The sequence below is a fragment of the Pezoporus wallicus genome, unplaced genomic scaffold, assembly GCF_028554395.1.
Source record: "Pezoporus wallicus isolate ANWC-B61680 ecotype Strahan unplaced genomic scaffold, APGP_CSIRO_Pwel_v1 contig_3181, whole genome shotgun sequence".
NCBI lineage: Eukaryota > Metazoa > Chordata > Aves > Psittaciformes > Psittacidae > Pezoporus > Pezoporus wallicus.
Genome location: NW_026641700.1, coordinates 1 through 71620, shown reverse-complemented (window position 1 = coordinate 71620; position 71620 = coordinate 1). Strand labels below are relative to the sequence as shown.

The 71620-nt window shown below is 40.6% G+C and overlaps 2 protein-coding genes and 1 long non-coding RNA gene across 6 annotated transcripts; 1 reads left to right on the top strand and 2 right to left on the bottom strand.

Annotated features, from left to right (window-relative positions):
• Positions 1–1968: 1968 nt before the first annotated feature.
• On the bottom strand, positions 1969–11754 carry CMTM6 (CKLF like MARVEL transmembrane domain containing 6). Of its 2 annotated transcripts, none has more exons than XM_057424990.1 (4): positions 11570–11754; positions 5620–5796; positions 4630–4728; positions 1969–2864 (listed from the first exon to the last, which is right to left on the bottom strand). In XM_057424990.1, exons 1-4 carry the CDS (start codon positions 11687–11689, stop codon positions 2799–2801), a joined length of 462 nt encoding a protein of 153 aa, XP_057280973.1. In that variant the 5' UTR covers positions 11690–11754; the 3' UTR covers positions 1969–2798. The 2 variants fall into 2 exon arrangements, with proteins under 2 accessions (XP_057280973.1, XP_057280972.1); XM_057424989.1 differs by lacking the exon at positions 1969–2864 and adding an exon at positions 2983–3133.
• Positions 11755–22833: 11079 nt separating this feature from the next.
• On the bottom strand, positions 22834–47512 carry DYNC1LI1 (dynein cytoplasmic 1 light intermediate chain 1). Of its 3 annotated transcripts, XM_057424827.1 has the most exons (13): positions 47238–47512; positions 46892–46965; positions 36594–36710; positions 34783–35013; positions 31450–31619; positions 30264–30357; positions 28517–28652; positions 28044–28155; positions 26656–26715; positions 26485–26529; positions 25505–25625; positions 25190–25348; positions 22834–23054 (listed from the first exon to the last, which is right to left on the bottom strand). In XM_057424827.1, exons 1-13 carry the CDS (start codon positions 47510–47512, stop codon positions 22942–22944), a joined length of 1707 nt encoding a protein of 568 aa, XP_057280810.1. In that variant the 3' UTR covers positions 22834–22941. The 3 variants fall into 3 exon arrangements, with proteins under 3 accessions (XP_057280810.1, XP_057280812.1, XP_057280813.1); XM_057424829.1 differs by lacking the exon at positions 26485–26529 and having other exon boundaries at positions 47238–47449; XM_057424830.1 differs by lacking the exon at positions 34783–35013 and having other exon boundaries at positions 47238–47449.
• A 195-nt stretch (positions 47513–47707) lies between these two features.
• LOC130607631 (uncharacterized) lies at positions 47708–69673 on the top strand. The gene is made up of 3 exons (XR_008974295.1): positions 47708–47826; positions 66075–66259; positions 68916–69673. It is a non-coding gene; the product is annotated as an uncharacterized LOC130607631 (long non-coding RNA).
• The last annotated feature ends 1947 nt before the right edge of the window (positions 69674–71620 follow it).

Genomic DNA, 71620 nt, shown 5'->3' with positions numbered 1-71620 from the left:
ACATGTAGCAGAAGAATCCATCAAACCATTCTGCAAAGGTTGGCAGTATTTGTTTCAAAAGGCCTAATAGTCAGATTACAGGGGTCAGGAGATCTGAGAGTCACTTCTGACACCAGCTCCTTGTGGCACCTTTTAATAAAAATAACTTGCTTTGTATTTCAGTTTCTCCTTGAAGTATCAGCAGAGATATCATAGACAGGGAGGCCAAGGCAGATCCCTTACGGTACCAGTATCTCCAATTCAGGAACAGATACAGGTAACAAAGGTGACCTGAGGTAACAAAGCACTCAGGAGGGGAAGAGTCCACAAAAAGGCAACCACAACCCAGAGCTCTATTCACAGCCTTTCAAACTGAGAAAAAACATGGGAAAAATTATCTCAAAAGTCCTGTCATTGTGCTGTACTGCTTAATAAACGTCAGCAGCACAGTATTATTAATACTGTATTTACAGCTTTTAATTACAGATCAAGATTTAGAGACTCCAGACATTTTGATGTGGAAACAAATTCAGTAGAAACCTGGTCAGTAACAAAAAAAAAAAGGAAAAACACCACCATCTTAGAATGTTAATTGTAGATATGGACACAGTCCACAGAGTAAGACACTGCAAATCACAGCACAGACATCATGGCAAGTTTCGTATCACCAGTAACACTGCTTGCAAAAGTCTCTAATCTACCCAGTTTACTCAGGTGAGGCTGCGCCTCAAATCCTGTGTTCAGTTCTGGGCCCCTCACTACAAGAGAGACACTGAGGTGCTGAAGTGGAGCCAGAGAAGGGCAATGGAGCTGGTGAAGGGCCTGGAGCACAAGTGTGATGAGGAATGGCTGAGGGAACTGCAGGGTTTAGTCTGGAGAAGAGAAGGCTCAGGGGAACCTTACTGCTCCCTACAACTAACTGACAGGAGGTTGCAGTGAGGTGGGGTCCATCTCTTCTCCCAGGTAACAAGCACTAGGACAAGAGGGAATGGCCTCAAGTTGCACCAGGGGAGGTTTACGTTGGCTATTAGGAAAAATTTCTTCACAGAGAGGGTGCTCAGGCATTGGAACAGGTTGCCCAGGGCAGCAGTGGAATCACCGTCCCTGGAAGTGTTCAAACACCGTGTAGATGAGGCCCTCAGTGACATGGGTTAGTGGTGGTCTTGGCAGCCCTGGGGTAATGGTTGAACTTGATGATCTTAAAGGTCTTTTCCAACCCAGTTGATTCTATGATTCAGAGGCAGCTACAGCAAGCTCTGTACACCCAGAATGAGATCACGCTTTAGGGCAAATGGACAACAAAATAAAAATAAAATTAAAAGGCCTGCCAAAAGAATTTTTCTTCACAAAGCAAGAAATTCTATGAAGTAAGGTCTGTCTTTTATGCACGGCTCTGAAACCAAACTACAGCTAAAACTTGATGCTTCACACCACTTGCTAAAATTTTACATCCTCCAAGCAAAGTGCAGTGTTAGGTTTAAGTCTCAGACCATAGAGAGAGAACATCACAAATTCACGTGCATCAGAAAGTGGCAGCACTGGAAAAAAACTCTGACCTTCTTCTGCAGTCCTTTGTCTTACAACAGCTTCCTCAACCTTTTCCAAATACAGCTTGCTCAGACAATTTCTGGAGGGCTTAGTCTCAATCCTGCCACAGTAGGTTACAGGAGAATAAATTTGTCAGACTAGGGTATTGATGAAATGGAGTTACTGCCTGGAAGACATGGCAAATGTTACAAGCACTCAAACAAGAATTGTTTTTGCATAATTGCCCTTTTCTCAGTTACTTTGGTATTTTAGAACATCTCCTGGCTTACAGAAACTTGCTCAACTTTTGAAGAGCTTTCCTCTTAAGTGAAGTCTAGCAGTCTTGCTTCTATCTTACATGTGAGAAATACCTTTTCATCACTGCATTTCCTTTGCAGCCATCAACATGTGGCCCAACACGTCCGTCACTTGCCTGACACGTTGTATCAGTAGTGTTTTCTTGCAGTCACTTTTAAGACAAATCAAAGGTACAATGCTTATTTCCTTGTTTACCACCTGAGCTTATCAGTAGCAAAAAGTCTCAAGCTAGTGCCATATTTATAACCTAAGAAAATGATGGGGTCCATAGCCATCCTGGCAGAACTTACCATTATCTATGCATGAAAAAGGTGCATATGGTATTAACCTGGGAAGTAATAGTCACCACTATCAATGTACAACAATATTCCCACTGATGTTCAGATCGTTGCTTTGGGGTTAATTTGTGAAAATACTTATTCTTCACCTTTTCCTCTCACAGCTGACTTTTCAAGCTTCTTCCTGCAACTTATATAGCTTTTGAAAGAATCTGAAAGAAGATTCTGGCACACAAGTGCAAACTTTGACAATAATAGGGTGCAAAATTGCCTCCTTAATACACCATTACATTTCCCTCCCCATAAAAACCCTATAGTTGCTGTTCCATTGAACTGATCTCCACAGACTTAACTAAGATGTAGGAATAGTATAAACAAAAGCCCTCATTTAAGGACAAGCATTGCTATAAGGCTCCAGTCAGGTATCTGTTTTCTTTCACAGTTTGACCAGTAAGTATAAAAATTAATTCTGCCATACTAATTTATAACTCTCAACAGAAATATCTGGTCCATTTATAGAGAAAAATATCTTTAGGATATAACTCAGAATTTACGCATCACACATTAACACACATTAGTCTCCTCTGTCAAAACCAGATTAGCAAATCGTCCTTAAGCTACTCTATTTAGACATGAGTGGTTTTAGTCTATGTCACCTGCACAGGCAGCAGGACCAGTTACCTTAGAACATGATGCTCAGGATGCCATTACTTGACCTAAAGATCTATCAAGATTTGCGATGACCAATGCATACAAAATAGACTGGAATGAAGACAGAGAAGTTGTTACCTACAGCACACTGAAAGTTCATTTTAGTTTGCCCCAGTCCAAAAAAAAAAAACAACAACAAACAAAACCAGAAAAGAATGAATTCCAGAAAGTTAGCTTTGCTGATTTAATGGCTGATTTTCTGTGGCACCCGGAGTGTGGGCAGGATCTGCAGAGTGTCCATCGACGTGTTGTTTCCGACAGTCAAAGTAGTCTGTAATACTTTCAGCTAAAAATACAGTACTTGCAAGAAATCCAAATACCTGTGAAAGCAAAGGGAATAGATTATTCTAAAATATGTAAACATTAACAGTATTCTAACATTGTTCGGAGAGATTTGCTGGACTACTTCCGTACGTTCATAATGCTTATATAAGAAGATTACAGTCCTCCTTAAATCAGGAGTTTCAGATCAGAAATCATAATTCTAGCACACTTAATGCAAAAGCTTTTTAAGTTCTCATTTTCTTAATCAAGTGTGAAACTTACAATATGTTCTAAACAGCCCTTAATAGTAAAAGTATATTAATTTTATTGCAAAAAATTAGTTATTAAAGCAGCATGGCACTGGTGGTAGAGTTATCGCCAAGAGATTGCTGCTGATTAAAGGGATTATGTAAAGAAGAGTACCACATGGAAAGTGAGGGGCCATCAGATCTGCAGAGCCTAAGCAAATCCTTACTGGGTTAGCAAGGGGCGGATAGAATGACATTCTGTTAATGATATTTCATTATTAGACATGGCAAGATAGGGGTAAGGAGAAGGCTGGTTTTACCAGCTTCTTTCAAACAAGGAAAGAAACATATACATTATTCTAATTTTACATGCCTGGTTTGCCCAAAAGCAATTTGACACCAGTAAGTCTTAAATCACAATAGTCTTTGTTTTCCCAGCTCCAGAAAAAAAGTAACCACAAAACCAGAACACAATCCTAAAAGACTTTATACTCAAACCATTAGGGGCGAATGTATCAACATCACAGAAGATGACTGCACAAAAATGAGTATCTCTAATAGCTCCTTCTGCCTGTACACAGAATTATTCTGTATTATGCTTTCTTTTCTAACTCATTTTTTCTCATTCAAGAAGAAAACTCAAAATTTGATCTTTTAATCTCACACATTCTCAATTCCAAGGTTATGCAACAGAAGTGCCAAATGAGTGAGGAACTGACATCCACAGCATCCCAAAGCCTCTTCAGTGCCTTGCCCTGAGCTTCTTCAGTGTTCCCTCGGAGATGCATGCCCTGTTGTTCTTCCATTTCTGGCACTGAGGAAACTGCTGCTCTTACTGCAGCCTTTGCATGTCAGCATTCTCCACATACACTTTATAACACCTGGCAAAAGACATGGTTTCTTGCTGACTTTGTGAGGGGTGGAATTATGAAGAACAATTGAGGGAAAAGTAGGCATTTCAGAAATGGGATGTGAGAACTGAGTAAGCTGTGAGAGATGCCAACATCAAAATACTGATGGAGCCAAGGCAGTGAGATCTGAGGAAGCCAGAAGCAAGCTGCAAATGCTGAGGAGCTGCAAGTGGATGCAGAGCTTTCCAGAAATCCTGAGAAATGCCTGCTGTTTGGATTTCCTATGGTAAGTTTCTGGAAGGTCTGAAATAGCTAATTCCTCCTGAAAAATCATACTTTGCTGAGTTCTGTTCCCTGCCCAGTTTCTTCCCTGAAAATTGAGTAAAGTTTAGAGGGCAGAGAAATTCACATACAAGATAAATACAAGGTAAATCATGCAATTTGAAGACTTACACATGCAGCTTTTCCAGCAGCAGAATCAGAGCTGGTCACACTAAGTGCTGTTGCTGCTATCAGAAAACAGACACCTATGGCTGACACAAGCCAAATGTTCTGCAAATATAAAAAGATGAGTGTTACAGAATTGTTGATATTCTACCTGAAAAAAAGAACAAGCATCATAACAGCAGCTGAGTTAATCCCACCAGTGAACTTATGCTTTGAAACTCTCAAGCTTCAGAAAAATACATCTTACAACTACATCCCAAAAACCATTCAATATTAACAACTAATTAAAAGAGCCTGCATTAGATACGCCCCTGGTTTTGTCTTCTGCAAGAACTCCATTCATTTGATCTAACTTTTTTCACAATCAAACTCAAGCTCAGGTCAACCATTATTTCCCTATGTAAAACATCTGGGAAATCAGAAACCTGTAAATGTGCTCATTCAAATCTCTTACTACACTCCCTTATCTGTATCTTCACATAAAAAAGCCTACTGTTTGCTCTGAAGACAAATAGGAAGGGACACTCGTAGAACAGTACAATATTCTCACTGACATTACAATGCACCTTTGTGCCACTGTTGGGTCTTCTGAAATACAAAAGAGCATAAACTGTAATGAGTATGACTATTCTAAAAAGGAGCTAGGCTACACCAATTATGAAAATAGATAAACAGGCAAGTTACAAGTATCATGCTGGCAGTAAACTGTGCTCCATATACGTGCATAGATGTGACTACTATGCAGTAGTATTAGTCTGTGTGAGAAACTTCCACACGGGTCCTAAAATCCTGCAGTTAACCACCACGACAATTTGGAAAAGTCAATATAAAAGGGACTCTCAAAGTTGATTCAATCTTTAAAAATAATCTACTTTAATCTATCCTTTAAATAGAGAATAAAAGGAGATCCATTCTGCATAGCCTTTTTACTCCAGAGTAGTCTTTCAGCACTTATAAGATTTGTTAAAAAAAAATAAAAATAAATTAAATCCTTACCACATTTCCTACTTTATCTTTCCCAAATACTTCATATGCATTAGTGCAATACACACACAGGATCAGAAGGCTCAAAAGAAAGGCAGCGCAGCTTATGAACTCAAAGAAGTAAAGTCCACCACAGTTGACACAATTCTCCACCATTTCTTCACAAATAACAGCCAGAAGAGAGAGAATCTGCAAATGAATAACATGCTTGACTTGGATCAAGTTTCCAATATCTTACACAAACATTAATATGATATGAATATCAATAAAGGCAGCTGTAAGGAAAATCCTCCATGTACAAAAGAACCCAGTAAAATTCTGCACTATTTTCTTACAGGCAGGAAATAATTATTTCATAGGATCATAGCATGGTTTGGGTTGGAAAGGACTTCAAGATCACACAGTTCCAAGCCCCCTGCCATTGGCAGGGACACCTCACACCACACCAGGTTGCCCAGGGCTCTGTGCAATCTCGCCTTGAACACTGCCAGGGATGGAGTATTTACCACTTCCTTGGCAACCTGTGCCTGTGCCTCACCGCCCTTACAGTAAAGAACTTCTCCTGTTTAAGTTTAAACCAATTAACCCTTGTCCTATTGCTACAGTCCCTGATGAAGAGTCCCTCTCCGGCATCCTTACAGGCCCCCTTCAGATACTGGAAGGCTGCTATGAGGTCTCCATGCAGCTTCTCTTCTCCAGGCTGAACAGCCCCAACTTTCTCAGCCTGTCTGCATGGTTTATACTTGCTCTTAAAGTTGGTCAGTAAACTACATTCAGAGGAGCTGAGCACACATCACCTAATACAGGCTTTTTGATTAGACTGTCAAGATTCACGATTTGTGGGTTTGTGCAACTGTCAGTTGGAGGCAGATGAGGAAGGCAGTGTGAAGGCACACATCCTGCTCTGAACAGGCTCAAATGCTACTGCTCACTACTTACAACTGCATTTAATTTTAAATGCATTTGGGTCCAGGGCTGAGGGGGAAACTGGACAGTACTGACCCAGTCAGCTCCCTCCCCCGAGTTTACAGCTGAAGTTACCACCCTTGCTAACACTTCAAAGAAAGCATATGTACCTAATAACTCAGTAACAACAGCAGCTCAGCTGTACTTGCAGGAACCAAAACTTTATGTTTAAACTATGCTGGACAGTGTTTAAGCTATGCAGAAGCTTATGTTCACCTTCGTGCTACTGTGTGTTTTGAGGAAATAATGCAAATTCATTCCTATACAGTCACCATTCATCTGCTGCTGAATTTTCTACTATTTTAGCATACAGGAATACTGCTTTATTTAAACGTTCTCTGATTTTGGCCACTTCTTGCTTTTCCTTGATCCCATAGAGTTGTCACAGCATTATAGTAAGGAGTTCACAAAATTAAAACAAGTAGTAGTAGTAGGAATCAGACTCTGTCATAAAATTGAGACTGATACAAGGATGATGATCATACTTTTAATAAAAGTATATTTTAATAAGAGTATAAGAACATATTTTTAGTAGGAGTATATAGGCAATGATGAAGCTGATGGGTTTTCTTAAATAATCAAATTCTAAAATTCAGAATTGTTCTTGAAAATAACCACCAGCCTTGGGTTTCAGTTTTCTGACAACAAAAATAACAACAGTTTAGCATGTGGGAATTGTAAACTTCCCCAGCTAAGCCAGACCATGCAAAACACTTCAAAGCATCATGTTTTCAAAATGCTGATCATAAAGTAAACAGGATCTCAGAAAGGGGAAGAACCTGAGCTGGGAAACTGCAATATTACTATCAGGCCTCCACATACTTCCCTTCTGTCCCACAGCAGCTGGCAAAGCAAACTCTTCAGCAGCTCTCACACCTAAGCCAGTGACTACAGTGGGTGAGGAATATGTTGAACTCTGAATTTTCAATCTTTAAGTGTTATTTTTATTTCAAAAGATTTGCTTTCAGCTGTGTCCAATGACTTTCCCTTTCACATTTTCCACAAGGTCAGCTGAAGTGAGAGATACGCTTTCAGGTATAGTTCTAGCTCTTTTTATTAACACTGAAAACTGAATGCCATTCCCTTCACCTAGGATGCAACAGTACAGAAAGGAAATAAACCTCCCCTTAAAAGAATTTATAAGCCCAGATAACCATAATATGAACTAAATAACTGAAAAAAAAACCTTCTCCACTGAGTGTACAAAGTAGAAAAAAAGACTCACTCAGAGAAAAGCTATAAAGGGTTCAGTATAAAATACATGAGATTTAGCAAGTGGAGTCCTATGTGGGACTTGTCCAAGTCAATATTCATTTTGTATTGATAAGCTGAATAACAAAAGAGAGTACATACTTAAAAAGCTTTGGCTTCAAGAAATTTGATTAAAGTAGTGTATCAGCAGTACATTTATAAGCTGCCAGAGAGCTCTGCTTGCGTTTCTTAACTTGCTTCTTGATACCAGTATGAGAAACAAAAGGGATTACTGTTTTTCTACTACAACAAAAGAATAGTTTCAAATACCACTAAAAGAATAGTTCCTAACTTCAATTTATATGCTTACAGCTCTATAATATAGCAAGAAGTTTTTACTAGTATTAGCCAGAAGATTATGTCTCTAGTACTCATCTGCATTTTAGTTACATCCTGCTATTAGATATACTGCTGCTTTAACCAAGCCAGAAGTTTCCACATTTTATTCAGTTTCCCAAGAACTGTTCTGCCAGTGATCCAACTCTGTCCATCAGCATTAGTCCTGGGATGAGTGCAGGCCTCTACAGGCTTACATGAAGCAGCCAAAGCTCCTTCTGTTGTTTTTTTTTTTTTATCTGCCTTCTCCACACCAATCCCATAGAGAAGCCCTAACAGGCAATGCCCAAATATCACTACTGCTTCTGCCAATAAAGAGTGAAAAGGGGCAGGTCAGCGACTCCTCATTTTCTTGAGAGCAAAACCTGGGCAGAGTTTCTTTCACCCTGAAGCCCAGGGCAAGACCTGAAGACAAGACCTGACAGCTGCCACCTTCCTTCCCTCTTGCCCAGAGCCCTGCACTACCAGCATTGGTGGGCAGGCAGAGCTTACCCAGCACATGGGTCAGGGCACAGTTCAGAGCCTGCCCAGGCTGCAGGGTGGAGACACAGTTTTTAGTCCTACCTGTCAATATGTATACCAGAAATCAACCATCTTTATCTGCCCCCTACCAGCAAGAAGTTATTCATTAATACTGACATTAATGTTGGAAGTTTCTACACAAGTGTCAAGTTTCTAAAGTAGATTTAGCAAGTGAAAGACTATAAATGAGTGCTATGGAAATAAAGCATATCAATGAACTTTCCAGCAGGCCTGTGAAAATGCTCAGCAGTGCTATTCCCAGTACAGAATCGTCTCATTCAGATGGGTGCACATACTAATCCTGTAAGTCTCCACAATCAGGACTTCCTACTATAGGAAGAGAATAACTTAGAAAAAGAGATGTTTAAGACTGAATTACAATTTTCCTTTCCAGTTAGGGCATTTTAGGTGAAGTCAAACAATAGTTGATGACAAGGATTTCTGCTTTAGGTAAGAGTTTGTTTCTACCTCAATCTTGGCACAATATGTGCTGTGCCATTTACCTTTATGCACAATCTGAACCAGACATGGATTAACAAAAACATTTCACCTATTTAAAAAAAAAAAAGAAGAAGAAAACAATATAGAAAACATGGGTTTGGTCACATCTATAACGAGGACCACTGATTTTCTGAGTGCAATGCCCTGTTCCACAGTCCACATGAGTGATTATGAGTGCATAATCACAATAACTGCCACTATTCTTGTGACACAAGGCTAATAGATGTTAATGACCAGCATCGTTGCTGGCATTTCCAAAAATTATCACTTTCCCAAAACAGTAACATTTTTCTGACTGCAGATACGGAGGCTTCCACCTTTAGGAATTTCTGAGGATGTTTAAAGTGTTTTGACCAAGAACTCCAAGATCTGTGCATTTTGATAGAGGGATACAAAAAAGGAGGGGGAAAATGTTGGAAATTAAGAGGTGAATGACTATAACTCCATTTTCATTTTCCTCTCATTGAAGCATAGGTATAGGCCATAAAGTGCTATTCCTAATTCTTTAGAAGCATTATCAAGCACCTATTCATCCTATTTAGGATAACCATATTTTTCCTTTTTTTCCTACCCAGAAAGCTTTTTAGGTAATGCCTCTGTTCAGGTAAACAGTTTAAGACTTTAGTACACCAGTACATTTGTGTAAGTGATAGTTTTAGTTGGTAAGCCTACTTACATAAATGCTCTGAGAGCAACAGATCTATCTAGCTGCAGATCTTACCTTATGGATCTCCAGTACCTGATGTAAAGTTTATGTCCTATTTTATTTACATATTTAAATCATTCTCAAATGTGATTTCTTTTTATTATCTCAGACAACATTTTCTTGGCAGTGTTACTGTTACTTTTACAAGGATTTAAGAATACTACGTTTCTGGTTGAGGCCTCTGACTGTGTGTGAGACAAAGTTTAAAAACCAAACATCCCCTTTTCTGCAATGCTGCAGTAATGAGAAAGGGTTGGAAATCACCTACGATTCCCCTAAACATGAGACATCTGACTAAAAAGCCACTTTGCTGCTTAAAAAATGTATCCTAACAGATAACTTAGGGTCAACTGCACTTTCTTTCCTGCTGTAGGTTTCACTGCCTCTCCCCCAGTACTCAAGAATGATGCTCCTTGTGTTCCTATCAGCAGTCACACTGGCCCACCGCTGAGCACCGAACAGACAGCAGTCTGAATCATGTGCCCAGCTGCTGAATCCATTCAGGAATAACATTCCTGAGCAAAACGCAAGCAGGATGCAAGTCTTCTATTTCCTAGTGGGCACAGGACCATCCAACATGAAGTGAGGCACTGCAAAGTCTCATGCAATAGGCCACCACCAACATTGCACGTTTCTAGAGCAATTTTCTACCACGAATCATGGCAGAAATGGGTGCTCTGATTTTAGCAGGGCTAGCACAGCATGAAAAGCTTATAAATGGGGTGCTGGAGCAGCAAGAAAGGGAGGTTAGGATCTGACGACTCAGCAAGCTCTTCCTAGCTTTACTGTCCTACCCTGAGATTCAATCAAACGCTTCTGTCTCCTGTTTTGAATCCAACATGGCCCCAAGAAGAAAATACAAAGTTTCCTGAGAGGTTTCTCTCTCATTTAAACCATTATGACAGCAGGCAGCTGCACCGCAGCTTGTGCAAATAACCATCAAATGTCATGAACCTTAGTCAACCGACCATCAGATGTCAGCACCTGCTCTGGTAGCTAGAACATGAAACAGGAACAAGCCCATTACTTCACCACCATAACCTAATCTGAACCTGTAGAGATGACGGCACTGTAAGAGACCACATCTGCTTTCCATCTAAGTTACAAGTCTGTTCAGCTTTACTGACCAACAACAACGGCAGGCTTTGCTTCTGCAACGCCTGAAGTCAGGTTTCCTGGTGGAGCGAGCCCTTTCCTGACGGACACACATAACCAGCTAACAACCTGAAGTTACGTCCACCTTTACCGGCCTGCACTTTGCCAGGGCAGAGTTTCACTTGTAAGCGGCGGGAGATTGCACTGAAGCCGGAGGTCTCCGCAACTCACTCGTTCCTGTCCCAGCGCTACCCTGTGGGCAAGCAGGGAGACCTGCAGAGCAGGCGGGTGGGAGCGATGATACGGCGGGAGCGAGCCCAGCCGGCAGAGCGGAACCGCGCCCTCTGCTCTCCCCACCCGCACCCCGCCGCCGCCCGGCCCCGCGCACCCCTTTGAGGCTCTCGGCCTCTCCCCGCCTTCCCGGCAGCCATTCTGACAGTGGGTGCTCGCTGCGCGCAAGGTCCCGGCACGACCCCAGCCACCGCCTGTGGAAGCGCGCGGGCAGCCCGTCCGCAACCGCCACGCTGGCCTCGCTCCCTCCGGGCTGAGGAGAGCAGGGCAGTGGAGTGGAGCGGGGCGACTCACCGCTTGGAGCGCTTTGGCCGGCAGCCGCCATCCCCACAGGTGCTGCAGGGTACATCCGAAGCAACGGGAGGGCTTGGCCTGCGGCTCGGTGGTCTCGTTGTAGACGTTGCCATTGTCCATGGCCGCGCCGCCGCCGGCTGCCAGTTGCGGGAAAGAGAAAGCAAAAGAGCGGCGGCAGCAGAGGAGGAGGAGGAGGTGGTAGAGAAGGCGGTGTCCCGCGGGGCCAAAGGCGCTCTCGCGCCCCCCGGTGGCCGGTGGGAGCGAGGGCTGCGTGAGGCGGGCAAGCAGGGCCGGGCCAAGGGCAGCGGAGCAAGGTCCCCTCAAGCCTGAAGCTGCTCCCAGCTTCGTAAGGGAGCTTATTAAGAAATTTACAAGATTATACCCTCCTGTTGCCACACGAGATTAGGGTATGGGGAGGGTTTTTTAAACCAAAGCTTTCTCTGCTGTCAGTCAGATAAAGCAGTAGCATCCCTTAGTCTCTACTAATATTCTTCCATTACCTTGCCTAGATGAGTTTTTAAAAGAAGCTACAGCTTTTGGTGCCTGCAAAAGAGCAGATTGAGCCCACTCTATGCAAACAAAAGGTGTGTTAAGTTCTCTTTTATATTATTCATGTTTTATCCACAGAACTATTACGGTCCTCTATAGGCAAGTTCAGTTATACTTCACTTACTTAAATCCAGTCAGATACAATCTACTGACCAAAAAGATGGCAATTTGCTTTCTTAACCATAGCTGTATACACGCTGAGGTGACAGAGCAGGCTGTTCAGGCACTGTCTTCATTTCAGAACCACACAGTGAATGGAAGGATGTGTGACTTGTGAGGTAGGTGCTATTTTTAACTCCACCAAGGGCCACTGTTAACTGCACAGATGGGACAGTACGGGCCAGATAAAAGCAGTCAGGCCATGCTGTGTGCTGAACAAGTACCAGCAGGCTGTGTGCATCACTTCTCCCAGTAAGACGTGTAGGGTCTCCAGGCAGGATGGTGCAGAATTATCTATGCCATAAACAATGTTTGCCTGCAGGAACTGGCTTGAGAGGCAAATGGGCAGGGCAGGTTCTGTAATTCCCAAGGCATGGGAGTTTTCACTAAAATAAGTAAGGCATCACCATGGGTGTGCCCTACCTTCTGCCCATTGGGGTCCTGCAGGACCGAGCAGGTAGTCATTTACTGTTACCACCTATGAGTCCCCAGTGCCTTCAGTACCTTTTCTTTGTATTAGTACATTATAAATAAGATTACATTACATGGCTGGCATCTCTCTTCTGACAGAAATTACTTTTTTTGCTTTGTTTTCTTCCTTGATAATATCTCAAAACTGGATGAATAGCTCTAATGCCAAAAAATGTGTGTTTAGGCTATGCAGTGGTTTGAGGGAGACAGCACTTAATGACAGGACAAGACAGGAGATAGAAGCAAGATAGTTCTTTTAAGGTGTTTGGTAGCATCTAAGGCTATTTAGTAGTTGTTTCCTTTTGAATCATTACCAGTGTCTTAATGCAAAATTGCTAGATCATGAACATAGATGTTAGTATTCAACACTGCTCTTCAAGGAGTCATAGAAGCACAATTGCTGAGGTGAGTAGCCCGAGAGAGGACGCCTTCAACACCGGAGCAGGGGGGGGGAGATCAGCGTCCAGGAGCCTCAACTCAGAGCGACAAGAGCCTCCCACCGAGGGAGCCTCAAGTCCTCGCCAGGCCCTGCCCAGGAGCCGGCAGCTCAGCTGACGAGAGCGAGCAGCTGACTCACAGGGAGCGGAGCCAGGAGCAGCGGCACCAGCCCTGAGTGGGTGAAAACCTGCCCCAGGGAGCGCGGCGAACAGAGCGGGCGAAGAGGGCGGGTTGGGGCCGTTCGCGCGGGCAGGCGGGCGGGACGGTGAGCACTCGGCGTATGAGCAGGGCTCGGTGCGGGAGCTCTGCTCTGGCTGCCCCGGCGGTGGCAGCGTAGGCACCCAGACAGAGCCGGTGAGAGGGGAGGCTGCAGCGCAGAGCTCGGGGTGTAGAGAGTGCCTGCACTGGTCTGGTGAGGGGAGGGGGCACAATGGGCAGGGCTGCACTCGGTGCGCCCTGGTGGAGGTCCTCCTGCAGCAGGGGTTGAGCTGCGGGATGCTGTTAATAGGCTGCGAGATGTCAGGGAAGCTGAGAGGAAGCAGCACTGCTTGCTCCTGGCCCAAACTGTGCAGGGGCCTCGAGCTTCCCCTCTAGCTCATGGAGGAAAGAAGGAGGCCGTTGACCCGGGAAGCTGGGAAATAGTGACCCAAAAAAAAAAAGCCAACAAAAAAAAGGAGGAAAAGGACAATTAAAAGCAAGGGGCTTCCTCCTAAATCTGTTGTCCCCACGCAGAACTGCTTTGCTGTCCTGCAGGAGGCTAATGAGGAAACGCACTCGAGCCAGAAACAGCTGGCTGATGCCCTGGTAAAGAAGATCTCTACTGGTGCTGCCAGGAAAAAGCAGCGGGTCATAGTAGTAGGGGACTCTACTTCAAAAGGGACAGAAGCACTCGTCTGTGGGCCTGACCTGATCTCAAGGGAGGCGTGTTGCCTACCAGGGGCACGGATCAGGGATGTTGCAGAGAGGCTGCCTGCTCTAGTAAGTCCCACGGACTATTACCCGCTTCTAGTGATATATGTGGGTGCTAGGGATATAGATAGTAGTAGCCTGGGGAACATAAAGACTACAGAGCTCTGGGAGAGGTGGTTAGGGGCTCTGGAGCTCAGACTGTCTTTTCTTCAATTCTCCAGGATACAGGGGAGGACCTAAAAAAAGCTAGGAGGATTGGCCAGGTTAATAAATGGTTAAAAGGGTGGTGTCATAGTCAGGGGTTTGGGTGTCTTGAACATGGGACCCAAGTTTGTAGGCCAGGTCTAGTGGGGGCTGGTGGAGCTGGTCTAAAAGAAGGGGAAGAGCAGTTTTGGTAGGAGGCTTGCCAGGCTGGTCGAGGAGGCTTTAAACTAGATGTGCTGGGGGAGGGGGGCATCATTCCACCTCAACACACCCAGTGAGTTGCCAGAACCTATAATAAATGCTTGGAGCAATGTAGAGATATCCCAGCCGCTCCAGCCAATGAGCCGGCTTCAGTTGGAGCTCGGCTCAGATGCCTCTATACAAATGCCCGTAGCATGGGGAACAAACAAGAGGAATTAGGGACGTGTGCACATACAGGGGTATGATATAATAGGCATCACAGAAACATGGTGGGATGGCTCCTATGACTGGAGTGTTGGAATGGAAGGTTACAGGCTCTTTAGAAAAGACAGGCCCGGCAGGCGGGGAGGGGGAGTTGCCCTTTATGTTAGGGATAGGCTGGAGAGTATGGAACTCTGTCTGGGGACAGGTGAGCAGTTAACAGAGAGTTTGTGGGTGAAGGTTAAAGGGAAAACAGCTATGGGAGACATTACTGTGGGGATCTGTTACAGACCGCCTGATCAAGAGGACTGTGCGGATGCACTCCATAGACAGATAGGAAAAGCCTCACGCGCACAGGCCCTTGTTTTCATGGGTGACTTCAACCACCCTGACATCTGTTGGAAGGACAGTACGGCCCGGCACAAGAAATCCAGGAGGTTCCTCGATTGTGTAGAAGACAACTTCCTTCTGCAAGTAATAGAGGAGCCGACAAGGAGAGGTGCCATGCTTGACCTCGTGCTCACCAACAGGGAAGGGCTCGTTGGAAATGTGACTCTCCAGGGCAGCCTTGGATGCAGCGATCATGAGATGCTCGAATTTTAGATCCTCACGACAGTGAGAAGAGAGTGCAGCAAGCTCACTGCCCTGGACTTCAAGAGAGCAGACTTTGGCCTCTTCAGGAACCTGCTTAGTAAGGTTCCATGGGATACAGCCCTAGAGGGCAGAGGGGCCCAAGGCTGTTGGTTGATATTCAAGGATCACCTGCTACAAGCTCAGGAGTGTTGCATCCCAACCAGAAGGAAGTGCAGCAGGAGGGCCAGGAGACATCCTTGGATGGATAAGGAGCTCCTGAGGAAAATTCAATTGAAAAAAAAGGCATTATAATAAGTAGAAGCAAGGACAGGTGGCATGGGAAGAGTACAGGGATGTTGTTTGGGAAGCTAGGGACCAGGTTAGGAAAGCTAAGGCCCAGTTAGAATTAAACTTAGCTAGAGGTATTAAAGATAACAGGAAGGGATTCTACAAGTACATAGCAAATAAAAAACAGACTAGGGAGAATGTAGGCCCCCTCAGGAAGCCCTCAGGAGAACTGGCTACACAGGATTTGGAGAAGGCTGAGGTTCTGAATGACTTCTTTGCCTCAGTCTTCACTGCAAATGCTCTGACCAAACCACCCAAGTCTTGGAAGGCAGATGCAGGGACTGTGAGAATGAAGACCTTGGGCCCACTGTAGGAGAGGAACTGGTTCGAGACCATCTTAAACTGAATGTGCACAAGTCCATGGGTCCTGATGAGATCCATCTGCAGGTCCTGAAGGAGCTGGCAAATGAAGTTGCAAAGCCGCTGGCCATCATATTTGAGAAATTGTGGCAGTCAGGTGAAGTTCCTGATGACTGGAAAAAGGGAAATATAACCCCCATTTTCAAGAAGGGGAAAATGGATGACCTGGGTAATTACAGACCAGTCAGTCTCACCTCTGTGCCTGGCAAAATCTTGGAGCAGATTCTCCTGGAAGGCATGCTAAGGCACATGAAAATCAACAAGGTGCTTGGTGACAGCCAGCATGGCTTCACTAAGGGGAAATCCTGCCTGACCAATTTGGTGGCCTTCTATGATGGGGCTATAGGACTGATGGACAGGGGTAGAGCAGTTGATGTCATCTGCCTGGACTCGTCAAAAATGTTTGACACTGTCTCACATGATATCCTTGTCTCTAAATTGGAGAGACATCAATTTGATGGATAGACCACTTGGTGGATAAAGAACTGGCTGGATGGCCGCAAGCAAACAGTTGTGGTCAATGACTCAATGTCCAGCTGGAGACCAGTAACAAGTGGTGTCCCTCAGAGATCGGTGTTGGGACTGGTGTTGTTCAACATCTTTGTCGCTGACATGGACAGTGGGATTGAGTGCGCCCTCAGCAAGTTTGCCAATGACACCAAGCTGTGTGGTTCGGTTGATACACTGGAGAGAAGGAATGCCATCCAGAGGGACCTCGACACACTTGTGAGGTGGGCTGATGCCAGCCTTATGAAGTTTAACCATGCCAAGTGCAAGGTCCTACACCTGGGTTGGAGCAATCCCAAGCACAGCTACAGGTTGGGCAAAGATGAGATTCAGAGCAGCCCTGCGGAGAAGGACTTGGGGGTGTTGGTCAATGAGAAAATGAACATGAGCCGGCTTCAGTGTGCACTTGCAGCCCAGAAAGCCAACCGTATCCTGGGCTGCATCCAAAGGAGCGTGACCAGCAGGTCGAAGGAGGTGATCCTGCCCCTCTACTCTGCTCTTGTGAGACCTCACCTGGAGTATTGTGTGCAGTTCTGGTGTCCTCAACATAAAAAGGACATGGAACTCTTGGAACAAGTCCAGAGAAGAGCCACGAGGATGATCAGGGGACTGGAGCACCTCCCGTATGAAGATAGGCTGAGAAAGTTGGGGCTGTTCAGCCTGGAGAAGAGAAGGCTGCATGGAGACCTCATAGCAGCCTTCCAGTATCTGAAGGGGGCCTATAGGGATGCTGGAGAGGGACTCTTCATTAGGAACTGCAGTGATAGGACAAGGGGTAACGGGTTAAAACTTAAACAGGGGAAGTTTAGGTTGGATATAAGGAGGAAATTCTTTCCTGTGAGGGTGGTGAGGCACTGGAATGGGTTGCCCAGGGAGGTTGTGAAAGCTCCATCCCTGGCAGTGTTCAAGACCAGGTTGGACAAGGCCTTGGGTGATATGATTTAGCGTTAGGTGTCCCTGCCCACAGCAGGGGGGTTGGAACTAGATGATCTTAAGGTCCTTTCCAATTCTAACTATTCTATGATTCTAAGACCAGCCTACAAAAGATGAAATATATGGCAACATTTTCTAGTTACTGCTGTCTTTAAGAGTTGTTTTTTCCTGTTCAGGCCTTCTCCAGGAAATAAATATCAATGATGTATGAATTATAAAGGCCAGCTTGCCATTTCAAGCCTAACTTATTAGGTCATTTCATTTATTTATAAGGAGTCGGAGATTTTCCAAAAACAACAGCAAAGCTACAGGAAATGTAAGATCATGTGACAGAGAAGGAATGAAAATTGGACAGCAACACAGGACCTGGTAGCTTAAAAATACTTCAAGCATTATGTTAAAACATACAAATACTGCTATTCAAACAAACTGCAGTGGTTCTTCACCCTTTTCATCAGCCCTGCCTTGAAAGTGTAAAATTCTGTAAGGAGGAAATGCAAATCACAACATCAGTTGCGATAAATAACAAGCCTTCTTAATGCAAGTAACTGCAATTAGCTATCTGTGATGTAGTGGAAATCACATTCCAGATGTACATCTATGCATTTCCTTTTGTTTATGTGCTGCAATTCACAGAGTTTTCCAGAAATTTAGGTCTTTCTTACCCTTCCACAGCCTCTGCTGGAATGGCAGGATCAGAGCTAAAGACAAGACACAGTGGCAGGGAAGCAGGCCTGGAGTTAGATCATGAGCTACAGTAACATGCCCAGGCAGAGAGTGGGAGATCAGTGGAAGCAGGTTTATGACAGGTGACCTACTTTTCTAAGGCCCATCCAACCTGGCCTTGAACGCTGCCAAGGATGGATCAGCCACAAATTCTCTGGACAACCTATGCCAGTCTGTCACTACCCTGCTAGTGAACATTTTTTTTCCCTAATATCTAATCTAAATCTACCCTCTTTCAGTTTAAAGGCTGTAAGGTTTTCCAAGGCTAGTTTATAATGTGGATACAGGCTAGACTGCATCACTGTTTCCAACAAGCGATGCCCTGTTGGCTCGCTGGCACTAGCATGCTGTGGTACAGGATGACGCCAGAGCTTAAGTCCCTCACACTCAGAACTGGCAGCAGGGCTCCACTGACCTCATGAATGAACAGTCTCCTTTTCCCATGTTCCTAAATGCAGTTATGGGATTTTTTTGCTTGTTTTCTCAGAGGGCAAGTGAAGAATGAAGTAGAGGAATGGGAAAGCAACTGCAAAGCCCAAACCACTGAAGGAGCCAGACCCAGTTTCTTTAGAAGGGTGGTGAGGTTTTATGGTACTGCACAACCTGGGGAGCTCCACTGAAGTTAGCCAGTCAGAGGCGCAGCTTTCTCCCTGGCCTTGGGTCTGGTGCTCCCACACAGGCACTTCAAGAGCCTTTGTTCATGACTGTTGCCCTGTGTGTTACATGAAGTAAATACAGGATGACTAAATGGAATATTCCAAGTACTGTAACAACAGTTCAGAAAAAGACTTGAATGTGTTGCATCTGCTGAAGCATCTTCAACTCTGGAGGCTCTATTTTTGGGCTCAGTATTTTAACTAAACTTCGCAAGCCCCGATCACCATACTAACATGCTAGAATGTGTGATTTTTAAACAGCTGAAGATGAAGAACTGGCATTTTTAACAGCTATTTCCAAGTATCCCTTATGGCACAAGAGAAGAAAACCTCTTGATTCCCCACATTTCCCAAAAGCAGGGTTAGGCTCACTCTTGTCAATGGTTTGCTGCATATGTCTGCATGGCACGGAGCACAAAGCTGTGAGATTCAATAGGCAGCAGTTCTGCAGCTGCATGTGTCTTACTGCAAATTAAGTTTCCTCCCTAAGAAGAGACTTCAGCCCAACAGATACTTGCACTTCAGATGTATTGCTAGAAATTTAAGGTTAGTGTAGTATGGTGGTTAGTCCATTTAACCTAGAAGTCACCTGCACATTTTGGAGACTTCTATTTTCAAATGAAAAATATGAACTGTCTGGAAATGAAGTGGCCTTTTACTTGGAATTTTCCATCTTAAAATCCGTAGAACAGCTTTATTACAATCAGTATACTCAAAGAACTGATATAGGAACATGTAAGAGAGAAGGAGGAAGAAGATATTTGTGAAATTCCCCTAAATCAGTTTAGTTTGAAGCGAATCAGCTTTGTCTACACAGAACTAGCTCTGAAAGTGTAAAGGAATTTATTTAGTTTATTCATGTTGCAGTGTTTTTGCAGTATTCACAATGCAAAGCACTTAAAAAGTGTTAATTGCTCTTTATCAAAAAATCATCCCCTGCAGTTCTTGTATTACCCCTTTGCTTTCTGCATCTTGTGTGGTAGACTGAAACTGTACCAAGTAACACCAAGTATTAAACGCACACGAGAGTGATCAGAAGGAAAATCATTTATACCATTACTCTTTTTAAAATTGCGGTCATCACAAACCTAACCCATACCCAGCTTGGGTGGTGAAATGACAGTAAGGATCCCTGACAAATTAGCTTTATTCAATTTATTTCTTACTTGCCTGACTTGTGAAGGAGGGAAACCGGGGAGAAGGATGGACTGGTACTTCACATCTTGTGAAAAGGGCCTCCTGTCACAGACACTCATTTTACATTATAGTTCTGGTAAAACCCCCCTTAGTTGCCTACTCTCATCAAAGCAGAAGGCAACTTAAGAGAGCAAAGCAACCAGCTCAGTAGTCTTGGTCTTACCAGAGAGAAACAAGCCAATGCCATCAAGTTACACAGAAACACATTCTCCGACGTTTCCCTTTTGTGATAAAGGTACCCTGAAGTCTTTTTTTTTTTCCTCCCAACAGCATGAGCAGGCTGCAGAGAGAGTAAGCAGTGGTAAGAGAATTTGAACTTGACATTTTGGAGGGAAGCAGGCTGCTTTAGTCTTGTAGAATGAAAAGGCATGTTAGGGACACAGCCTCTTTGTAGTGATAGGACAAGGGGTAATGGGTTAAAACTTAGGGGAAGTTTAGCTTGGATATAAGGAGGAAATTCTTTCCTGTTAGGGTGGTGAGGCACTGGAAATGGGTTGCCCAAGGAGGCTGTGAATGCTCCATCCCTGGCAGTGTTCAAGACCAGGTTGAATGAGGCCTTGGGTGACATGGTTTAGTGTGAGGTGTCCCTGCCCATGGCAGGGGGGTTGGAACTAGATGATCTTAAGGTCCTTTCTGACCCTAACTATTCTATGAAATAACAAAACAAAACCAAAAGGAACAAAAGAGCCATCAGGGTTTAGGTAAGACATAATCTTAGAAGCTTTAAATATGCAGAAGTAAAATTTTGCCAACCTTATTTTGAGAAGTGAAATTATGAGTCATAAGTAAGGCTTTCCCCTGTCCCAGCCTCCACAAAAAAAAGGGCACACAATGCAATAATTCTTCAGATATTGCATGTCTAGTTTTCTAGCTTTGTTAAGGTGTTGTGCTTTGAGAGATGCTCAAATGAACTCAATAAAAGATTGCAGAAGCTAAAGTTTCCATTCAAAAACTTGGAGAGTACCAACTAGTTTAAGATGTTGCCCTCAAATCCAGTTTCACCCTACCACCAGATACCACTGCAGCTGTAGGGGGAAGGGTGGTGGTGATGATTCAGGCAGGACTCATTCTTTCAAGCACCTTTCAAATTCTGTATCAAGTTACCATACAGAATCTAGAGAAGTGCTCTGATGCTGGTGTAGGCCATGCATCCATGATTGGAAGCTTTACTTTTTTTCCTTCAAGACATAATTTATCCTATACAGTTGTTCATCAGCAGGTCATGCATTGCCCCATGTGCTACCCTTACTGAATCGTTGCAAAGCAAAAGTTTATTAGGACTCCATTTTGAGTAACTGATCCATAGTTAATCTCTACTGAAACTTTTCAGTTCACAGTTCCATCCTCAGAGTCAATTTTAACAAGTATGTTTAAATTTAGAGAGTTCAGTGGACAAAAGAATGTGTTGTTCTTGAGTAAACTTAGGAAGAAAATATAGAAGTAATTCACTAAACCCACTACATAGTGCAGGAACTGGAGGAGAAGAGCACCACCATATGCAGGATAAAGACGATTTGCCCTCTCCTCTTCAGACTTTTCAGAAGTTTTCTAAATAATCAGAGAAATTAACGTAAGACTTGGCAATTTAAAAAACTAGAAAGCTGAGCTCATTAAACTCTCTTAGCTTGGTCACTTGGTCAGGATAAGCTTTTCAGGCTTCCTATTCACTGGCTGTCAGTAAAAATCGACCACAAATTTCACACTGGACAGCAAAGTGATGCTTGACATTTGTGTACTGAAAGCTTAGATCAAGTCCTAACCTCAGTCGACTACCTCTCAGACAATATACTGGAGTCATCAGCAGGATCCTCGGTGGAAGTAGTGTGCTTCTAACACGCAGCACAGCAGAAACCACCGAACTTGGATAAGCCAGTTTTACATCACTGACTTACCTACTTCCTCCCAGAAACAATGTTTAAGGAAGTTTAAATATCTACCAGTGGTATTATTCACTGAGAGGTAAAATATAAAAAGCATGTTTTTATAAATATATTTATATTTATATATATATTTATATAATATTTATATAAATATAAATAAAATAAAAATATAAAAAGCATGGCATTTTATACCACATCCTTATGTTTCACTGTAAATAAGAAAAGGAACACCATGGCTTCAACAAAAGTTAGTTAAATTTGAATGCAGAGAATACTTTATTAACTGATTACAGTTTTGATGACCAATTTTTAACCATAACTAATGTGGGAGACATAGTGGGGGACATTAAGGCTGAGCCATATATATATATATAGACAAATCTGGATACTGATAATCTGTACATTTAACCTCTGCTTTTTCTTTATACATCTGTTATTCAGTGTTTGAAATTAATCAAAAAAAAAAAAAGACTCCGGCCACTAATTTAGTCTTATATCTGAATCAGCTTTTGAATGCAGTATAAATCTCAGTTGAGATCACAGAGATTTTTTTAAGCCATACTCCAAATCGTGTTCAAGTATAACTGGAATGCGTTGTTACAGCTTCGTGCAGTTATTTTTCTCTTCCAAAACCCAGTAGTTGTTCTCTCATGTAGAGGTTAAGCTATTTAAGGTAGTCTTAAACTTGCCTAAGAGTTTGGGAAATCAACATAAATTAAAGTGTCTGTGGTGTGCATGGGTTTTCCTGCTCTAAGCAGACCCTATCACTTAGGTGGAGATACTTGCAATTTTACAGAATTACGCTTACTTTTCAACAAAACCCAGAAGAAAATCATGTTGCTATTCTTGCCCTGTGGACAGTACTCCTACATGATGTCATAACCGTTTCCCAGCTGTACAGCTCCCTTTTGTAAAGTTGGGCAACACGTATGAAAGACAGACAGACATCAGCTGTGTTTAGAAAGATATTTCAGTTCCTTAGTTCCAGTCACTGAAGGAAGAGGCAGAGGCAAGTTTGAATTATCCCAGAAAACTCAACAATTGGTTTTATTAGGTGTCTTCAAGATGTTTCACCTTCTGTGGGAGACGTAGGTGTTGTAGGAGAGACCATTTCAGGTTTTCGTGAAATTCTGTCCAATTCTGCCTGAACATCTGTTAAAACTGGCTTCTGACCTACAGGATAAATGCACATCATCCAGTCATGTTTATGAAACAGTTCTGGGAAAGCCTATAGTATCTTTAATTGTCAAATTGGGCAAATCCTAATTATTGTTACTGCATATTTTCAGTGCAGAGTAAAGGCATAAGGCCAAAACCCAAAAGAAATAAAGGAAACAGTAGAGAGAAAGTCTCACCCTTTTGTATTTTCGATTTCTCAAAGAAACTTCCACAATTATATATTAATTATCAGTATATGAAGAGTTAAAGTATAAAATACAGAAGAATACTAAGGTGAGCACTCCTACACAATTTTCTGCACCATATGCGTTTTAAATAATTCTGAATGTAAATCAGGATTTCACCACAGACCAGTGAAATCAGTTCAGCACATGCGGTCAGTACAGACCTGACACTGCTGCTCATAGGTGCACACAGACCTGCAGGTGGCAAATCCCTTTCTCTCCCCACCCACTTCCTTCCCCCCTAACTTGGAATGGCACAGACATCTCTGCAGTCACACTTAGACCTGATCCAAACTTAACACACACCATTTCCCCCTCGCCCCCCACCATTTTAACTCTTATTCTCCAGTTTAGGTTTTTATCCTGCCAGGTTCTACCACAAGAATGAAGAAGAAAATATGGAAAAAGGCAGTGCAGAATATTAAGAGTCTAATGCCATAATGTGTGCTCAAGCTGTGCATATCTCAAGCTGTGAAGGAAAATTCTGACCCACATGGAGTTTCAGCAGGGTCCCAGCATACTTTCTGAAGATGCAAATTAGCAGAAACTGTTAATGTACTATGCTGCTCTTCAAATCCTTGAAAGCTAATGAAAGCTAATACTGTATCAGAATAAAAGCAGCTAATATTCCAGCAGAGGATTTTCCCATAGCTGCTGAGGGGAAAAGTAATTCTCAAATCCCAAACTACTGTCTTAACAGCCAGTTTCCAGATTTGAAGAGTGAGTGGCATGGATGACACTAATCACAAGACAGCACATACTACGGCAGGCAAAGAGGCTACATCTAAGCCAAACTTACAGCAATTCCTTGAAAACCTAATCCTTTGTGACATAAACTGGCTATACCCTAACCCTTAATTTGCTGCATGTTAGGAAATGTCTGAGAACGTTTGCTCCTTAACAGTTTAATTCTGCTCCTGAAGTTCCTGCCAAGGCTCTGAACACAATATGTTTCTGGAGTGCTGCCTCCACCTGCACTGACTCTGCAGTGGAGCTCTCTGCGTCAGCAGCACTTGTGTGAACAATCTCCATGTGCGGTTCAGACCAGCACTGTGGACTTGGCCTGCAGCAGGCTCAGGAGTGCTCAAACTTTACCCAGCCAACTTAACTTCACGTTTAAAAAAGGGAAGTGCACACACGTAAACAAAATAATCAGTCTACACAAAATGTTAGTGGGAAGTGTTTTCTCTTACTACATCAAAGTAAGCACTAACGCCAAGTACCAATGGAACACCAGTGTTCTCACCTAGGTGCTGCACTGCTACCCTCTGGGGAAGTCAGTAGGGAAGGTGTCAGTATAGGTATGTTCTTAAGTAATACAGAAACATTTTAATCTGGAATAGCAAGAAGCACCAGAGTAGTCTTGCATCTAGCATTGGAGCACTCACCATTAGGCATTTTTTGATTAATTCAAATCAATAATCACATCATGTAAAAAAGGCTCCAATGAGCCAAAAGGCTCTTTAAAAATACGTATTTTTAAAGACTATCAACAAACTGAAAGCCTTCATCACATCAGAGCTAGATCACTCCATGAAAATTTAAAATTATTTTAATGCTTACTGTGTTGTTAACAAAAATCAACTTGAATTTCAGTTGCAGTATATCTGAATAATATTAAAAGTGGCTTATAGCATAACCCATACAATTGGAATAGTAGGGATCAAAGGCAAAATGAAGAACTTGTGTGGACTCAATTCATGCTTAAAGAGCCATATGAAGTTCTTCCTGACTCTCAAGAGTGCCATAAAAAGGCAACACCAAACTGCTGTGAAATCAAAACCAAATCCTATAGCCCGTAAAACATTCAGTTAAATAGTGTTTATACTTCTGAGAAACTATACTAATAGGGATGATCCACCACTCTCAATTTAGATTGAGTTAATCTTCTATCATCAATCATACCTGACTTTTTTGCTGATGGTGTCAAGTTGCTGCCAGCGCCTCCAGTACCACCTCCTCCTGGACTGCCACTAACACCACCAGGGCCACCAGGGGAACCAGTTTTCTTGCTTAGGAGACTATTGAAGAAGTTGGCCAGGACTCCTTCACTAGTAGCTCCAGCTACAAGGGGAGGGAGGAAAAAACCAAACACAAGACAAAACAGATTTTCTAAGCAAACACTGATTTAGCGTATTAATCTAAATGAGCACATTAAAGAGCAGGCAAAGCACCTATTTTACTTCCCCACTACATTTATGCCCTCATAAGAAAAGGTACCTTTCATATTAGGATCAATTTTTTTTGACCCAGTAGGGATAGGTGTAACACTGGCAACGTTTGATGTTACAGATCTGTTTGGTGTCCTAGGAGATCCACCAGGGACTCTTGGAGAGGCATCCTATGCAAAAAAATAAACATTTCCAAAGGTCAATCTGCTACAGAATTAAACCATGCAGTGTAAGTGTACATTAAATGAAGTCTTCGGTTATTTCTCAGTTCCTAATCTTTTTTGTTTTAATAATATAGTATCTCATGCACCTGGAAGGACACAGGATTCCATTTTGCTGATTGTGTATGAGCTTTCACGCTTGTGTAACATTCTTAAAAATATTAACTTCAGTGCAACTAAAGCACTAGTGAAGCTTTTTATTTTATCCCAATGAGAAACTTGAACCCCTATCTGTTACTCAGTAGTGCCTCTGATCATAATGACAATGGCACTAATTAGATCATAGATGAACTACACCAAATTTCTTGGGACGTCACCACATACCACCAATACTCTGGGAAGGACTAAACGCAGCCCAGGAGAAAAATCATTACTTCAAGGACAACAAGTCATGTTTGCAGTTCAGCTAAAAAAATGAAGCTACTTTTGTAAGATCACATGCTCCCCATTAAACTTGTCTTGCTTTTTAGTTATTTTGCTTGTATTTTAAATGTAGATGATATAGTTTTCATTTGACCTTAATATTTATGCTAGAGTCTTAATATTCCTAGAGAGACAGTGGGAGTTAACTAACTGCTTAGATGCATTCTAACATGAAAAGTAAAGCCACGACATGTCAATACAAGCTGTCATGACTAGCTGTGAAGAAGCATTATTTTAGAGCAGTATACAATGTAGACTTTAAATACCAAGTAGTTAAAAAAAATTAGACTGAAGAATATTTGACAGTGCAATTAAAACAAGCAACCCTCTGTATATATGAAAGTGATTCATGTTCATGTGATAATATTTAAGTTTTGTTACTAACCACTGGCCTTCCTGCAGCAGTAGGTGGTTGTTTCGCCAACTGTGACTGCAAAAAACCAAGCAAAGCCATGTAGTGTTAGGCATTATCGTGACTAAAAATACAACCCAAAATTTCTATTGAGAACATTGTTAAGTGACACACTGCATACTTGTTTTATAGACAAAAAGTTACCTGCTGCTTCATAAGAAACACTTGGTCATCTTCAGCTACAATTTCTTTTTCATGAACAAACTGCAATACAAAAACATTAACATCATTTTGACTGAAAGAAAGACAATTATTTCCTTTGATACCCCTTGCTGAATACAATCAAGGCCTTCAATAATGAAGTGTGTGAAATACATTTACTGCAGACCACATTTTCTGTACTTAAGACTGCTACCTCATGATTTCATTTAAGCTCAGTTAACTAGGAGCAAATAGAAGTATCATTAACAACTCTGACCTGGCAGGCTTAAGTCTCCAGGTGTACTTGTAGAAAGGACCATTAAAAAGTTCATTAAATTGTTCAGTGAAAGAAGAACAAAGTGGTTACAAGGCACATTCAAGGGTCTTGGGATCAATAAGAAACACTGACAGATCCCACTCTTCATATACCAGTCTAATGCAATGCAGGTAAATTGGACAAAGACATCTCAGATCCCATTTGTAAGCATCAAATCACAAGCACTCTCCCTACAAATAAGCTCACCACAAAACAAGCACAGGAAATATCAATATCAAAGTTTATAATCCAGGCCCGAAGTGTATAAACATTCAAAGAAACCTTGTCGGTTATATTTTCCTTGGACACTTCTTTAACACAATACTATGTATGTCCTGACTCTTCCCCTGAAGATTGCAGAAAATACACAGTATTTTTTTTTTTCTCAGCTAAAATAATTCACACTTGGAAATATGACTAGTCCCAAATCCTTAGCTTTGTTAGAAAAAGCACAGAAATAGTTGCCTTCAGTAACTTTTGTATGCCTGAGGTCCACTTCTGCTGGCATTTTATTCAACCACCTCACATGTGTTTTCAGGTAGTTCTGCCAAAGCCTTTTGTTAAATAGTATGAGACAGAAAATATACTGAACAGGTAGAACCTGTTTTCTCATGTTTATTTTTCATTTTACACTGCCTCAAGATTTTTTATTTTAAATACTCCAACAGAAAGCATTATGAAGTTATGGGCAATTTGGAGCAAAATGTAGTGTACTTAAAAAATACTAACTCAACCTGACCAAGTTAAATGACACTGTTCAATACAAAATATGTATTAAAAGCAAAACAGACATATTTGTAGTCTTGAACAATGGAACAGTGGCAGAAAAAAAACAAAACCAACACAACAGTGTAAGGTGGAGAAGAGCTATACAGAACAAGAATAAAGGATTTTTTGATGATGAAAGAAAATTAAGAAATAAAGACAAAATAAGGACCCCCCTCATTTCACACACACACACACCAGTTCATCACACTCTTATGATAAACTGGAAGCAAAATCCCAGAGAAACAGTCAAAAAACTGACAGGTAAATAAACAGACAAGAAGTTGAATGCCAAAACATTTCAATTTACCTTTCTGACCGGTGGTTTTGTTATGATATCCTCAAAATTGTCGTCTGCTTTTAGTGTCTGAAAGTTCTCGTGCAATATTCCTATCTTCTTGTCATTATCCCAACCTGAAGGACTAGATGAAGGATTATTCAGCTTTAAATTCTGTTACTTCAGGTTGATCTTGGATGCAATCCTGAAGTGTACAGAATTCAAAGCCAGAGAAGTTCTCATAGCTCCTGCTCTCCTGTGAGGACTAATATTCGTCTGTACAGATAGTCAGGGACTGGTTCACCATAACAGATAGGAGCAAACTCTCTGGGTTAACATTTCTCTCTGGGGCAGCAAATATTTGTAACCTCAATCCACTGGTGCTCACCAAACTCCAGTTCATGAGAATGTTACAGAACTTTAGAAAGCAGAAAGAGTTCTAAATGGTTCTAAATTACAAAAATACATTCCATACTCATATAAACATAATAATGCAGGTAACTTACATAAATACCGCATCTTTTTCCACAACAACAGCTGGAACATTGAAAGGAAATCCATACAGCTTCTGGACTATGTATTTATACACTAAATCAATGTTTTTGTTCTCCTTTACAGAAGTGTAAATAAGTGCTGCCCCATCTGAATAAACTTGTTAAAGAAAACTCAGTTTAGTGGCTAATAAGAGATACTAAAGTGACTTTCTTTCTGCTAGTTTAAAGGTTATTTACTTTGTAGAATTTAGAGGGGGAATACAAGATCAAATAAGTCAAACAACTCCTGACACTTAGATTTTTTTACATAGGCAACTTAGTAATTTAAATCTTTTGCATTTGTTCTAGGTCAACTCAGCCATCACTTTTAGAGTAAAGCACAGGCTCTTCTCAAAGCCCATAATACCAACAGTTTCACTACAATACTTTCAAAACTGTCTTTTGCTTTTAGTGAAGAAAGATGTTCATGCCATAGCCTTATATCTTGTCATTAGCCCACCCTGCAACGGGGACACTACAGCATTAATGAAGCATTAATACAGCTTCAGAAATGCCAAAGATCTTCCACTTCCCCACCTGGGTTTTTAAATTAGGGGAGGACCTGCTTTCAAACAAAATGAAGGCAAACAAATTGTAATGTATATCAATTACTAAAAGACCAAAGGAGTGCTTATATTCCAACATGGTTCAGTGTCAAATTAACACAGTTTGTGCACAGGATTAATAAAAGCAGCCAGGGAAGTTTTGAGTTATTTTTACTTTGGGATTATAAAAATGCCACCCCCCCTAATGTATTTCTACATGCATTTAATTCAAATTCTAGAATAAAGTTATATAGTGGGATCTGATTCCCATTCAGTGACATTTAGAATAGAACTCCCAAGTTCTACATGGTATATACCATTACAGAGACTAATTCCTACTAGCATTCTGCATTCTTCATATACAAGACCTATCACAATTATCCCTAATACCAGTTTGAAAAATTAGGTCTTTGAAGCCCATTGAAGGAAGTGCTATCTTAGTGCTCAACTGAGTCCTCAGGTTCTTGAACTAATGTGTCCATCTATTAAGTGTGGTTTAAGCATTTAAACTTCCCTTTACCACAGCACAAATTATTATGACACGATGTATGTGTGTTCCCGGCATCTACAAATCTAGATCTCAGCATGTCTTGCTGACTAAACACTCAACAGAATTTTCTAAATTTTGTTTAAAGAAGTTTAAAAGCCATTGTGGTGCTATTACTGTTTATGTACATTGTCTCTGTAGCAACACAGAGAAGCCAGTGGATCTTTCCTACAGCAATCCACACTTCTTCCCTTCCCTTATCACCTTATCTTGTGCAATTACTGAACCCTGAAGAGACTGCATATTTAGGTTGAAAAGAATAACATGCCTTATTTGCATCTGAAGCAAGATCATACTTAAATTAATTATCTTTTGTTATTTGAGGGAACTTGGCAGCAAGATGTGGTGATTTGCAAACTGACTCCCAAACATGAAAAGTAAACATGGCAAGTAAAGAAATTCCTGGTAAGGGGACACACCAGACTCTTGCAGCTCTTTAAAAAAACCCACCAAACCAACATTAAAAAAAAAACCAGAAAAGTTGAATTCAACATTGCTTGCAGGTGTAACTAAAGCAGACTGCCATCTACAGTAAAGAAGTTGCATTCTACTTTGGTCCAGGTGCAAATATTCTTTTAAGCTTGTCATAATTAACTCATTATCATCTTTAAGATGTGATAAAGGATACACTGTAAGCAAAACCGTCTGATATGTGACTGAATGAAGTCGAAGTGTTCATCTCTGTAGTCATGTTCTTTTTCCAGAACGCTGATGGCATCACACTATCAAAACACACAACATGAACACACCACTTCCATTTACCTGTGGAAATAGCAGTGCTACTACACATCCAAGTTCACAGCTGGACAAGGGGGATGGACTGGGGTGGGTGGTGCAGAAAACCCAGAAACTGCTAAGATAGTTTAAAAGCATAATTTAAACTTTTTTTTTTTAAATAATATATAATATATATGTGATCAGCCCTAACTTGGGAGTTCAAGGGATTGCCATTTTTCATTCACTCCCTCATAAAGCAGCAACTCAAAAGTCTCTGTTGAAAGACTGACCCACTGAGTGATACCATCATTTTCTTCCAAATGTATTTTTTACACACTGTGGTAGTACAGGACATAGCGGTTTTTTTTATCCAGTTACTAATCAGCCCTTTGGCAAAGGGAGGCAAAAATCAAGAAATGTGGAAGCACAAAAAAAAAAAAAGTAAATGAACTAGCAGATGAGAAAAAGACAAATGAGAAGGTTTGCATTCCAGTGAAGGAACAATATATTCCTCAAAAGGTTTATTCTCTCACTGTGGGCCAGCAGAGGCTGCAGATGCAGTATGCTTAATGCCAGTGAGAACTGGGGTGGGAAAAACAACAAACCAACAAACAATCTAAAGGTATGGCTAAGAATATAGTTACATATCTAACAAAAAGCAAAAGAGATCACAGAAACATCCCAAGAACTGAGGAAAGTTAACAGAGCAGCACTTAACTAACTAGAGCCCTCAAATATATTAATCTTCAGAAAAAGATCTGAAATATTAAAAAAAAAAACTACCAAACCACTATCTGCAGAATCACAAGGACTGTGGAGATGAAGGGGAATCCTAGCTGTTGACTGACCAGCTCACTTCTGTGAGCAAAACTAGATCTGATGTGTTTCTCAATTCCTTTAAAACTGGTAAACGAAAAAGTAATCCCAAAATGACACGCAATGGGGGCTTCCTGAAGATAACCACCCTTCAGCATTACACATTTTTAAATAATTCTTATGCAAGGTATTCAGAGTGAAAAATAACCAAGCGCTTTCCACCCATAATTGGCAAAGTTGCTTAAATAAAATACGCAAAAACACTGAAATGTGGAACAAACCTTTGTACAAACTACTACTACTGGAATGCCTAAGTTACATGTTAGTGTGTCTGCACCAAGGGGTAAAATCACACTGTCATCTTTGTCTTCCTGTAATGAAGTATTTCTTCTCTGTGGAGAAGCTGGAAAATCCTCGCCTGGTTCTATATATTCCTGGAAGTCTCTTACCACTGAAAGTAAAAAAAGTTATATTAACAGATCAGCTACTTGATTATTCAACAATGATTTTCACTGCCATTGAGCTCTAGCACTGTTGATCGTATAATACTCCTGCTTCTTTATGTTAAAAGGTTGAGCATGCACCAAGTACTATTTGTTTACTCTGTGCAGCACAAGAGAGCACAAGACTAGTAAGTCTGAAATCTGCTTGACGGGCAGCTAGAGGAACACGACCAGGTAAGACCACCCATAAGGACAGCATTGAACCATTTTTATTTTACCACTGTGGAACCACTTGGCAGTTGCTATTAACTATTACTGTTTGATATATTTCGTTCCATTTTTCTTGGCAAAATTAATGGAATGGTTTGTTAGAACTAACAGAATTAAGAGTTACACAGCAGCTTAGCTGCTTCTCTATGAGATTTTACCTAAAATCCCTTCACTTCCCTCTCTCTGTACAGAGAGCCTACAGTAGTAATAAGTAAAAAGAATAGAATACACAAACATGAATTATTAACTAGCTTTAGAATTACTTACTACCATATGAAATATTTTGTATGCTTTTACAATAGATCAGACACTACTTAAAATTTAGCAAGGAGGGCAAGTCAGAGTATAACAAGAATTAGAAAAAACAAGATGAAGTTAACAAGTGTGGCTAACTTTTTCCTGTCAGGTTCCAGTACATACATCCAAAACACTATAATCACATGGTCACTTTCTATTCCTATAGTCAGGGATGCAGTATTAGGCATAGAACATCTGTGCGTTTCACACCAACTGTCCTGTTTCACCTAACAGAAACAGCATTCTACCAAACCCCACTACTGATTACTTTTTCCACAAGTAGCACATCCCAATTCAGCCAAAAAAAAAAAAAAATCAGGCATTAAGACAATTCAGCTGCATTGTGCCCACTAGCAGCTAAGTACTCCAGTACATTCTCACTGCTTTCCTCTGATTTACATTATCCACTGCTACACCTTCACTAAACTGATTGAAACCCTCCAAGTTCATACCTAGCAAAGCGTTAGTTGAATTACCACAGCAAGACTTACTTCAGCACCTTAGAGAAAAAGATGTATTACGCCGAGATTATTCAAGTTTTCCACAGATTTTCTTTGAGTTTACAATAACAAAAAGCGCATGCACTGATGATCATTTCTACTTGAACAGACAACTTAGGCTCTTATTCAGGGAATGCTGCTACTTCAGTCTGGCCTCAGAGTTCCAAGAGGCTCCCAAATTAACCCTGTTTTAAATGCAGAGCTCTTACCATGATACGCCAGCCACTCTAGGGAGCCTTTCCTACACAGCATCCTGTCTGCTTTGGGAAAACTACATGCCTAAGATAAAAGTCACACTACTGCAGTGCTAGAAGCTTTCTTCACAATTAAAGTGAACAGGCTACAAGGCGTCGTTAGGCTCCAAAGAATTTCGTAACAGGAAGAGCTATTCCAATCCTTCACACACAGCTGGTATGTATCCCCTAATGCCTTCTCATACCAGTCCTGGTCCTCACAGGGTCTGTTTATAAGTGGAATGAAGTTGCTAGAACAGGAAAACAGCAGTACACCTCCAGAAAACTACACACACAAACCCTCAGTAGATTTCAGTCCTGTCAGCATGTTAAGTCAGTTCACAGGAGCTTCTCAGGAGCACTGAGCCTGGCACAAGAATTAAGTAGGACCATACAGCCAGAAGTCAGGCAAGCAAGATTCCTCCCTCCTCCTCTTGGCAACATCAGGCTGCTGCCCACCTAGCAATGCATGAAGCCACATTACAAGAGTTCAAAACAAAAGCAGCTTCCAGTCATATCTGGATTGTGTTCAGGGCTTCTGCTACACCCAAGTCGCATACTATCAGTATCTGCAAGAATTAGAGCAGATGACAAAAGAACAACAGAGCAGACAAAACTTTTAGTGAGTAGCTGTTTTTCTTGACTCAATCACATTTTCTGGATTTTATAGAGTTTCACTGTTCTGCTCACTCCATGAGTAAAGAAGCAAAACTCTCAGCTACACATTTTTGATAACAGATGCTGCATCCTTACTACTTTCATCCAATAAAATCCTATCCTGAAACTGCGTGGGAGGTGTTCAATATGCACACACTTACACCACCCCCAGAAAACACATCCAGAATTTCTCAGCTCTTCCCTCCTACACAAGTTCTTCTTGCAGAAAATATGATTCTCAAGGATGATACTTCCCTTAGAAGAATCTCTCTCTCAAAAGAATAAACAAACTCCCCCCAGAGTATCTACAACTGCCACCTCATGGACTACTTTATCACAGCAGAGCTACAACTTCCACTGCTGAAAAAGCTGTTCAGCAAACTGACAGTCAACTGCTTAAGAACACAGAGTTCCAGAGAGCAACTTCAGACTTACACACAAAGTTTATCATGCTATTTGATCTTAACACATGGCTGTCTCAAACACTCATCCTTGTAGTGATTCACCGAGAGATGAACAGCAAGGACTCATGGTTTAGTACCCTCAGGGAAACACAGAGGCTGCCCAGAAGTAATATGGAATTATGATAGTGAATTCAGTCACATAGCTTAAGGAATCCTGCAAAATCTTTGTGTTCTGCATGTTTAAAACTAGAGGACAAAGAGTTATATCGTATCCATGCCAAAACAAAATTACAGCTGCATTACTGTCAATAATAATGATGATAAAACTCTTCAAATAGAAAGGGCCCAGACATTATGGTAATGTCATGAATCCTCCCAACAATTACACTTTTGGTAGGCAGAGAACAGGTCTCAGTTTCTCTAGACTGACTAATTACAGGAACAATTAAGAAGCTGATGCAGTGATTTGCCTTTAAAATAAATACATAAATAATTGAAAGCTAAGAAGCTTTTTTTTTCCTTCGAGAATCTTACCTAGAAAAAGCTGTAAGATGCAAGAATGTACAATCAGCTGTGTTCATTCTGAAAGCTTCCACCCCTAAATTCCACCCCTACTTCTGTTAGAAAGAAATATCAGTATCATTCACGTATTGAGACTTATCTGAAGCTTGACTTGCTTGATAACTCCTAATTTTAAGTAACATTTCCAAAGCATGAAAACTGTACAACTGTAATGGAGAGATTAAATGCTGCAGAAAGCATTAAGCATATTTGATTAAATGGATTCCTACATATTTGCAGAATACTCACACTTCTGTTCCATTTCTTTCATTTCTTCAGGAGGAATTTTTAACTTGTCAATATGTTCTCTTATAACACTCGCCCATTTTTGTAAAGAATCCAGTGCAGTCCAAGGCCTAGACATGTCTACTACCAACATAATTAGAGTGTCCTTTAGAGAGCTTGCTTCCATTGCAAATTTAAGAAGACCTTTGTGATACAAGTCACCATCTAAAATCCATACATTACATCTTGTTTGGTCTACAAAGGAAAAACATTTTATGAGACTTACTGGAAACAGTCCACTACATAACAGAGCTATTAAATCTTCTTCAGACATATAAGGACGAAAGCAGCTGACTTGTTTTATCAGTCAATTAAAATGCATAGCAACAGAGCAAACTACAGCTTTTGGGGACAAGCTCCTTGTCTTCCAGACCCTGATGTTTAACGGCTGGTAACTGAAGATCTTAAATTCATTATTTGTAAGTGAGAATTCAGAGACAGCATTCAGCATTTCCAAAATTCATGTTCACAGTTTTAGAGAGGGAAAAAGTTTTCTTCAAGATGCAACTTAGAAGGGGAGAATTGGGTGAATTAAGCCACCCTTTCTCAGCCCTTGGCCTGATCAGTTCAAGGACTGCCATCTCCCCTTCAAAACTCCAATGTGATATGCCTATAGATTTTTTGAAGTACACAATGTACCTTGGCCCTTCGGAAAACTGGAGCAGAACTGCAAATTTTTCATTATTTAGATGGACTTTATGGATAAAGTTATTTTTTTCAGATTTGCAAAAGGCCAATCACCATACAGTCAGACCATCCCACTGCTTTTTTCTCTCCAAACAGCAAACAATATTCAGAAACACTTCTGCAGTAAATGAGGAGCTGCTGATTCAAAATTGGAGAGCTTAATATAATTACATTTTGACTTCAGGTAAGTTTTTGGTACTGGTTACAGAAGTTCTGAGGAAAACATTTAGATCAAACACCAAATCCTCTTAACCCTGGTCAAATCATCTTGGAGACCAACAGCCAGACATGGGAATCAGGAAAGGTCCAACTTCTTTTGGTTCTGCTTCTCCTTCTATCTGTATTTGGTCATAGAGTTTAGACATTTTTCCCCACAGCTCCCAGTATGTCCTTATGCACAGCCCACTAAGTATTGCCATCTAGATAATTCACTGTACCTCTACAGAACCTGGTCATACTCCTTCCCTTATTTCCCCATATATAAGCAGTAAATATCCATCCCATAACTGCAGGTATATTGGGGCTGGATCTTAAACATCTTTTTTACCTTCTAGCCATAAGCAAACTCAAGCCAGTTGAAATACATCTTTTACTTATTTCTCCTTCCTCCAAATGTTTGTGTTGGTGGTTTGGGGGTCTTTTGTTGTTTGTTTTTTAAATCTCCTTTAGCACTGTGCATATTTTCCTACCTATCAATTTATGATACATAATCTTGCAGATTCTCATACCACCAAGACAAAACCTTCTCTGTATATTCAAAAACAGAAAAATACTTGCTACAGTATTTGAGATGCAAGGTAAGAGCACCTTTTCCTCTAGGGCTGAGGAATACGTATCTATCCAGAACACTGCAGCTAAGACTGCTTCCCTGCTCTTATTTTTTTCCCCAGCCTTTTCTTTTGACTGCTTCATGGCATATACTAAAGGAATTACACTAAGAAACTTCCTCAGGATACAAATTACTTGTGACCTAAGATGGACTCCTGCAACTTATAAAGAAAGAAAAACATCCCACTGTCATTCCAAGTATTACACTCCTGATTTTTCTTTCAAATTGGTTTAAGATATTATTAGAAATAAAAACTTACCATCTCGATCTTCATCATGCACATTTAAGTACAAATACTCCATTCCTCTTCCTTTTTTGTATTCCTCTATTCCTTGAATTTTTCCTATTAAGCTAGTTTTACCTGCTCCATCTTCACCTGGAGAGACAGAAGTTAGATACCACTCAATCTTTACTCACAGTTACATATTGAAAACCACCTCGGGCAAGAAGGAAACCATATACTAAGAGGGTAACTGAGCTCATTAAAGCTTTGAAATATGGCTTTGCCCAACTCAGCTATCTGCTCAGAGCACATGACTAAGCTTCAAATCTTCTAAATACAATTTTATCACTAACTATCATACCTGAATTAGGCTCTTATACGTATATTTAAACAGATACCTTAAGGAGTAGTTAAATACCACAAACAATCACAGTCTTTCAATTGCAACCAAAGTGGTAACAAAGTCTTTCTAAAGTAGAGTTGATGCCACAGTAAGCTCATCTTGCAATCAGAAAAGTATTATTTGGAACTCCCTCCTATCAAACAGGACATACCATCAGGCTCAGCAAGGCAAATCTGTTTCCTTAGCTTTTATGGGTTGATTTCTTTGAATCTTTTCCCTGTTACAGGTCTAAAGAAATCTTACAAAGTAGTGACAAACAGTAAGCCTCTTGCCTTACAGTACATGTGTGATTAGGTCCACACATAGTGACAAGCCTGCAATCTGAGTCCATTCACTCCTCCAATGGGAACTGGGATAACCATTAAACCTTACAGCACGTGCATAGTGTGAACACCTCAGCTATTGCCAGAGACTCTTCTTGAAAAACTTCTATTTCTAACTTTGCATGCAGTTTTTACAGTTTGAAAGAGTAACCAAGCTGAATTTGGACATTAAGAGGGGCACTGCTACTTGAATTTGGCAGTATGATGGGTACATAACAGTTAGACATTAGAAAATCCTTGGAACTCATACCCAAGTTAGAAGCACCTTATCAGTTTTATGCCAAACAGAATATTTTTTCCTCAAGTCTCTCCTGCCCAGGGGAGTATAAACACTTGCTTTTAACTACATAACAAAGAGAAGAGTTCAAGGACAGTAATTTCTACTGCTAACTGTAATGAAGGTTTCCCTTTAAAGAAAACTGATCGTGATCTTGTAGACAACATTATGTCTATGTTAAAAAGACTACAGACAAAAGCCCAGAAGAGAGCAGAATAATGATACGGTCATGGACTGATTTTGAATTTACTCAACATATCATTCCCAAGATTACCACGTGAAGTCTTCAGTTTAGAGTTCAGCCTTATTTGCAGATTTCACTAATAGTGTAGAAGCTGCCAGAAAGTATAAGACCATTTACTCTGTAGCCCAGAGAATTTTACTCAATGGAATGAAAAGGGGCTTTTTGCCCCTCCCATTTTTTTAAAAATTAATAAATAAATTAAAAATAATAAAAAAGAGAAAGAAAAACAAGACCAGAACTGAAGGTTACAATCTGGTTAAGTATAGAGAACTTAAGTGAAAAATGAAGATGTATCAGTCTACCTTTTTCAACATTTAAGAGTTTGTTTGGTAGTTCCTTAACTATACTAAATCAACATGCACTTAAGTAAACAGCTATAGCTATTTTAAAATAAGCTTTGGAAAGCACAGCTATTTTCTACTTGTACATCAAACTCTTCTTCTTGTGATAATATTCTCTTAAATAACAATTCTCCCCAAGCAGTGAAGAGTTCAAGCTTCATCACATGAGATGAATTACAATTCTTCCTCTGCCCTCACCCCAGTACTTATTCAAGCTTCTTAAATTTGCTATCTATGAGTAACTGGGAGACCTTATTAAGAGCTGCTACACTGACAGGTTGTGCTGCTGAAGCTGCCATTACTTTTGCCAACAATTTCTGTGCGATTCATTGTGTTATTTTACCTCTTTAAGCAGACAGCTTCAGTTAATTTATGCCAGCAGAAAGCTCAAAAGGTAAGACAAAACTAAATTTGTTACTCCTTTTAAAGAGGGACTGCACTTAACAGCTTTCCTAGTTTCTCAGAACAGCTGACTTCTTTTGCATATCAGTCTGTTTCACATAGGTGGCAATAAAGATTACAACTGTTTGTGATGGGAAAGGTTAGCATCTTCTGTGAAGTACATCTGCCAGTTCTTTACAAAAGTGGTACAACTTGGGGGTTTAAGAAACATCTGTGGCTATGAAAAGTCACAAACATGACAAAAGATACACTTCAGCAGTCTAAATCAAACTTAATCATACTTAAAATAATGCTAATATATATGAAACTTGATTGTTTGGAAGTGTTCATGCTAAGATCCCATAAGGCCCTTACTTATCATGCTTGTGTAGTGTGATTTCCTCCCCAGCCCAGCATTTCTAAATGCCTGAAGTGAACTGAAGTTCAATACTGTTAAGTTAATGTCTTATGGTAAATTGAGAGCTGGAATTTTATTTTCCCTCCTCAAGTTTTCAAGTAATTATGTTCAGACCCTACAAAGAAAGAAGTTATCAATACGGCATAAGACAAGTTGATATGACATAGAATTAGTACCTTTGGACACATGCACACACAGTAGTCGTTTCAGACACACATCACAGAATTACTTACATTTCATCTGTTCTGTGAAGATTTGTTTCTGCCTTCTCCTTAGCAAATATCCACCCATTTCAATACCCACCAAGAACAGGTAGGTGGATCACTGACAGACATAACTGTCAGTTAATACAAGTTACTGCATGTCAAAAACAATACTCATCATTCACTAGAAAGCCAGAATGACACATCACTGATGTTCAAAAGGATTGGTACTACTTTCATTAATTAGTCAGGTATAGGAGAATAATAGTGTGGCTTGTAGACGATGTAAGATAAACCAAGAGATCTGTGGAGAAAAGGGTCAGAAGCAATACCAACAAGTGGTCCAAAACAAATTAGCAATACATAAATCAGCTAATATACAAATAGAACAGCTCACTTTCACCGGTGCAAGACAGCTGCCTAACCAAACATGCCCCGTTCCACAGATCCAGAGTTCTCAACAAATGTAAGCCATGTTAGAGTCAATATTCTGGAAAAAACTGTCAGAAAGTAAAACCAGGACCATCCTACACAACATAAGGATTTCCTCCTTTTTGCCCACACAATTCTCAAAATATTAGGAAAAGATGACTGCCTTGGCAGAGAGAACTTGCAAAGACTTGAGGTTCCATCCACCTCTACTTTCCATTTTTAGTGTATTGCAGATAGCATTTGAAATTGTGATAGCTGCAGATGTACTGTTATCCTTGTTACAGCTAATACACCTGAAGGCTGTGCCATTCAGGAGGACATTGATAGGCTGGAGAACTGGGCAGAGAGAAACCTAATGAGATTCAACAAGGGCGAGTGTAGGGTACTGCACCTAGGGAGGACAGAACCCCAAGTACCAGTACAGGTTAGGGGCTGACCTACTAGAGAGCAGTTCAGCTGAGAAGGAGCTGGGAGTATTGGTTAATGGCAAGTTGACTATGAGTTGGCAGTGTGCCCCTGCTCTGGGTGGCCCTGCCTTGGCAGGGGGGTTGGACTAGATGATCTCCAGAGATCTCTTCTAACCCTAACGATTCTGTGATTCATATTCCCCAGATTTGAACATCATTGCATGTTAAAATTATGGAACAGATTTTTTTTTAAGTGCTACTGAAGCAATATGTAACAGAGCCTCATGCACCTTCAGAAAGAGTCATCCTCCTCCTCTTTCCTCCAAAACTAAGATGGAAAATCCTTTATCTGCTTCTTTATTTCTAACTGTGTGACAATCACATTAACAACTGACTTCTGTACATAAGCTTACAGAGCAAACCATTTCTTACACATGGTTTTAAATATAGAATAGCAAAGTAGAATAAAAATCAAGTAGATTGATGCACAATTAAGATCCTGAATACTTCCTTTGCAAGTGACATACAAGGTTCTCCTCTTCAAGAGTAAATCCTAAAGAACTAAAATTCCTCATTACATTAAATTGCACTCACAAATTAATACTACAGCGAGGAAGCAGATGTGTAGCACTGCTTGCTACAAGTATCACAACAAAGCTGAAGACAAGTAAAAGAGGGACAACAGATTAAATTTTGCAGAAAAGCCAGGCTAGGAACCAGCTGAAACAAAGCCAAACCAATCTGCTTACACACAGTATTTCACCATCTTGTTAACAAAATGGAAAGTCTTATACTTGACTGAAAAAAAGCTGTTTCATTGTTATCCTCATGCTGCTACACTTCACCTCCCTGAGGAGCTCAAGTTTGGGGCAGTGGTTGGCAAAGCTTCTCTGTCCAAGGTGCTGCTCTGCCTACAAAACAGAGTTTGATGACATCCTTCTTGTTGCTGCCCTCAAAGATATCTGAAGCCATAATACAAAAGCCTGCCCAGCCTCTTCCCTTCTCACTACTCCAGGCAAAAAAAGTATGTTTATTGAGCCAGAAAATGGAGTATCACTGAATGTTCTGCTACAATACCGAATCTAGCAAAACAGGCGCCCATAGATGGGAAGGTGCAATGAGGCAAGCAGGCCCTTATCTGTGAACTGCTACTTGAACTGTTCAACCATAAATTATTACATTAGAGAGAAGTTAGGCTCTCTGTTACAGAAATTTGCTAAACTTCCAACTGAACATTTTAAAATTAAGAATATTTACCACTCATGCTATTTCCATATTTCTTTCAGTTTAGAAAATGAAAACAAGTAGATTTTCACTTGTCTTAAACCAAGACATTTCTTACTTCTCAGAGAAGTCTGTATATGAAAGTACTCATTGTGTTACCTCCAGGACAGACATGATTCTGCCTTCTCAGAATCACAGAGCAGTCTCTATTCTGCACCATGTGGAATGCCTGAATCCTAACGCAGTAGAGTGGAAATGTAACAGCCTTCTTCCTACCAGAACCAAATGCATATGTACTACAGTTATTTTCAATATAAAATACTTCTTAAAAGTTAATAACTCTGATTAATAAGAAGTTAATAACTTGTGAGAAGTTAATAACCCTCTACTCAGCCACACGTTAGTGGAAGAGACTTGTTTACAGATACTATACTAATTGAAGACTGCCTTTTGCAGAACAAAGCCCAAATAATCAGGGTAAGCCAAATTAAGTTTGCTTTCAGAGAATTGAAGAATAAAATTAACTATGCTGATGTGATCCTTCTCCAGAATCCCTCCAAACAACATGGAAGTTCACAACGAGGAGGTCATATTAAATCCTCAAATAACTTGTCATTAAATTATGATTTACTCATTGGACAAAAAAACTTCTCCTCTAAGTTTGTTTTACTCCACCAGATTAGTCTTTGCCCTCACATGTGATTTATCTGGTATCTTTGTGGCACTGAAAGATGAAATAACATTTCCGAAGAGCACCTTAATGCCCTTCTGCATTACAACATGATAGAAAGCAGACTGAAAACAACTGTTCCAGCATGCCTTTTGTCAAGTCCTGCACCACAAGAATACACAGTCTGACTGTGAAAACAGGTACAGGAGTAACAGTGTTACTTATGCTTGGAGAAACCCACAGACAGTGAAAACCAAATGTTGCAGTGAATATGAACAGCATACATCTCTTTCCTTTCACACAGCAGTAAATGATCCACTGTATTTTGTCCATGTTTGCTACCAAAACAGAATAGTCCTGTGTTGCTATTAAAGGGACATCCTTATCGGTACTTCTGCCAATAACCTGACTGGAAAACACAGAAGCATAATTCCTTTCACTACTCCTCACCTTTGGAGATATTTCAGAGAAATACCCAGTAATCGGCAGCACCTCTGTCAAAGCAGAGGCAAATTAAAGTAACTGCAATTCAATAACTGTTCTAAGTAAGTTTTACTACACAACATCCATGCAACTCTGGCTTTTTGGAAAGGTATTCCAGCAGGAAGGATATTATGAAAAAGCACTAGTTAGTTCTAAACAAACATAACTGCAAAACAAGCAATTAGAATTTTATCTAGGTCAATGCATCAAAACAATTGAGTTTCGCAGCATAACTCTGCTGACTGAAACAGAATTTGGCTATATTTGGAAGCCTTTCTTAGCCTGTAAAAGGTGAAGAAGTAGCAAGAAGAGGAAAAGAATCCATCTGACCAACTTATGCAGCACTAGAGAATTAAGGAACATTTGGGATGAACAATATGGACAGTATCAACAGACTGTAATTTGGGATGAACAATATGGACACTATCATCAGCTGTAATGACTAAATGATCACAGCAAAACTTTCAGCTATATGAATTGGAAAAAATAAAGAGGAAAATTACTTTTCCTAGTGTTGAGTACAAATTTTAGCAAGCAGCTTTTATATTGATTGTATATACTCTCATGATGTATCAGAACTTAATTTTGAAGTTCACTATATTGCATGTATCCACTAAAAGAAAGCAGCAAGCTAAAACTGCTCTTCAAGATGAACCATTTTCTACAGTAACAACCATTCCCAATACATGTACACATAGAAAAGTGTGTCTGTAAATTAGCTGTAGATTGTGGAAACTTCTTCTCAGGCATCCTAACAGTCACTGGACAGGAGCAGAGCGCAAAGATACAAACAAACAGGCCTGGCCCTGAAGACTGAGATGTCTGGGGTAAAGAGAAAACACGGACACAAGGCAGTTGAATGCTCACTGCCCTCTAAACTCAAAGCCTTTGTCATCAAGTGTGGTAAAATGCATGAATAAAACCAAAATGGTGGTGATTCAGTAGAAGCGTAAGTGTGCAATACAGTCACTTGCAGTCAGGTATACATGTGTCACCATGTTTAACATCATTAGAACTGCAGGCCAAGAATCTACTGTGCTTCAGAGAGCGGAGTGGATGAAATACAGAGCCAGACAGAAAGCAACTCTCAGTTCACATGCACGCTGGGAACCTGTTTTCTTGTGCAGCCTGGAATGACTTCGACCATCACTGCTTGAACGCATGCTGCAGTTTACTGCATAAATGACTAGCTTGAAGCTCTGCATCCAAGCCTCCAAACATGATGGATTCCATCCATAACCTGCAATGATGACTTTTTATCTGCTCCCTCTATTCTACTTGCTGGTTCAGATACATCAGCAAGGAAATGAACAAGAAAGGTTCCAGTTACAAGCATCAGTTTTCTCATGAATCTCAGCAAAAAGCATCTCCTCTGCTCAGCTACCTTTGTTACACAAGTGAGAAGGGGAGACAGTCCAGGAGAGAAAAAAAGAGAAAACCAAACCCCACCTAGCAACAAGAAGAAAGCCACACTCCTCTGGCTATCTGTAAAAAACAGCTAGAAATGTTACTGAGAGCACCTAATTTCCTTAAGAAAGTGGGGACATCTTACATTTTCTGCTGGAATAGCTTACTAAATGAGGTAGCTATGGTCACTATGAAGAGCTACCCAGGAATCAGAGCATCCCTGCCTTACAGAAAAGTTAGGAAAGCTTGCATTTCTATTATCTGTTCATACAAGAACAGAAAAATCCTTTTATGCTACACATGGTGCCAAAGTTTAAAGTCTTCATATGAAAATAGTATTGAAGAAATATCTATAAGTGAAACAATTTGGAGAAGTAGAACTGTAAGTTAATTAATTTGGGGAGGCTGATTTTGAGCAGAGAATTGCCATTAGACATTAACCTTCACTTCACAAAACTATGTGCCATATCTAGAGATTAACATTTGGCATTCCAGTTTCCTTCAGTTATTTCTGTGATGCCTTGAATTGCTTTCCAGGTATCCTGGGTTCAGCTCTCTGGGGAGTGGGGGGAGGGGAGTGAGCGAGGAGCTGCGTGGTTCTGAGTTACGGGCTGGGCTTAAACCACAACACCAGGTTCTTAAAAATGCGATGTTAACATAGCTAAAAAATAAAGACTGAATTAGCATGCCAGACACAGCCAGGTTCCCGAACAACTGGGCATACGAGTACATGAAGGGTTTGAAAAATATAAATTCTGTAGGCAAATTAGAAAACTTGTCCTAGCAAACAAAAGAACTACAAGTGATGGGTTTTTCTGGTCTTTCTGTGGGGTTTGATTTTGGGCAGGGCCTGTGGTGAGGTGTGTTGAAGGCCTAGATGATTTTCTTTGTTTAATGCAGTTTGTATTGAAAATAAGCACTCATTTATCACTACATCTCATGTTTCAGCTGGGAAGTTTGACCAATATAACTGTTTATATTGCAAATGTTTGCCTACCACAAAACCAGTGAAAACCATCAAGACCCTGGCCAGCTTTACACCTCCTGCTTAAAAGTATTCCAAGAACAACAAAACTAAAAATAGTCATGGCAAGAAGTGATCTATGTTAACAACAAAAGCCAGCACAAAACTAAAGGAATAGGGCTTAGAAACAGCAGAAACGTGAGGTAACAAAAGTTGCAAACACACAGCTCAAGAGCCTGAAGAGACAGAACTTCACATACTGAATCTGTCCAACACAGAACACGTAAGAGCTCTCATCTTCCTGTCCCAGTGTGCTTCAGGAGCAGCACCAGGATTTGCAAGTGAGCAGCAAAGTGTAACACGTGGATTAGGTATCTTCACAAAGAACATGGCCATGGTCCTTACTGGCCAGTCCTCATATCTGATGATTTCTCCCTTGGAGACAAACTTTTTTCTCCCTTGGACTGTGGCCTTCTAAAAAACATGATTTCTGAGAAAGAAACAGAATTTCTTCTACAAATCTGCCAGTCTTTTTAAAAAATGCATCAGTCAAAAAAGAAAACAAAAAGCATTAAAGGAAATAATTCTATAAGCTGTTTATATAAACAGGTAAAAAGAATTTTTCTATAGAACAAATTAAACATCACAAACTAAATAAGCATTTAGAAGTATTCTATGGTCTGTGCCCCCTCTAGTTCTGAAGGAAGCATGGTCTTAAGTTACTGAGTACTAAGGACTGCCTGACTACAGAGAGAGAAAGAAAAAAGAGTGTAATCTTCTTGTCAAGGTTCGCAGTTTTAAGAATCTTCCAACTTCAACAAGGACAATCATCCAAGTTAATTTCAAAATATCACATAAAAGCTGTCAATGATTATGACATCTTTCCTTTCTTTAACACCAACAGAACTTCCAATCTCAATATCCTACTTAATCATGTAACATAAAGGCCAACAAATTAAAGGCTAGCAAGTCCTGTAACAGATTCACTAAACCATCCCACCACCCTTGTACAGTCTTCTTCATCATGGTCAGTTTTAAGTCACTCAGCTTATCAAAACTGGATGAAAAGAGTCACAGTGATTGCTTTAGGATTATGGAGGAAAAACTTCAACTTGAAAAACCTCAAAAGGGTATAAACCACATGACTACACAGAATCATAGTCTGCATAGTGTCCACATGAATATCTTTACTGGGTTTTAACCAGGTTTCCAAATACTAACAATTCATAACTCTTGCTGGGGACAGGGAGGTTGTCAAAGGAGGGAAGATGCAGCTAGCTGACAAATTCACTCGGATTCATTGAATTGTCTACTGGTAGTATTGTTTACTAGTCTTTCAGACATATATATATCATAGTAATTAACACACATACACTTGGGAGCATCCATTTCTCCCCTTTCTCCACAAAGTTTTTGATTTTGCTTGACATAATCATTTCTTCTCTTTCCCTCTCAACACTGAAAAATAGCTGTGTCTCTCATTATTGCCATATCAAAGTCCCATTCTGTTACTCCTAACTCTGCCAAACGCGAGCTTGCACTAACGCACTGGGTGGAAATAAGAGAACACAATAAAAGCCAGCAGCCAAACGCTGCTGCTGCCGTCGCACAACTTGCTGATGATATTGCTGCTGACAAGCTCGGTGCGTGTGGGCAGGACACAGCCAACACGCCCATATACAGCCTACTCCGCCCTCCGGCCAACAGGCAGCATCCGTCATTGACACCGCTGGGGCCACGGAAGCGATTTTTGTGTCTGCATGACACACCATAAGGACCAGCAGGCAGCACTGGCTGCACGAAGGGGGGAGGTCTCGTAACAGGTCCCCGAACTCAACACTCATCAGGGGAGAAAGACAATAGAAACCAGCCTTCCAAGCCATGTCTACCTAAGGAGCTAGGGTGGGGGAGGACAGTAAGGGTATTATGGCGAGGCACCTACGACGAAGGTGCTAAAGCATCTCTGGATGCTGGATATTCAAAATGAAGGAAAATACAAGGGAAGAAGCGAGAGGGTTAAGCCAGCACCTTTCCCACCATCACAGCCCCGACACCACCCTCCTTCGAGCACTAAAAAGGAGAAGCCCCAGACGCTCAAGAGCGGGTGAAGGAGCAAGCCAGCGTGCGGCAGGGAAGGGATCAGGATGCTTTCCTCACCAAGCAGGAGGACGTTCTTCCCCGAAGGTAGCTTAGAGCGGGACCGCGTGGACACCTCACTGAGGATGCACGACCTGGCGCAGAAAGAAGACAACGCTTAGGAGGGCGCTGCCGGGGGTTCCCATCCCACCACCTGCGGGGTGGGCACAGGAGAAGGGGGGGGGGGCCACAGCAGGAGCTGCCACCACCAAGGGGAGGAGCCCCTCCTGCCCCTCAGCTCAGAGACTGAGAGGGGCCGAGCGCCAGCAGGGGGGATTAACCACCCCACCTCCCACCTCCCCCGGAGGGCAAGGAGTCGCGCCGACGGCGGTAAAGCCAGCTGCCCAACCACGGGGCGGGCGGTTACCAGAGGTTCTGCCCATCGTCCTCATCGCAGCCTGCCCGCAGCTCCGCGTTGTTGTTGTTGGTCGTGGCCGTAGTGGCTGACGAAGAGGCAGAAAAACCGGCAACTGAACCGAGCCCGGAGGAAGAGGAGCCGAAAGAACCAGCTCTCCCCACCGTCGCCGCCATCTTCGCTGGCTCCTCCCCGCCCCTCTGCCTCCCTGAGACACGGAGCGAGGGACGGCGCCGCGGCGGCTGACAGGAACCCGGATGTTGGGAGGGCGAGGGGCGGAGTCCCATGCTCGAGCGATTCCGCTTACACCGTCCCCTCTGAGAGCTTTGCGGCTGAGTTAGGGGTTCGTTCTTGCCAGCCGCCCCGGGAGAGGGGGAGCAGGAGCGAAAGGGGGTGCGTGCTTGTGCTTCCGGTTGTCTGCAGTGCGAGTCCCAGGCCCTGCAGGAAGGGCCGTCCCGTCCCGTCCTGTCCTGGTGGAGCGAGGGGAGAAGCGGTCGTTGTCCGCCTTTGCGCCGGTTGCCGCGGTGAGGTGGTGTGGGTAGAGTGCCCTCCGTTCCCTAGGCAGCCGCAGCCCTAGAGGAGGCACCTCGCATCCAGGGCAGTAAGTGCGGCTGGGGGCGAGATGTGCATTTTGGGGAGGACAGGGGTGTCCTCTCTTCTCCGGGAGGCCTTCTATTACTTGTTCTCTCACAAGTGTAGTTTTAGAGCTGGGAGAAGATGGGTCAAATGGCTATCGTTTTCACAACTCGATTCCTGCTAGAAGTCCAAAAGAAGCAAGCAAGCAAGCATGTCAACTCTTTTTCCTTAATTTACAGAGGTAACATGTTTGCTAGGGTAGCACATGAGCACCTTTAAATGCTTTAAAAACTCCATGGGCGAGTTTACCCCTTCGGTTCAGGAAAAAGCTAACACAATGGGTGCTTCCTTGTGTACATCCTTTCTAACAAAGGAGGAACGTTCCCAGAGTCCCTGGATATACAGAAAGGTAGTGTCAGTATTAACAGTTTCTGTATGTCAGCAGTTCCTACTTGCAGGTTTTTTCTTGCTCCTGCATTTATTTATTTATTCAGAAAAGACTGCCTTTAAAGTAGTATTTTAAAGCAGGATTTTTTTTAATTATTATTTTTAAATCTACGTGTTTCTCTCAATGGCTTTCTGTTGCTTTGCAGCCCAAACCAAAGACGTTCCTTTCATGTGTTGTTTTAGGTAGAGATCAGTTGTTGGAATTTGTAGGTCGCCAGTCATGAAAGTAAATTTTGGTGCCATGTACTGAATTACAGATACTTGTCATAACAGAGGCACAGGTCCATAACAGAGTTATTGGACCAAAGTATTTTGTTTTGGACAGACAGCAGCTGCAGAAAACTGTCAAAGTTTTGGTGGAGATGTGTCATCCAGTAAACAGTTTTAACTAGATAGAGGAATGTTGCTGAAAAGCCACCAGGAAAAAAGCATTTGCTGCATGCTTCTGCAAGGCCTTCTTGTGGCCTGCTGTGAGCTCCCTTCTTCTGTTATCTCTGGGTTTTATCACTCTCAGATCAACTGATTTAAATCACTCTAATAGCAGAAAATTGATTACTGGCATGGTAGAAGATCTCTTCCAGTTTAGTGAGTTGAATCAGCTTGTGGAAAAGGGTTCGATGAATGGCAGAGCCGGAACACAGGGTGTGGAACAGAACTGACCAGAGAGTAAGGAGAGAAGGAAGAGCAGGAGGAATTTGAATTTGGAAAGCAACGAGATGGGAATGCCATTTCAGTGACAGTAAACAGTTAGGTCAGCTCAGTTGCAGGTCAAGTTGAAGTTCTCAGAGAAAGGAAAAACTGAACTTAAAGCCCCAGCAGATTCTATAGTACATTTTCTAACTGAAACAAGTTTGAAGAGTCTACACTTTAGCAACCTTCTTCAGTCAAAAAGGATTACATTGGTTTTAACACAATCATAGAAATAGATTGCTATTTATCCTGATGTGTGGTCTTGAGATTTTTTGTGAAGCCTTTCTAAAAATCTCTAAAATTCAGTGAATTAGCTTTTAGCACCTCACTCCAGAGGCACTAAAAATAACAAGAGTGTTGAACTATTTCATGTTACTTATTATTTTAATACTCCATATCGTATTGTTGGCACGTGAGTTATATAAACTTGAGGTATGTAAATTATATTCCCTTACATATTTTTTGAAACCAGAATGTGTATATGATAATTATAAATTATTATAATAATTTATATATAATTAAGTAAATAATAATGTGAAAGTTGTAGAAAATAAAAGGCTACCTGGAAAAACAATAACAGCATGTTGCTTTGTGCTTAATAGGGAACATGCTGATTTTGAGAAAAATGGTGCAGTTTTCCTGCTTTTCTGCTTTTATAGAGGCTAATGCCGAGTTGGGAAAAAAAAAAATCGTATATATATATGGTGATTGTAAGTCTACCGAAGATTATTCACAATGAGAGACAGACCACCTCTTTTCTTTCTCCCCTCCTTCTTTCCCTGACATCCATTCACTCTGTAGTCTTTTTAAGGTGGCTTTCGCTGTCTCATGCTCTTGTAATGGAGGATTTTGCTGTGTCCCTTTGAAAGAGGTGTGCACAGTCAAAATTCTCTGAGGATTCACTTACCAGCTTGTCACTTCTAACAGTTCTAATGATGCTTGTGTAGTATATTTGCTACCTTTACCAGAAGCAATCCCTCCCTCCTGTTCTGCCTCCTCTCTATTTTATTTCTGTCTCGGGAGCTGCAGAGGAGAAGGTGAAAATGGAAATGCTTGGTAGTCATACTCTCGGATTAGGTTAAAGAATCAAAATGGAAACAAAAATGTTGAGAAAATCAAGTCTTCATCAACTTCAGTATGCTGCTACAGTATCTCGATTGAATTATTTATAGAGTTAGCTGTGCAGCATTATAGGAAGAGGAAATTAAGGAAAAGCCTGTAATGAAGATGAAGTAAATATAAAAAAGGGGAGAGGGAATCAATAAGACATGCTTTCCTTTCCTGTGAAATAATTTTCTGTCTGGCAAAGTGATCTTGTGAATATATGGGAACAACATTCCACACAGCTTTTTCCGAAAGGTAGCTGTGGACAGGAACTGATGTTAACGGTACCTAGCAAACATAAAAGCCTCATTTTCTCCTACCTCATTCAACTTTTAGCTGTTTATCCAGACTATCAAATTGTAAGTTTTGAAGTTATAAGTTTGAACTGTGTTTTCTTACCTAAAATTACCATTTTGATTTGATAGTATCTTGCAACAAGTCACTGTTACCCTTGCAGAGTAGGTATGACTATAAAAAACAAATGAAGATAATGAAAAATCAGGTCCATCAACTATGATGTTTCAGCTGTTGATTGTTAGCAAGTTTTAACTTGAAAAAGTATTGCCAGTGGCTTAACTATGCATAAATAATGGCAACCTATGACGTGTCATTGGTAAAATAATGTCATTTACTAATACAAGCAAGATTCACATCCTTCTGTGAGCTGCCGCGGGGTGATGGCAAAGTGCAGACCCCAAGAGGGAATTGGTTTTGTAGCTGTGAGCTTGCTATGCCATGCTGACCAAGAAAGGACCAGCACCTCCTGTGCACAGCGGGCTAGTGATTGTAGGAATGGACTCTTGGTTTCTCTCATATTCTGTGCCTTTTCAGTTTCTGATGTGCTTTGATTATTCCGTACCCCCTCTGCTTGTTCTTAACAGGAGGCTCCTTGTTGGCTGTCTCTTTTCACATAAAAACTTTTGTCTGAATTAGCATTGTATGAAATCCAAAAAGTAATGGGCCAGCTTCTCTGCATTTATTGTCAATGGCTAAATACTGTAAAATTGGTTATGAATTTAGAATGCATTTTTGTCATAAGCCTATGGAAATGATTTGTTATATTCAATTACATTTAAAAGATCCATTTTGGATTGTTAGAGAAGTTTTGCCTTAGCAGTGTTGACCTTCTGTTGAAACCAAAATCATAAAGGTCACAGTGCTCAATACACAGCAGTAGTTCACGGTGCAGAAAGCATCTCTTTGAAAAGGCAGAAATGAAAAAGTAGAATACCTAAAATTTCCGACAGGATGTTTTGTTGCCTTTGGCTGTAGTTTATAAAAAGTACAAAAATAAACCTTAGAAAGAGAAAAAGTGATTTGTCATTATTTGAATTTATGTGCAATCAATATCGAGAAAGCATTCCTGAAGACGGGAATGACTTTTGGAAGTGTTTTTAATAATATCAACAGCTACAACACTTCTATCAACAACACTTCTACGTTTATTTTCTACATACTGTGCTGTAAATTTTTAAGAATCTGCAGGGCTAACTGATTTTATGAAGCAGAGTATTATGGCTTGCTGCAAAAAAGATAAAGATTGTTTCATTTCAGATACAATGTTTTATTTCTTCAAACTAAATTTGTTACCATTCTGCAGCAGAACACCATAACGTGTGTAAGTACACCCTGAAATTTACTTGGAAGCAATAGAATTTAAGATGTTCTTTACCTGTCTGGCTGATGATTAAAAGTATGTGCTTGCTGTGCATTTATAGAGATAAGGATGTTGTGTGGGACAGTGTCAAATGCTTTGCACAAGTCCAGGTATATGATGTCAGTTGCTCTTCTCTTATCTACCAATGCTGTGGCCCTACTGGGACCAAACTGGTCAGGCACAATTTGCCCTTTGTGAATGCATGTTGGCTGTCACCAGTCACCCCTCTTATTGTGCTTGTGACTTAGCATAGTTTCCAGGAGTATCTGCTCCGTGATCTTGCTGGGTACTGGGGTGAGACTGACTGGGTCTTCCTTGTTTCCCTTTTTAAAAATGAGGGTTATATTTCCCCTTTTCCAGTCAGGAAAATGAGAGTATTCATAGAGGCAGCTAATGAGTATCTACAAAAGTGCAAATGTGTACTCAGGCTACCTTGCAATAATTAATGTAAATGTGAAACATGCTCTTCTAAGATGGGGCTGCCACACCATCACCTAACTACTCTGTTGTGTGGTCTGAGAATCTTATCTGCAGGACATGGTTTCTAATTGGTCATTTCCCTCAGGCCTAGTCATTGGGTGGTATTTCCAAACCTATAAAATCCTTGAAAGGGGGTAGTGTTTCAAAGTTTGGAGTCCTCCTTTGACACTAAGCATTTTTAGCTGCCAATTAAGTAAACATTCTAGAGGGCTTAACTTGGAAAAAACTATTCTAATTATGTGAGTATTGTATTAAATATATTGGGTTTAGGTTTCTATCTTCTCAGTGATTTAATGATCTTAAGACCTACTCCCATTCTATCCTAGCTGTTCATGGGAGACATTTTGTTACAGGTTTTGCTACTTGCCAAAAGACATCTCTACTTTCGGCTTGCTATCTGTTAAAAATTAAAAACTTTGGAGTATGTTTTAGTTATTAACACAAGCTAGTGTGATTCCCTCCATCTTTCTCTTCAAACTCCAGTCATTGAAGGTCTACAGAGTTCAGATACGTGTGTGTGTGTGTGTATATATATATATATATATATGCACGCTTCCTTAAACTAGTAGGTTAGAAACTGATATTTTAACTAAGTAATATGTGGTTTTGTATGTTGGAGGAGGATATTCTCTTCCATATTTCTCTTTCTGTGAATTGTGAATAGTATTTCTGGAAAATATGATGTCCTTTTCAATAAAACTGCCTGTTAAAATCATCCGCATCTTCACAACTGCGTAAGTGGATGAATTTGGTTAGTATAATCAAGTAATGTAAGACTAACCTGCATTCTACTCTACAAATTGATAAAAAAATATAGCCCAAACAGAAGATAAACAAAAATTTGCAATACTGAGAATTGTTTTAAATAGCCTCACAGTGTCTTAGGATGTTTGGGAAACAAGTTATTAATGTGATGAGAGGGGAAATACTGGCAGTAAGAGTTCCTACTTGAAAGCAAACCTTAAAGAAATAATATGTTGAGTAAGCAGAATTCTTTAGGTTCTTTAGAGTGGAAAGAGGCCTGTTTGTTTGGGGGGGGTGGGGTGGCTTTTCTGTAAGTGCTGATGAAATCTATCCTTGTGTTGTACTGAGGTGTTATGTGCAAAACCAGTTAGCAGAACTGCACCTAGAGTGACATATTGTCCAGGCACATTTTTAACCTGTAAGGCAATATTTAAAAAGTAGTGAGTGGACAAAATTGGATCTCAGCACCAGGTGTTTGTTGCTGTCCTTGAGATAAACTTAGTAATGGGACAGGGCCATGGCCCATTGCCTGGTTGGCTAAATATAAACGCTGTACATGCTTCATATGCATCGCTGTCTTTAACGTGTGGGAGGAGAGAAAAATCCGCAGAGCAACAGATGCTTCATTTTTGTCCCTCTCATAGCACCCTCTCAGGTTCCTCCCTGACCTTCGCTCACTGAAGCTGCAGTCAGTAGTCAATAGGCCTCTGTTTAATTCTTAATCCCTATATGTTGGGAGCAAGTCTATGGATATACCTGAGAGTTAACTGGTCTTTTAAAATAATGTTAAATTTATTTGCATTTGTGATTCAGACTTTTATATAAAAATAAAAAAAAGCCCCAGATTTTTAATAGTTTTTTTTAATATATATTTATTTACTCATAATAAAGGAAAAAAATCTTGCACCACATGGCTGATATTTCTCATTACTTTGGTAAGAATCTTGTCAAAGTAAAGGTTCAAATCTTACTTCAGGGGGGTATTGTGCTATGAAACTGATTCACAGCAAGAACACCTGAGGTTTTTAAAGTACCAAGGAAAATAAAGAGAGATTCTCATTTCATCCATTATGCATGTTTTATAAGAAGTTACAGATTGGGTTGTTTGTGGGGGTTTTGGTTAAAAAAGTGTTTATTGATAGCTGTGCAGCATTCTGTTTCTCATTGGGGGTTGCTGGGTTTGGTTGAATTTTTTTCCTCCCAGTTCTTTGCATGTGCAAATGCAATGTAGCATCTGTCTTTAAGATGATGATTTATAGTGGAAGCTTGCTGAGCTTTGATTGTAGGAATATGGTGGAAGTGTTTTAGTGAGGTACTTTAAGGCTTTGAAATGAGTATTGGTGCTTATTAATGCAATATTCCCTGGTTTGGAAAGAAGTTGACAGTGGCTCTTCAGTTGAAGAATCTCTCTGGTTCACATCACATTACAGTCAGATTGCATCTGAAATCTCAAATTGCTTTGTTTTGCCTTCAGACAGACACTTAAAATGCTGGTCAGGAGCGCTAAGGGCTTGTTGCATAGATGTATGGTTCACTGGTGGTGAAGCACATCATGGGGCTGATTCTTCTCTTAATTTGAACTAAATTATGTGAAATGTCTCTTAAACGAGACATATTGCAGCAACACAAAGTGAGTGTGAAAGGATAGTCAAGCATGGAAACTTTCTGCAGGCTGTTCCTTCTTACTTGCTCATTTCTTCAGCATGTGAGGTGCACAGAAGCCAGGCACAGTGCCAACAGGACATGTATCATGATGACAGAAAGGGAATGAGGAAGAACCGCTGCCCTGCTTCCTCTGCTAAGCAAATACAGATCTCTTTCTACAGTCTGATTTCAGATGTTATATATTTTCAAAATATATCTTGAAGTATAAATTGCTTTAAACTCTGTGGTTTCATATTGTGGTAAATACATATAGTCTGCATATTTGACTTTAATATTTTGCCTTGCTTCCATAAGAATATGCGTTATCAGCTTTTTTAGTGTGTCCTTTCTCCTAATCCACTGTGTCTTTCACAGCCCTTTTCCTCTCTGCATTTTATTAAACTCTAAAAATATGAAAGCCCCTCATTCTTTTATCCACCAAGCCACTCTGGGCCGTTAGGGTCCTGGAGCTTCTTGTATTTTCTTTGCTTTGTAAGAAAACTTTTCCTATGTCCTTGTGTTACCTTTTCTGTCCTCAGATCCTTTTGTTAAGATTTATATTGATCTTTCTGTGGGTCTTTCCTTCATTCTTGTGTCAGGACAAAGCCTGCTGTCCAAGCAATTGCTCACATTCCCATTCCTAGACTCTTGCCTTTCCTCAATTCAAAACAAGTGCTAACCAATATGTCAGTGAACATCCAGTCATATAAATGGTAGACTTCCTGAGACTGTTTTCTGTGCAGTGTCTGTTAGTGACTTGCAGGAACAGATCTGCAGTGTGGAACAGAGCCAGAGAAGCCATGAAGAATGGAAAATGTCCAGGCTGGCTAAGCAAATTGGATTGTATAGAGCAAAGATTGGAATGTGTGAGAAATTAAAATAGGCTGTCCTTAAAAAAGGACCAAAAAAAGGGCAGAACCATTGTTAGGTGTTCTGTCCATCTTCATTTCCTACTGTTATGTCCTGGGTTCAGCAGTAGCAGTCATTTTTCTCCTTCTTGGTAGCCCATGCAGTGCTGTGTTTTGACTTCCGGCCTGGGAACAGCGCTGATAACAATGATGTTTTGGTTTGGCCAAGGACTTTGTGAGGCTCATGCTCTGCCAGGGAGGAGGGAAGCTGGGAGGAAGCAGAGACAGGACACCTGACCCAAACTGACCAAAGAGGTATTCCATACCACAGCACGTCATGCCCAGGATGTAACTGAGGGTTACCCGGAAGGACTGGGAGACTGCAGGGTTGGAGGAGGTATCTGGCAGTGCTTGGGCTGGGGGGGGGGGGGGGCGAGTTATCGGTTGGCTGGTGGTGAGGTGTTGTATTCTCTTCCCTTGTTATTTCCTTTATCATTGTTATTATTGGTGGTAGCAGTAGTGATTTGTGTTATACCTTAGTTACTAAACTGTTCTTATCTCAACCCATGGGAGTTGCATTCTTTTTGATTCTCCTTCCCATCCCTCCAGGGGGAGGCCAAGAAAAAGGGGGGGGAGTGAGAGAGCGACTGCTTGATTTGTGGCTGACTTTGTTTAAATCACGTGTTATAACTGCATTTCTTCCCTTCTTGGGCATCTCTTAGGAACTTGGTGATGATGATACCAGTTATCTGCCACTACGATATTAAGGAGATGTTTCTTCCAAAATGATGAGGGATGTCATTATAATGGAGTTGTCACTAAGCTTCAGTCATGTGGTGGCTTGTAGGGCTGAGCATTCAAGCAAAGCTGTCAGTGCAAACCCTGAAAATCTTTTCAGTTTGCATGTCAAAGATTATCATAGACTTTGATACTATGAAAAAATTGGAGCCTGCTTCATGGAAATTCTGCTTTCCAGAAAGGCAAATCAGTACAGAGTCAGTGAGGAGAAGAGTATGGTAATCTATGGGATTAGAAGTGTACGGTGTGAGATTAGGATCATAATTACACTACACAGTAAAGTATGGTATAGAAATAATCGATCTAACCATCACTAAACTATTTCCAGAAGTGAATTAGTACAGCCATGTTAGTTTGGCATTGAATACATGTAGAGGAAAATTGGCTGTCTTGGTGGTAGGGCACATCGGCTCAAAAGGAATGCGCTAACAGATTTTATACAGCTCTTGTATACAGGTCTAGAGTACCTGTAGTGTACTGCAGAGACTGGCGTGGGTTCCCAAGTCAGCTTGAACCTCTTCAAGTTGCATTCCATGTTGTAAAATAGAAGTGCTAAAAGGATCTTAACTTTAGCCAGGCAAAATGAGTATTAACAGAAAGTATTATTTCTTTCTCTGAATGTACCACCAGAGAGAGAAAGCTCTGTTTAAATTGAGGGACAGTGTTAGTAGAAGAGCGTAAGTCATTGACTGGCTAGGGATACACTGAGTCTAAAAATCAAAAAGAATTTCCTGTCAGGGCAGAGATGCCTTGAGATTGCCATCTGATTGAGTAGTTTAAGAGGGAATTTGGTCAACTTCTGAAAAGTATTAAATGATATGACTGTAAGTGAAGGAGTGGATCATTTGCAGGGTTCAGATCATTCAGGAGTTCCCTTCTATTCCTGTGTTCCTGTGACTCGCAGTTCTGTTCAAGTGTCAGAGTCAACAATAAATTCTACTATTGAATAATCTCAGAAGAGCAGAGTCCTAATTATAACCTTGTGGAGTAATAACCTGCTCATATCTTTGTACATATATTTCAACTATTGTGTGTATATATATATGTATTTCAGTTAACAGAGTTGAAGGGTGAAAGGAGTGGCTTCTCTGGAAGTCAGACACCTTAAAAATGCATAGGGAATTGGGCTTCTTCAGCTGTACAGTTAATGAAACAATTTTATTCAATGTTGTTTCTTTTTAGATAACAGTGATAGAACCAGAGAGGTCCTGGTCACACACATTTCTTGTCTATTGTTTGGCTTTTTTTTCCTTTTATTTTTTTTTTTTTTTTTTTACACATTTCAGTCATTCTAATCATAAGGACTTGAGAACTGCTAAATTCAGCCAGAAAAGTCCACCTGACCTAGTAACCTGTCTTAGTAAGTAGATGCTTCCAGAAAAAATGCAGGGAGGCAGTCATGCTTAGGTGATTTTTTTTTTTTTTTTTTCCCCCCCATGTTCTTGTAGCCTTCAGTGGCTAGGAGACTCTTGTTTAATAGTTACCACTGACCTGCTGAACAGAATGCTGGATTCATAAAGTCATGATTTTTTGATCCATGTGCAGTTTGAGCCTTGCAATGTCTGATGGAAATTAGTTTATTATTACCAATAAAGTGCATGCCTTCCAATATTTGTACTATGAAAACTAGTGATGTCACCAGCTTCCCTTTTTCATAAACTTTATGGCTTAATACAGCTCTACCATGTCCTCCTTCAGATATTTTTTCTAATTCTACCATAACAATTTTTGATAATGGAATGACTGACTGCATATGATATTCATAATGTATCTGGGGCTTGAATGTATATAAATGTGGACCTTTTGTGCTTATTCTCTGTTAATTTTTATATAATTCCTAGATTTCTGTTTGCTTTTTCAAGCACCAGGTGTATTCAGATTTCTTTCCTGGTGATACTGACTAACACCCTATGTATATACATATATGTGTATTTTCCCTTCCTCTCTTGATGTGTAGTACACTTGCTGATGCTAAATAGCCTCTGGCATTTTATTACCCACTCATCATTGAACCATCCTCTGAAGCTTTTCATAGCCAGCTTTAGATTTCCTCAGCCTAATAGTTTTGTGTCATCTGTTGTGGTTTGGTGGTTTTGTGTGGTTTGTTGGGTTGTGTTTTTTTTTCCGGTTGTTTTTTTTTTTTTCTATTATGTGTACTTTTCTACATCATGTATGAATATACTGAAGGACCCAAATCTCTCAATTGGGCCTATGTCTGTGAATCCTGAGAGTTTCGTAGTGTGAATATTTCATTCTGAAGAATAAAAGCCATATAAAGCCTGACTTATAAAAGGCACTCATCCTTTTTTTCCCTTCTTCCTAAAATGCAATATTACCATTTTAGTTTAATTGTTTACTTATTGCATAAGTAGATGCATTTTTAATTCATCTTCGTGATGTAGTTCTGCTATTCCAAAGGTTTGTTGGGCAATGGGCAAATGACAACGAACATTCACTGCTGTTTGATGATTTAATTATCACATATATTGAGTTTCATGGCTTTAACATTTTTATTTTATCAGCGTAGGGGATTCTGGCACATACAGACAATTGAGAGTGATTGTCAGGAAAAAGTATATGAAATAAACTGTTCTTTTTATTTGTTGAATTACAGCATATATAAAGGTTATCTTTGACTCTCTACAATCTTCTATTGGCTTAATCCACTATGCTTACTTATTAAGCTATGAATACCTGCAAATCCTTTAAAGGATTAACTGTATCTGCCTGCTAAGCTTTCCAAGGCAGTTAAAAATAACTGCAGTCTGATTCTACTGACACACTAAAAATTGGATCTACTCTACATTTTGTTGTATTTGCTGCTGCTTTGACAGATGTAACATAGTCTGGAGGTACTTTAACCTTCTATGAGGACTGATTGACCAAGTGTTCTTGAAACCCCTGTTATAACTAGCAGCTGTTTTCCTTTACAGACCATAGAGAATCAGCATTTGTTTTGTCTCATGAAAAATGCCTGTGACCAAGGACATGTAAGATGGAAAAAGAAATTCAGCTTAATACCAGTGCATGAAATAAAAGATCTTTCTCTGTAGAAAAGGCTGTGACTTACACAAGGTGATCTGCAGTATATAGTCCTTTATGTATTGTATGGCTTTTGCTAGCTGCAGTCATTGACTTCAGCAAATATGGGTCTTTTCCACATTTACAGAGTTATTATATTCTAGTGCAATATGAGCATCAATGCTGGATGCTGCTAGGTGTGATTAGGAAGGGAGCCAAACAGAGATTCACCAAAGTGGAAGCCTTACAAGGAATGCGCAAGTTTCTCTTGGTGCTCCAAGAGCATGTGAGACAGCAGTGCACTAAAATGTGTACTGACTGCCTGCTGGATATCAGGGGAGAAGAGTTGGCCTTCACCTTCTTCCTTGGTCAAACAAATTAAATTGTGGAACATATAAAATGGAGACTTTGAGGCAAGGTTTTTCACTGTCTTTTGCAAGCTATTTTTTTCTGAAATCTTGTACTGGTACAACAGCAAAAAAAGCAGAAGTTTCGGTATACAAAACAGCAGAAACTGATTCTAGCAGTTTTAAGAGCTGAAAGAACATGACATGGCATAAAGCTATTCTGCTCCCAAGTGATAGGCCTCAAGCTAAGTAATACTAAAGTGGATACATTTGCTCTGAGATGGCAGAGGAATGTTGAAAACCAAATGCAGTGAGATGTAGGTACTCACAGGGGACAACTCTGTCAGCATTCCTTACCATGAACTCCTGACTGTAAAGCACTATGTACTTGTGTCGTGACTTGCCAGCCACCATGTCAGATTGTAAAGCACTGACAAAAGTGTGAAGGAAAATTGGATTCAACCTTCAGTCCCAAAATAATGTTTTACACAGGCTACTAAACTTTTTTTGAGATTGCCTACACCAAGAGCTAAGTAGTTGTTACTTAATTACTTCGTTAATATGCTGTTTAGCAGTGGAAGGGCTATAAGTTTTCCTGCCCTTTTAAATATGTAAGCAAACTCCGCAAAACCCAAGCTGAAGGTTCTAGCTGGATACAATAAGCAGTGTAACTCCATTAACATTAATATGTGCTACTTTGTCTAAAATACTTTTGGAGACTGATAAAGTTTGTTGAGGCAACTTCATGCTGAGCTAAATCAAGAGATCACATTATCCTTTTTACTAGTTCTAGCTAAGGGAAGCCAACAAAAACTTCGAAGAGTGGTAACATTTGAAACTTCTTTTTTTTTTTAAAGTCAATGTCTGGCCATGTGTGGCCATAGCCTCCTTGAGGAAGTGCCACAGTTAAGCAGATACATTGCTTGAGATATTTCAGCAGTGTCTCTTAGAAAGTTGCAGAATTTCTAGAATGCACCGAAATGCACTATGCAGGCAATAGATGGCATGGACTTACCAGGCAGATTATATGGATCTACTTACTTCAGTGTGAATTTGTTTATTTTAATTAGACATATATTGTGTGACTTTTTGTTTTTAGCTGAACTTCATGAAAAACTGGCTAAATTCTATTCAGTGTGTATTTTGGAGGGATAAAATGGAGTTTTACAAAAAGCACTCTCTAATGTAAGCTATTTAGTGCATTGGTATGAATAGCAATCATAATGTTTAGTTTTAAATGGAAAATCTTGTGGAACCCAAGCTTGTCAGGCTTTTGCCAGAAACTTGCTGGTTCTATGCCAACTCATATACCCATCCATGTGGCAGGTTGCCCAGTCTTCCAAAAGCTGCAGCTCCCCCTACATGAGGGATAGCGGCACTTCCAGGGCTGCAGGCTCCAGAGCAGGTGGCCAGGTGGACTTCATCCCAGCTATCACTCAAAGAGTCCCCATGGTGATGGGGTGACGTGCTGTGCAGACTGCTACCCAGCAAGGTGGTAGCTTCAGGTCTGGAGATGTTTTATCTTGTGCCAGCTTTTAGTAATTTTCTAAGAAATTGGTTTACAAGTGGAGATCCTATTCCTGTCACTAAGGAAGAGCTTGTATCCGTAAAGAGGGCCTTATGCATTCAGCATGTCACCTTGTGGCAGTCCTGCTTTCCAAGGTTCATGTAGAAACGACACAAAACGAAACAGCATGTTTAGGGGAATGTTGCTTTTTAAGTTGGAATTTGGCTTCTGACAGAGCACTATGTTTTGCTGGGATTTTGGCTTTTCTTTTTATCTTAACATTGTTTTTGTTTCTCCTACAGATATCTAATTTTAGATTCAACCAGACCTCAGCAACATGTTTTGGACTAACAGGCAATTTTTTAATCAGTTATGTGTTTATTGTAGTTAATACACCCTTGGAATTAATAGTGTATTATAAAGTACTAACCACTACTCAGCAGGCTAATGAATAAGAAAAGCATACAAAGCAATTTTGCTTTCTTTTCCTGATTATTTTTTAATAGTTCACTGCATTTTAAATAGCTTGTTAGAAAACTTATCTTTCCTAATGGAGCTCTACCCCAAAAATAAATCAATTCCACAACAGCAGGCATGGTTAGAGAAGAACTTTTCATGCTCCAGCTATTGCTTGTGGATTGCTCCTAGATGCCATGTAAATAAATCTCTCTTTTACTGAAGTGAAATAATGATGCTGAAAGAGATATGTTAATGAAGCAACTGTGATACACCAAATATTTTATGGGCTATTGCCTGGAGATTATATATTTTTATATATAATTACCCTCAATGAAATTAATGAAGAATATTTAATTAACATAATACACTGTGTATTATTTTTGCACTAGTTGATATGAAAGTATTGTTAACTGGGTTTACAACACTTACAGATTAAAATGAGTTGCCTAACTCCATTTCTGCTGACAAACTTAATAACAACATGCTTATATAAAGTAGACTATGATGATCATATAATCAGCTACATACTGACATAGCTCCAACTGCATAGCTATAAACTTTGCAAGGATTTAGATACAAGCTTAAAGTCCATGCTTAACTGCTTTGTCGGTCTGTCTCTCGTTGCTCTTAACACCATACAAAAGTTATGAAATTTAGCTTATGCTGATATATGAATGTTCAGCTATTTCTGTATGTACCCCAACCTGTGGTTTTTTACTCTTGTTTCAAGCCCAAATAGGAGACTACATCCACTGTGACCTCTATAGTGGTATGCCATGGGTGTGAGCGTGCATATGTGTTTATGTGTTCTCAAAGGCTATGGATATGCCTCATCTAACCAAAACTCCTGTAATCAGGTAGACACATTTAAGAATAAATCCTTTTCCAGTGAATCTGTCCCCAAACTCATGTTTTTGCAGTAGGTGTAAATGGAGTTGTCTTATGGCTTTTGTTTTAAATCACTTACTGCTTATCACAGTTATTGATACCTGGTTTTCATTGTATTTTAAAATGTTTACAGCAAAATATCACATTAGTAATAGTAGCAAAGGTTTAGAAAGCGAATTGCACAAGAGCTGTTTTATAGCCTGAGACTGTCATCTCGTACAAAATATAAGCTCACACACAAAAGAAGGGATGATAAAATCATGGCTTTGGGCAGTGGCTTTAATAAACAGTATAGTTTTTTTTAATACTTAAAAAAGCTAAGATTTTACTAGAAATGTAACCTCATGTTTGTCTTTTGTGTGCATTCTTCCCCAAAATATCATTCATCTTCAATAAGATTTAGTTGGGCTTATATGCTTGACCGAACTAATGAGGGAGATATTAGATTGTCTAGAGAGCTATGGATATATTTAAATAAATAGATTTGTTAAGTGCTCCAATTGTCTTAAAAATCAGGAGCCAAGTGATAATATTGGCATAGGTTAGAATAATAATAAAAGGTATTTTAAATACACATTTCCTTAAATTTAGTTCCTAAAACTTGACAGTGTCCATGTGTCTCTTCAGGTTTTTAGTATTCGCTATATGTACTCTAGCTTCCCCTGGCATATGTGTCCTGTAAGGCAAGGGACAACAAGAATCAAGAAGTAAACGCCTGACTATGTCACAAATCCAGTTAACTCTGACAAGGGCAGTAAAGCCAAGTGAGTAACAAGGCAGTGCTGTCTGGAAGCAGCTTTGTATTTCAGATCTTACTGGAGATGGTAAGACACCAGCTGGACAAAAAAAAAAAAAATACTGAGAGCATCTGAATTTTCTGCATCCACTAAGATCATCTTATACCCTGATGAGGTCACAACTCACTATAGCGTTTTCAAGTGTCAGATCTCATCTGTTCACTGTTTCTAAGCAGCAGAGAGGAGGAGGGAAGCATTCCCCTCACAGAATGTAAAATATGCGCTAATGTCATGACAAGGTAATGCAGTGAAGCAGAAACTGCAGTTAAGATCACACAGCCTCTCCTCAGCCACCACCACTGTGTTTGGTTATGATAATAACCTTCAGTAGATTTCAGTGCTGTCATCCTCAGGCAGAAATTCTGGTGATTGTCTAATCCTAGGACTTAAGCATGTTAAAAGTAGCTTTCCTCTTTCTAGCTCTTGACACGTGTAGTTATCCCATGTCCCAGTTAATGAAACTGAATAATTAAATAATTGCTTTACTGGTCTGCTGCATTCACTCATGTTTGAGACTCAAAAATGTGCATGAATTTCTCAAGTATAGCAGTGTCAATCTCATGATACTCCTTTGGCAAAATCATTTTGTATTTATCTTGAGAAGAGAATCCATTCCTCGGCCTTCTGACTAGAAATATAAAGTCTCCCCTGCATGTTTCTGTGTAGAAGGGAAATACATACTATGTTTACTTTATCTATGTAACTCAAACAACACTCTTACACTTGCAAGTTGCACAGCTTTCTCTCCTCACTCAAAACTATTTCACAATCATGCAGTACCCTCAAGTAAAATGCTCACTTTCCGTTTAATTTTGAGTAATGGAAGAAATTTTTAGGCCCCTAAAGGATTACAAAATATTCAACATTATTGCTGTTAATTGTCGACATTATTTGCAACTCATAATAATTTACTTTTCTAGTTGCCAGAACAGTCAAACATACTGTTTATTAGCTCTAATATGGGCCCTAAAATTGAAGAAAGCAGCTATCCTCAATTTTGAGATAGAGGAAGGAATGTTTATATGGGAAAAAGCATGGGAATTGGGCTTAGCTCATATCTCACAGCAAATTGGTTGGAAATTTCCCAGCACTTTTCTAATCTCTCTATTTCATTGAAACCGAAGTTATAAAAATTATATTAACTTCAGCAAAATTTTCCAAAGGGAGATTTCTCAGCGTTAGAATGGGATTTCTGGTCTAGAAACCAGAAACATACAATGACACAGCGGTTAGGGTATTGAATTATCAGCTTTAGAGTAGGGAGCTGAAAGTTTCCCCTCTCCTAATTCCATGTTTGTATGCACTGCATCTCTTAAATCTTTTCCCTGCAACTTGAAGAGGCCCAAGTTTTGTTCTCATATAGAGGCCAAAAAAAGTAAAAGCTTCAGAAAGTCTGTAGTGCCAGTTTTCTAGTTTACCTCAGTGTTAGTCCTATTTCCTGACTCTGAGAATTTAAAGTGGGGTGAGATGGATAAATTTAACTGTGCAGATAGTCTCTAAGGTCAGGGAAAGGAGCAACCAAAGAATAAATAACGTTCAAGATTGGTTCTAGAGAAAATTAAAAATTAAACGTATCATCATGCTTCTGTATTTTTCTGACTACATTTAAACTTGATCTTCTTGCTACAACTTTGAACACAAATAGACTTTGGCAAATGGATATATGCTGTAGATGCAGCACATGCATATGCTGACATACAGTTACCATATGTCAGTCCACAGTGATTCTCTAGCTCCTGAGACATGTAAATAATTCTGTGAATAGCACTCCATCTTTTCAACATCTTGGAACATGTGACTATTTTCATTATGTTGCTCTTCTCCTTCCTTTGAGGCCATACGCATTTACAACTGACTTAGATTAGGCAGAAAGGACTGATAAAAAGAAAGTAAAATAGCTTTGAAAGATTTCTACTACAGTCAAATATATTTGGAACTTGAAGAACCAACATGAACCTTTGAAACAAAATAAAATCTGTATCTATCTGTATAAGCCAAGAAAACACTATAGGGATTGGAATTTTTGTCCTGGATTCATCCAGGGTCATATACAATATTTATTTCATTCCTAGTATGTTACACAGCAAATTAAAGTTTAATTAAAAAAAAACAACAAACAAATTCCAAAACAATGTCTTTAATCATATAACATTAAATACCGACGTTTCAGCTTGAACTGGAGACTGCTGAGTCAGAGCCTTACAGTCTCACACAGAGAACAATGATAGCTGCCAATGGAGTATTTCCTGTTGGTTTTATACAGCAAACAAAATAAATAGGGTATCTTCATATGCTCTGCAGATGTGCAGTATGAAAGCATTTAGATCAAGTTTTTATAAAGGCCTACTTTGTTTTAAGCAAATAATAGATAAACAAACCTCCTATCCCTTAAAATAATCTGTCAGATTAATCTGTCAGAATAATCTTAATGTCTTTCAGCAATTGCATGACATAAAATACACTCTTGTGTTCTTAATTTACTAACAGTTTTGAAGGAAAAATAGTTTAAATTTACTTGAATGCCTATAAGAACTTCTTTAAAAAAGGAAGCATGATGAGAACATACACAAAGATTCTACTGCACTGTGTGAAGGTAGAAAAACTGTACTGAATACTTTTAGTGGCTTTTGCACCACCTCATCTAGGCTTTTGCATCAGCTTACCTAGGCTCATCTAGGCTTCATCAGTTAAATACTTCATTTGTATCTTTAGAGAAAAAGAATTGCTTTATACTTCTCAAAAGACAAATGGTATTTTTCTGAATGTCTGGAGAAATGCTGAGAATAAAAACTACCATAAACAAGTAATTAATAAGAATTTACTTATCTTTTCTGATTTATAGATTATTCCTGCCTGGAGACATAATTTCTGAGTAAACTCCAGCTTCCTAACTGTTGCAGTACCAACGAAAGCAAGCATTAGACTTCCTTACAAAGTGTATGTCAGCTTAGGCCAGCACAACAGGAAGAATTCTTTTGACTGGGCTGAAAGAACCAGCATTTACTCAAAGCCTCTCATTCAACACAGGTACATTCACTTTCTGTTTCTGCATCTCCAAAATGGTCAAAGTGCTCTGCAATGTAGGAGGGCATGAAGTAGTGCTTGACATGTTGGACATAAACATGTATGTCATGCAGACATCTCACTGTTACGAATACATCAGTTCCTGCTTGTGCTAAAAGGCACTGATGTGATCACAAAATGGGTTAGAGATCCGTTTGCTCTTAATTGTGCAACACTGGACATTTTGGCCCTCTGCAAATTAAGGATTGGGTCTTAAAAAAGTCTTTTCTGTCAATTTGAGTGTTTAAAGTGGAAACCAAAGTTCCATAAGCTTTAGGCTAGCCACCTCTACAGGAAGGCAAACAACCCAAAATGTATGGTCATGTATATATGCTTTTCCTTCCACAACTACCTTGATAACCAGATTAATTGTAATTGGAAACACAATTTTCTTCTGGATGACACTGGAAGGGAAAAATGACAAAGATGATATAAAACCTTTTTTTGTTTGTTTCTTACCCAAAGAAAGCCTTTCATGGCACAATTTGGGTGATCCTGGACTTAAACCCACTAACAGAAAAAGATAATGGTGCTATTATGGGAGCTAAATGGAGGGAAAATATGTAACAGTACTGTGTACAAGCAATATCAGATGAGATCTAGAATAAGGGGGAGGTAAGTGATGCCATGAAGGACTTATTTGTCAGGTACTGTAATTTGAGGAAAAGATGAGCACCTCTTTTCAAAGGATAATAATAGAAATTTATGGAGTCTGTTGTGGCATCATTCCTCTAAATCCGTTATGCTCCGTTGCTCATTGTGTTTGTCAGCTCTCACAAGCTTTTTACCTGCTTGTTCTCTTTCCACACCTGAGTGTTAATGGGGTCCTGCTTGCCAAGCTTGTCTCCCAGGCTCAGCATCTCTATTTGATTGTGAACAAAGCTGTCACAGGGGTAAGCGCTGTCGGAAAGATGTTCTGCCCCTCTTTTTCACTTGTGAAAGCAAGGTGTAAGAAGGTATTTTCCTTGCACTTGGTGGCACTCCCTTGTGCCACCAAGCAATGCGTGTTCTAGCATCAGATGGAAGAACAGAATCTGAAACAAGTGTCAGTGTCACTTAGAAACTGCAGACATGAGAAAAATCAGGGGGCTTCCTTTGCCTGTGAAGTTTTTATGTAGTCAGCAGAGGTCGATGTGAAATGTATCTGCATGAGACAGGGGAAAGTAGAACTTGCTGCTTCTTAGAAGTCCTGTGGTTGAGGAAGTTTTGTGAGATAGCTTTACTGCAGGGAGTTTCCAGATGTGTAAAGGAGGTCTGTGGTGCCCAGCCGGTTCCCACCTCATGCAAAGTAATTTCTGTGTGAGAATATACCAGAGAGTGAGAAACCTCAGCACCAGCAGTTTATGGCCAATCTACTGCTGCTGCTCCAAGTGAATTGATAAAGTAAACACAGCCTATGGTGGCTTAGTCACTGCTCACAAACTGAACGAAAACTGAAATGGTTTGTGATGCATTATAATATTCCAGGAAAATATATTCTGTAGCGCTCTGAAAGAAAAAACACTCTATTTAAATGAGCTTCACAGAAGTGCATTTTATTGAATTTGAAAGGCAGATTCAGAAAAGAGGATTAGCAAGCTGAGACTAATAGCTGCATTTGACATACTCGAATTTACAGTAATTCGCTTTAGGTAAGAACTCCATCTGTAAGGGGAGAAATAATACTTAAACACTCCTTACTTCATGGTGTAGTGCCACCTAAGGGTTAAGAGCTTTTAAACCTGAGAGTGGCTTCCTATGGACAGGGCTTTGACCCAACCTGGTCTGCCCCTGGTCTGAAGGTGTCTGCCCGTGGCAGGGGATTGGAAGCAGATGAACTTTAAGGTCTCTTCCAACCTTAACAATTCTATAATTCTGTTAGTAGCAGAGAAAGTCTTTCTCACATTATTAAATTGTTTGTATTTTGGAACTTACTTGGCAACAGGCTGCTAAGATTTCCATGTTGTTACATCTGGCAGAATTGTAACTTTCCCAGTTCCCGATGGAGCTGGCCATGCTCTTCTGTCTCTTCAGTAGTCTGTCAGATTTGGGATGTTGCAAATCCTGATTTTCTCCCCTGCTAACCAGGTCTTCTGTGATCAGTGAAGAGGTTATCTACATCTACTGCTGCAAGGCAGGGTAGGAGATTGCTGCCTTGCTGGCACCGAGTCTGCAAGAACTTAAAACAGAGCCAGGAAAAGTTTGCTTTGTGAGGCCAAAATAGAGAGGAAACCCTGGCCTGCTTCTACTTAGTTTACTAAAGGAAGGTACTTTAGGGATGAGATGAGGGAGGGATGAGATGCTGGGATTACCCTCTGCCTGTGGGCAGATGTGCTTTATTCCTCCTCAAAATTCCCCACCCCTCAGCTTGCACATCACAAATTACAGTTGGCTCCTTTGGGCTTCTTCTGATTTAGCCTAGAAATGGGCAAAAGAAAAACATAGAAAACCTGCCCATCTCTGTACCATGTTTGTTTCTTCAAACTGAGTTTGGGGCTGAAAGCCTGAATTGTGGTCACTTCTTTTTTTTTTTTTTCCTGACAAACCCAAAACTCCAAGAGAGGTAATACTTTAGAAGTAGGGTTTTTCCACACTTTTTTATTCTCAAATCGTATTTCATTTTATACTGTATCTTCCACAGCAGATGGCATACCTACCTTGCTGAAACTAGAGATGCTTTCTGTGATCTGCTCAGTTGGCAAGATCTGCTGTATCTCAGGCAGAATGCACATGATACTGACATGGTCAGGCAACTGTCTCACCTGTCCTAGGAGGAAGCTAATGATGGATTCACAGTATTTTTGAAGGAAAAATGTTAACATTTTTGATTGCATGACTGTATGCTTCAACTGTCATAAAGAGCAGGTGTTTCTTTCCTTCCTTCTGTACCCTACACACACACAAGCAATTAAGTTTTAAGTATTAATATGAGGAAAGACCTGATTTTATTTGTGTTAAGTCCTTTTTTGAAATCACCACACTGAAAAAAAAAAAAAAAAGCCAGCTGACAAGTATTGTTTTGTCTGTCCCTTCGAAATGGGGGGAAAAGTATTTTGAAATGGCAAGACACAAACTTGGCAAAATGATGCTGGAAGAAATACCAAGCATTGCTGTAAGTGCCCCTCAGGTAAACAAGCCCTTTGGCAAAATCGTAGCACAATGGCCAAAGCAAACTCTTTAAGACTGTCCTCTTGATGTCATGATGTAGAAGAGGGGAGCAGCTGGATACCAGGGCTGCCACAATTAAAACTGAATGAACTTTGACAAGATTGTTAAAGAAAAGCTACGGTAGGGAATAGTAAATTCATGGTGGTGCAGCACACTGGAAAAAGCAGACTGCTGCTTAGATACTGGTGATAAACACTGTGACAAGCCCAAGAGAGCAGGAGACAGACATTCGCATCAGCTCCACGTTAGGCGCCTTTTGCTCAGGGTGGGTTTTTGGTGATTGTCTTGTTTTCATTAAGTCAGAGAGAATATGCAGTTACAGAAGTAGTACAGTGCTTTTATATATATATAGGTTCTATTGCTTACCAAAAGTTTTTACATATGTGTGCATATGTGTATATAAATACATATATAAATAAATAATTACCCTAGTAAATACATACACATGAGAAAACTTGCTATTGCAACTTTATGGGCAGTTATTTTCTAATACAGATACAGGCTAATGTCTGGGTCAGCAGATATTTATTACAAAACATAACAACAAATTCAGAGACTTGGAATAAGGATTATCTCGTGTGTATGTGTAAAAGAAATGCTGAAGATTGGAGTTAACGTGAAGAGGAATTGGAGAAGTGGTGATTAATGGAAGTCATTAGACATTATATGGAATGTTCAGAATTTAAATTACAAAATAAAAAGAATGATCCTGCTCTTGAAGTTCCTGAAATAATGTTTTTGGAATATGCATTTTATAGGGCCTGATTCATTGAAAAGCTCTGATGGTTTAGAGGCGATCAAAGCTGGTGTGTCTAAAAGTGTGTTTCTTTCTTTCCAACTGTATCCTTCTGCTAAACAAAGTATCCCCATTCCTTACAAACCTTGGCAGTTGACTGTCCCTGTCTCAGGAGCTTGACTCCAAGTGACAGAAACACAGAGCACCCTTTAGTGCCTGGGAGAGGAGAATCTGGGGCCGCTTTCCCCTCACCTCAGCCCCGCCCCCCCCCCCCCCCCCCCCCCCCCGTGGTATGTGGGATCAGAATGGGGGATCAAAAGAGAAGGTGGCTCCCCCAGACTCGTCCAGAGTCTCTACCCAAGAGTTGTAACAATATGTGGCTGCTGGGCCTACAAAGACACATCTAAGCAAAGGTGAGCACTTAAATATTGTATATAATGTATCCAAAATACTATATATAGTATATCCAAAATACTGTCTGTAGTATATCCAAGTAGTTATAAACACTTAAGAATCTTTACAACTCTACCAATGTAATTTATCCCATGCCTGGTACTTCAATGACAAAGATAATGGCAATAACATGCTAACTGTCATCTTCACTCTGGTGAGGGTTACTTTGCCCCTCAGCGCACAGAGCTGCAAGGACCTCTCGGACTGGCGGTATAAATGTGGGGTTCGCGGGGGCTGGACCAATGCTCAGCGCTCAGCCACTTCTCAGGCTGGAACTCGGGCTGCAGGCATAAGACCACCGACGGTGGTGGCGAGCACCTTAACGATACTTAACACAGTCCAGTTAGGCTGATAACCCACATTAAACTAGTATTTTGAAGGTTTCCCCGTCACCAGACGGTGACACCTGAAGCAGCCCCGGTTCACTGCTACCGACACAAGCTGCTCCTAAGGGGATCCCGGCACGTCAGAACCGGATGCATTCTTGAACAAAATACGTTCGAAACAGCGGCCGACACCTGCCCCTCAACCCAGTGTGGCGGAAGGACCGGAAAGCACCTACACAGAAGTGGCCATTGCCCTCCCCAAACAACCCTGCCTTCCGGCATGCCACAGCAACCAACATGGCGCCTGGTGGCCCCCAGAACGGAACGCAGCGCGCATGCGCCCCCTCTCCCCCAGCGGGAAGCGTTGCGGCGTCCTGACGCCAGTTGCACGGTCCCCCGGCAACGGCCGTACGTCGCGCGGCGGCAGGGAACCCGGAAGCTGCGGGCGAATAGGAGCGAGCGGCGCAGGCAGCGGGGCGGGCTCGGCGCGCGGAGGGTGGTGGCGGCGGCGGCGGCGGCAAAGTAGTCCCGCGGGGGATAGTGGCTGATTTGCGGTAGTGTGGTTGGTGCTCGGCACTGCGGTGTGCGGAAAGTACTCTCGGCGCTGTTCGGGCCGCACGGCTGCACCGCGCAGCGGGGGAGATGGCAGCCGACAAGACTGCG

What these genes read in the sequence shown, in the direction of transcription:
- CMTM6 (XM_057424989.1), bottom strand. Translation starts at nt 11,689, where the DNA reads ATGGACAATGGCAACGTCTACAACGAGACCACCGAGCCGCAGGCCAAG. An exon ending in AAGATAAAGTAGGAAATGTG is followed by an intron (nt 4,729 to 5,619) that starts GTAAGGATTTAA and finishes TTATATTTGCAG; the next exon opens with AACATTTGGCTTGTGTCAGC. An exon ending in CTGCTGGAAAAGCTGCATGT is followed by an intron (nt 3,134 to 4,629) that starts GTAAGTCTTCAA and finishes TTGCTTTCACAG; the next exon opens with GTATTTGGATTTCTTGCAAG.
- DYNC1LI1 (XM_057424827.1), bottom strand. Translation starts at nt 47,512, where the DNA reads ATGGGACTCCGCCCCTCGCCCTCCCAACATCCGGGTTCCTGTCAGCCG. An exon ending in GAAAGAAATGGAACAGAAGT is followed by an intron (nt 31,620 to 34,782) that starts GTGAGTATTCTG and finishes TTTTACTTTCAG; the next exon opens with TGGTAAGAGACTTCCAGGAA. An exon ending in TAGTAGTAGTTTGTACAAAG is followed by an intron (nt 30,358 to 31,449) that starts GTTTGTTCCACA and finishes GTGTTTTGATAG; the next exon opens with TGTGATGCCATCAGCGTTCT.